Source organism: Momordica charantia (genome assembly GCF_013281855.1).
Source record: "Momordica charantia cultivar OHB3-1 chromosome 2 unlocalized genomic scaffold, Mcharantia_2.0 BLBB01000002.1, whole genome shotgun sequence".
NCBI lineage: Eukaryota > Viridiplantae > Streptophyta > Magnoliopsida > Cucurbitales > Cucurbitaceae > Momordica > Momordica charantia.
Window position 1 is genome coordinate 20,342,616 of NW_028275160.1, and position 64,882 is coordinate 20,407,497.

Sequence of the window (64,882 nt, forward strand, 5' to 3'; positions counted from 1 at the left end):
CTTCTGTCCATTCGACACCTACGATTCAAATTAAAAAAAAAAGCATGTTAAGAAGACAATTTTGGTCATAAAAATTAGTTATAAGGAGGGTTTGAAGTGTCTGTTTCCACAAAAACGATTTCATTTGAGTGTGGGTAACTCATATCTAACTCGAGCAAGGGGGTAATGTAAATCGGGCTTTGAACGGGTGTGGGTAAGCGCCAAACACCACGAAACGCTACTGTCCACGTTTTGCAGCAGAGGAACGTGTTGAAACAACTTCCAACGACTTTGTTTTGCTATCCGTTACTACAAAACGACTTCGCTTAGGTGTGGGTAACTCATATCTAACTCGAGCAAGGGTGGGTAACGTAAATCAGGCTTCGAACGGGTGTGGGTAAGCGTCAAACATCACAAAACTGCTGGTGTCCACGTTTTGCAGCAGAGAAACGCGCCGAATCAACTTCCAACGACTTTGTTTTGCTGTCCGTTACCACAAAACGACTTCGCCTAGGTATGGGTAGCTTAGATCTAGCTTGAAAAAGTGTGGGTAGTGTGAACTGGGCCTCAGACGAAAATGGGTAATCGCCAAACACCAAGAAAACAAGCTATTTGTATTTTTTACAACAGCAGAATGCAGTGAAAATGTCCTTACAGCCGTAATCGTCGCCATAAGGGTGTGGGGGCCTCCTAGACTAAGTTGAGATGGTTCATTGGCTGCCACCGAACCCTCGAGACGTCGCCCACACAGCAGACCGCCGAGTTTCTTGTTGCGCCGTTGTCTGCCGGAGTGTGTTATCGGGAGAAGTTCCGTCGTTCGTCAGATCTTGTCGGGGAAGCTAGTGGCTGGGTAAAGAAAGAGAAGGAAGAAGAAGAAGGTTGAGGGGGGGGAAGGGATTTCACGTGAAGGAAGGAAAAAAAAAACAATTGTTTGCTTTGAGGATTTTTCCTCTTTCTTGCCTTCTCCCATCCTTATTTTGTTTCCCTTTCCATTTGATTTAAACCCAAAAAGCCCAATACCGAAATTAAAAAAAATGGGCCCATGGAAAAAAGATTAAAACTCTAATTTTCTTTAAAACTAACAGTATTTAAAAGAAAAGCCCAAGCGAAAACAACAAAACAATTAGAATTAAAATTCACAACCAATTCACGTCAACCCATAATAAAATTAAAATAAAAGAAATCCAACATTACAATCCAAAAGTGAAAATTAAATTCTCAAAACCTTGGATTAAGATTTAATTAAAAATCTCTTTCAAAAATTCAAAACTTAATTCATCTTAATCTAACGAAATTAAACTTAATTCTAATTTTTCCTAAAATTAGAACTCCAAGATTAGAAAATCCAAGAAATTAAATTATTCACTTTGGGGAAAAATCCAAAGGCACAAATTCAATCTTATAATAACGCACTCGAGAACGCAAGACGTTACAATATATATATATATAATTAATTAATTGTAATTATATAAATAATTAATTTATAAGATTAATTAATTAAATTTATTTATTAGTATTAATTATTAATTTAATTATTATTAATTAATATTAATATTAAACACTCCAGTGCCTAATTGCAGCGGACTAGGAGGTTAGTTATGACGTGTGGTAACTCCCCACATCATCCTTGTTTTAGTTTACAGAATGGTCTTGCAAAAAGAACTGTACGACTTACCCTGCATTTATTGGAAAAAGATCTCTCTCAAAAATGAATTTTTTGTTTCCAAAGAGAAGTTCTCACAAGCAAGTTCTTCGTTCCCAGAGGATAGCTGGGAAGATTTGGTGGTGGTGTTCGTTAGAGATTCATTGAAGACGGTCTTCAAAAGTGAGTTCTCTTCCCCTGCATTTTTCTCCTTCAATATACTATATTTTTATCCTTGAAATTCAAGAACACATTCGTTGTTTCCGCTACGGGATTAATGTCCTATCAAGTAAATTGTATTTACCTTCGTTTGCTTTATTCTTTTCGGCCATGTATTTCGGGCAGCTGCGTTTCCAATGCCCGTCCACATTGCACTAGAAACACTTTCCCTTGTCTGCAACCTTGGCCTTGCATTTTTTGGCAGCGGCAGTAGTAGAGTTAGGTTTGGGCCTCTTACCACCATCCTTCTTCTTCTTGAAAGTCTTACTTCTAGAAGAAGAGGGTTTAGATTTCGTTCCAGAGGTCGAACCTCGGTGGAACCTCTTGAAAGTTGCAACCTTTGCCTCGCCCTCTTGTCCCTTATTTTTTATAAGAGACTAATAGGTCTGTAGCTTGTTTAAGAGCGTTATAAAGGTGTATTCCAACTTCTTCATAACCGAATTGTTGTAGAATTGCAGGAAACTCTTTGGAGGAGATTCAAGAATGAAGCTTACCTTAATTTGCTCGTCTTTGACGACCTCGTTCGTCTCCGCCACATTGAAGTGGACCATGTTCTCATGATAAGGCACTGATGAGCCCTCATTCGTGCGAAAGTTATAGATTAACTTAAGGGCTTCTTGGCGAGACAGTGAGAACGATTGTCCAAACATGCTCTGCAGCGTGACCATGTTCTCATGCTTTTTAGCAAGCACATCAGATATGCTCGCCAAGATGTAGACATTGGCCTTGTCGTTGGCTTTGATCCACTGGTCATAGACCTTACGCACCGCCACAGTGGCGTTAGGCGCATGAACTTGAGAACATTCCTCTTTAAAGACGAACCTAATATCATCTATTACGAGTATAGTGTTTAGGTTCGATTTCCACTGTTTGTAATTCTCGCCGTTAAGTTTTTCAGCGGCTAAAAGGACGATAATAAAAGTCGACATGCTGAAAATAAAAACAAACCTATATCAGTTTCATGCATTATCCTTTAACCCAGACATTTTTTTAGCAAAAGTAATAAAGCAGCCTAACAAAATTATTTTCCAGCGGCGCTTCAGTGATTTAGAGCAACAGCTACCGAAGAGAAGACAGCTACTGCTTCACTGAATTGAGACGTTCTCAACTAAATCTTGCACAAGCATAACTCTTATTCCTATAATCATTAGTCACCGTTTCTTTGGTCAGGGAATTCCTAACTAGCTTAACAATTCCCCATAAGTGTGACCCACCATTTTCAGACCCTAGAGATCTGTACAATAATCTCGCCGTAGGGAAGAACAATATTGAGGCAAAACCTAAGCGACCTTTATCCATTTTTGGAGTTTGCTTTGGTTTTGATTCCATACAATGGACTTTACGTAGGGATGATCGCTCTAGGACGACACGCAGGTCATGTATGAAATCTCACAATGCAAACTAATGGAAGAGATCGCAGGATGTGTTGTCACACGTCATTCTCCCACATACTATGAATACTATCTCCATTCACCTCAATATTGAACCATTCAAACACCTTTAGAAGGGAGGTCGTGCCCAGGGCGTCATGAGGTCGAGCATGGAACTCACAGTGTGAACTTTAAGGAGAAACGTGAGAAAAAATGATATGTCATATATACCTTATATATCAAAATATATGTAGTATATTACATATTCTCTTTTTCTCCCACTTAGTATTCTAAGACAATGGTGATAGGCGAAAAAAGTGTATGTTGCTCGTTTATGGAACGAAAGGCTCTGAGAACCCAACTGCAACGAGAGCGTGGTCCTTTAGGCACTCTCCCAAGGCATCATATAGAGAAACCTTGTGCGCTCACTTGGCGAGTACCCCACTGGGTCCATGGCCGAGTTCGTGGCTAGGATTAACAGCAACATAGCAGGGGAGGAAATGCTCGAGGCCCAATCCCTAGACAAAAAGCTGGGCAATGCGACTAGGCGCGACAAAGGGAAATCAAAGGAGAAGTCGGCCATGAAAAGAGAATTCAGCGGAGCTCGGTTGAACTCCAGAACCTACCGACCACAGCGATGCGAGTAGTACACTCCTAGTCGCATCCTGGTGCATAAGATAATTGCCCGAATCGACGGGACCCCGTCAACAACCTACTACAATGGTCGGAACGATCTAGGGGCGATGTCATCTAGAAGGATAGGAGCAAATATTGCAAATTCCATCGAGACCACGGGCACAACACCGCCGACTGCAGAGACTTCAAGGATCAAGTCGAATCCCTGGTCCAAAAGGGTTACCTGAAGGAGTTTGTTGGCGAAGGGTCGGAACCGGGGCGCCGTAGACGAATGTATCATGGAAGCAAGGCACAACCAAAACCGAAGTCCCCGAAAAAAGAGGATCGCCCACCGATATCTTCACTATCAGTGGAGGATCGGCCGGGGGCGAATCCGACAACTGTTGACTTTTTGAGCATCAATCATATCATATGTTTTGATGATAAAAAACTTAATCTATTCATATTTATGTTATTTTAAAGTGTTCATATCGTAGAGCATAATAAGGCAAATCCAACGCAATTGGAATGACTCAAATTAGAGTTCAAATGAAGATGTTATGATCGAAATAAATCGAAAGAAAAATACCCGAAAAAATGACGTCGGCAAATCATATGCCGACACATTGCGAGCTGAATTATTAAAAAAAAAGGAAAAGAAATTTAAAAAAATGAAAATGAAAAAGAAAGAAAAGAAAATAAATTGAAAAATAAATAAATAAAAGAGTGAAAGTTACGGTTAAGTAACTAAAAAAACGACGGAGGCATTGGAGTGTTTTTAGTTTTTTATTTTAGATAATATATATATACATAAATATATATTATTTTATAATATATTATTATTTATATATTATATTATACTATAATATAATAAGTAGTTTTTAGAATTCAATCTCCACCCTTAAGCTTTGATCATTATCATCTAACGGTCCAAATTGATTTTATTTTCAAATCAGTTTCCTATCACTTTCTTCTCCTATTTAAGGTGCTGTCCTCTCCCATCTTACTACACCAATTTTCTTATTTTCAAATCCTCTATAATTTATTGTTGCTGTCTCCAAGCTCTCAATTCTACTTCTATTTTTATTATGGTGAGAGATTTTCTTGTTGTGAGGACTAATGTATTCGTAAGCTTAAACTTGTAAATCTACTCTATTAGAGAGTTTTAGTATGTGAAAATTCGAAATTACTTTCATAATTTAAAAATGTGCAATTTGAAATCATTTCATTCGAATTTTTCATGCCAAACCAAGCATTAGAGATGGTAATGTTTGAAACGTATCCATTGAGCAAAGTTCAACGACGCAAGGATGTGGAATATAAAACACGGATAAGAATAAAAAAGAAAGAAAGACAACCGATACAAGAAAAAAAAAACATGTGATTCTCTCATGTTCATAGCATCGACCACAGATATATTATCATTTTGGAGATGTGACGCCTTTGGCTGATGGATCCCTCCCTCCTTCACTCGTTTACATTAAAATTACATATACAGTTTTGTAAAAAATTCATGTACTTTTTTATATAATCTTTTTAACTACAAAAGATAAGATATAGATAAGAGATTTGAATTTATAATCTGAAAAGAGGGAATTTTACCGTGAACATTAAATAAACAATATTTTTTATTACAAGTATTATGTTTCCATTAATTGTTTCAACATATGTGCAAGGACCGATTCTCTGTTTTTTCTTTTTTTAAGTAGAATAAAAACATGTCGGGTACACTTATTTTCGTAAAATAATGACCAAACGTAGTATCGTTTCCAAAATGACAAAAAAATTATGTTTTTTTTTTTAAATCGTCTTAAATGTTTTTGAAAACACAAGATAAATACACTTCTCCCCCTCACAGTACATTTGTTCAACTATTAGTATGTGATGTGTATATATATATATATTATACTCAATATATTTTTTGGAAAATTAATAAACAATGTAAATACTATTTTTCATGAAAGTATATTGTTTATGCAAAAACACAACGATGTTTACGAACCTAGCTCGAATCCGGTCTCTGGCGCGACCTGAACCATGGAGTGAAGCTGCACAAGAGGGCAAACTCTCCGACGATCAAGTCAGTATAGGTCGGACTCAATATTAAGTTAGAGGTGAGATTCGATACCTGAGCATGAAATGAGGCCCTCTATTTATAGATGGTGGGTCCGACAGTACTCACGACCAGCGGTTACCTTTGTCTTTTTCATGTCGAACCTGTCGGGTTTGAGCAGATCGAACCCGTCCAGGTCGAACCAGGGCTTTTTACACTTAGCCTTGTTTACGGACAAATTCGGTCTCCTCGGCAGGTTCGAGGTGGACCTGGAATACTTCTTTTATTTTTAAGCACCAATGAGCGTCCTCCACGTGTCCACGATATTTTTATCCCCAAACATATATATAATTTTAACATGATATTTAATTATGTTTGAAAAAACTATAAGTGAGAAACCTAATACATTCGGAGTAGAATTCAGAATTTTTAATACACTATGACTTGAGAAAAACTTTTAACATGTTAAACTTGTCACACAAAGACAACTAATTGTACAAAAACTAAAAGAACAATAACCATAATACATAGTATGGCTATTTCTATTTTAAAAATAAGATCCTTTACATTTATAATTTTTTTAATGAATGTGAAAAATATTGAATAGGGGAGAGGTTTAATATGTTGATGTTCCTACTTAATATTAAAGTAGTGAATTTTTCAATAAACTTTAAAATGAATTTCTAATATATTAATTTATTTCATTGGCCCCCAAAACTTATATTAGGATTCCTAAAATTAACTTAATGGAACAATTTGTGCCTTGTAATTTAAATCCAATGTGACGATTTTTTAAATAAAAAATAAATAAATAATTGGCGTTTAAAATTCTAGATTATTCCATTTTAGTGGCTGAACTTTCAAGTTAATTATTTTTATTTTGGCCGTTTGCCGAAACATTATTGATGATTCTTGGTCTTGATCGAGTGGAGGGAGATCTCTTCCATTAACCACTAACCTCGCTGGCACTTCTAAGGCCTTAACTCTTCGGGGCACCAGTACCATTCAAGGTCTTTTCACTGAGATTCGAAAGAAAAATGATGCTCTTGTGGATGCATACAATAAGCATCCCATTAATTTTAATTATGTGTATCACTTGGAAATTGATTTGGAAGATCTTCTTGAGCAAGAGAAGAATAACTGGAAGCAACGCTCTGGAGAGGCTTGGCTGGATTGGGGAGACAGGAATAAAAAATGGTTTCATGAAAAAAGCTTCCCTCCGAAAGAGTTGCAACACTATTCATGAGATTTCTAAAGCTAATAGGGAATGAACAAATGATACCTCCAAGATTGAGGAGACTTTTTTCCACCGTCCAATCAATTTTTACCTCTTTCCAATCCATCTCAAGAGGATATGGAAGCTGTCCTTTATCACATACCTACAGTGGTGACTCATGAAATGAATTTGAAGCTCCTTTATCCTTTCACAAGAACAGATGTGGAGCTGACCCTTAAACAAATGTTCTCTACAAAGGCCCCAAGTCGTGATGGTTTTCCTGCCCTTTTCTATCAAAATTATTGGGACCTTGTTGTGCCAAATACACTAGAGGAATGCTTACAGATTCTAAACAACGGGGGCATTCTTCAAGCGTGGAATTCTACCAATATTGCTCTTATTCCAAAGTCTAAACAACCCAGGTCAATATCTGATTTTAGACTTATAAGTTTATGCAATGTGTCCTACAAAATTTTGACTAAGGTCATGGCGAATCGCCTCAAAGATATCCTTCATAAGGTTATTTCTCCAGCTCAATCTACTTATGTTCCTAATTGGGCTATCAGTGACAATATCATCATAGCCCATGAGCGCCTTCACACCATCCATGTTCAAAAAACGGGGTTAAATGGATTAGTTGCGCTAAAGCTAGACCTCAGTAAGGCTTTCAATAGAGTGGAATGGTGTTATTTGGAGAGTTTAACGATGAAGATGGGTTTTGCGCCTGCCTGGGTTTCTAGTATTATGAAATGTATTTCCTTTGCACGATTCTCCGTTTCGATTAATGGTCAGCCTAAAAGCGATATTATTCCTACCCACGCCATTCGACAAGGAGACCCCTTATCTCCCTATTTGTTTTTTTCTATGTGTTGATGGTCTCTCCATGATGCTCTACAATGCCAACTCTTCACGAAATCTCAATGGAATTTCCATAGGTACAAATGGTCCTACAATTTCCCACCTTTTTTGCAGATGATAGTTTAATTTTTCTCAAAGCAAAAGAGCTTGAATGTATTCATTTAAAGAACTTGTTGTTCAGTTATGGAAAACCTCTGGGCAACTCATCAATGTTTCCAAATCAACTTAGATGTTTTCACCTAATGATCATTTGGATCGTCAACAATATCTCTAGTCTCTCTTAGGTGTTCAACTTGTATCGGATTTGGGAAATTATCTTGGTTTACCTTTATCTTTCTCTCGAAGGAAGGGTCAAGATTGGACTTTTATCAAGGATCGTATATGGAAAATTGTGTAAGGCTGGAAGCAAAACTTATTTTATATTGGTGGTAAGGATGTATTGATTAACAATGTTGGCCAAGCAATTCCATGCTATGGTATGAGTGATTTTCGTCTTGCGAAAGGCTTTTGTTAACATATTTCTTAGATTTTTGCTTGTTTTTGGTAGGGATTTTCTAACGATCATAAGAAGCTTCATTGGATGAGCTGGAAGCGAATGTGCCTTCCTAAGGAGCTTGGAGGCCTCAACTTTCGGGACCTTGAAAGCTTCAATAAAGCCCTCCTAGTGAAGAAAGCTTTGAGATTACTTCAACATATTAATTAATAAATGATAATTAATTATTAATCAAATGTACAATTAATATATATATATATATATATATATATATATATATATCAAATAAATAATTAACACTTAATTCTTTATTGCAAAAATAGAATCACATATTCTATGGCGTTTCTCTCATATAACATATAGTTGTAATGTACATCTTATGCACATTATTTTTAACCTATAGTATTAATATGAATCATATTCATACTAGTTTTATTTTATTTGAATCTCATTCAAATAATTTCTCTCATAATATATAGTTTCAATTAGAATTAACTATCTACTATAATGTATCACTATACATATAATTCCTTGATCAATTTGAACATTTCAATTTTTTCCAAAAACTTGATCCTCGTTTTACCCGTTCTGAGCTAGCAAGGAGACCTAATGGACCTACAGACCAGAAGCTCCAACGATACGAGATTAATCGGTCAAATTCATTGACCGAGTTAATCAACATTTGTTAACTACGGGTCACTCCACTAAAAACCCGCAGTTGCACTTTTCTCACTGCATAATGTTTTCGTGTCCATGGATATACGACCATTAATGACAAGTCAATCCTTCACGAGTCCTCGTAACTCAAGCTAGGTCAAATTACCGTTTTACCCCTAAGTTACATCTTACTCCTTAAATACCACTGCTCCTCTAATCATGAACAACTCAGTTAAGGTTCGACCAATAACTGGAAGTTCCTCTCTGGCCAGTGAGATGGTGGGGACCCTTGTTCAAGTCTCAACGTCAGCATTTAAGAGAACACTCATCTACTCCCTAAAGTCAAGGATGAGTGAATTCCATCTTGTTAAGTTATGTTCTCAGCTCCCCATTCGGTCTCGTCGCCGAAATGGTAGGAATATTGAGTCGACGTTTTGGACCACTCTCACCCATACAGATCAAAGGACGAGCCCTCACGATCAGGAGTCCATAACTCACTCAGGATTGAGAATGTGTTGCCTTGTCATCCTAAGAAATAGCAATCTGATAGCTAACGGTGTTACATCTAAAGATTGGTTATTTTGCGGTCCAATCTTATACAAACTCATTGTATAGGATACCTCCACTCGCATGTCTGCACACGAACGACCTGGATCGAGTCGTCTGTAACATTTACGGAGTGGGCCGTATCTATAGTGTTGCCAGGATAAGGTACCCAGCCTTATCCATATACTATAGACCCTTTAGGTTATTCACAGAACATTATCCACTTGTATATCAGGAGTATATCAAATATATACCTAGTATATTAGGGGTATATCAAATATATACTGAGTATATCAAATATATACCCAATAGATATACTGTCCTGGTTACATGATAATAACCTTGGATGTTTAGTTTATTGGATTTTGGACAATGCAACGCTATGAATTCAACAACAAATTGATTGAATAAAACTGTATTTAATATACATTTGTTTTTACATAAATACAAACTACGAGTTTAGGGCAACACACCCCAACATTCACTATATCAGCATCGTTGGCCTCCACTCTCGCCTGCAGGCATAACTCTGTTTTTTAATACATGAAAAACACATGGACGTACCATTTTCTCCAAACAACGTGGAATCTAGTTTCTTATGACTTCGGCAAAATTGAACTTAATGCCTTTCATTAGTTAGTAGACCGTCATCACCCTATTGTGCTTAATGGAGGAATCATGGGAAGTGGGGATCAACCGGTTCTTCACCACATACGTTCAGATCGTTGCTTGTTCATTGATGTCAAGGGCTTTAGGGAAAGCTTTTCCGTTGTTGAGACGGTCCATAATTTGTGTGGACTGCAAATAAGTTAACGTGCCTCCACTTTTTCGTCCGTCAGATGCACCGAAATCTCATTACCTACGACATTAAATACATCCAACAAACAATAGTAAGTGTTAATAATGGAAGGCGAAAATCTCACCACTTTACCCTTTACTCCTACGACGTCTCCTCGGTTTGGGTTGATGGCAGCATAAAAATCTTTTACCAAGACCTCTGATACACGCGTAGGTGGGGCCAACAGCTTCTCCCAATCATTCTTCACAAGCCGTTGCTTGACATATTCTTGCACGAGCTCTTACTCATCATCAAACCCTTTTTCAACCAAGATAGCATGGTCTGTGAAGTGAAGCGTTTTCACTTTCAACCTCACCCTTTTCGTCTCGGATGGTTGTTGATTGGTAGACGTGGGCTTCTCTTCATTCACCTCTTTAGGGTGCTCTTCTGACTCTCCCAGCACCCTAGGCCTATTGGCTTCTTTAGATGGATCAGCCTTAGCTGCTTTATGAGCGGCCAAACGCGCTACAGCAGCTCGGGTGCACGACTTGGAAATTAACCCAGGCGCAATTTGGGCCGGAGATTTCTTTTTCGTTGCTTTCTTCACCACTTCAGTGAAACACACCTCTTACTCTGAGTTATTTGCAGTGGCAACAAAGTTGGGGTCATAAACATTCAAATTTTAAAAAGAACGGGTCATACCTTTTGAAGAAAAGGATGATGATTCCTAGGAAATTGGGCTGAATAGCCTTTTTCAAAGGCCAAGTATGAAATATATCCCCACCTCCAAATTTTATATTTTCTAAGAATTTGCTTACGTCACTTTTGCGTGAAATTACAAACTACCCCTTTTTGTTTTATCTCACCTTTTCTCTGCTCTCTTCTCTTCCTCTAAACTCTCTATTTCTCTCTCTTCTTCATTCTTCCATTTCTATATAGATCTTCTTCCTCTCTCCATGATTTTTTTTTCACTACCAGATTTTTCTATCTCTCTCAATCTATTATAATTTGAGATATCTTATTTTAGATTTTTTTTTCACTCGATTTAGAACGTGCACTCCTCTCTCTCCCTCTCTCTTTCTTCCATTTTTTTTCTACACCACATTCCATTTGATTTTTTGTTTGTGATTTTGGATTTTTTTGTTTTGATTTTGAAGGCATGCACGTCTCTCTCTCCTCTCTCTTCCTTATTCTTCATTCGTCTCGTCTCAATCTTGACTGCATTGTTCGACCTTAAAATTCAAAAAACAAAACAATAACAAATACACAGCACAAAAGAACGGGGTCACACCTCAAAGAGAGATAAAAACTCAACAAAGAACACCAAGAACAAGGAGTTCATAGAAACCAAAAAAAAATAAAAAAAGTAGAGCCCACAAAAAAAAGCTCTCACTCTCACCCCTCTCGCTCTCATTCTCGGCACTCTCGCTGTTGCTCTCGGTGTCTGTCTCTCATCGAAAAAAAATCGTAAATGAAACAGCTTGTTGTTGGTTTTTTCAGAGAATGAGAAGAAAAAAGAATGGGGATGAGGAGAGGCGGCTTAGGAGGGATAAGGAGAGAGATAGTATTAAATATTTACGGTTTTTTTATGGTGAGTAAAGAAGAGAAAGAAAGTGGGTGTTGGATTTTTCAAGAAAGAGAGAATTTGTAACGAGATGAGAGAGGAAAGAGGTGAGAGAAAGGAAAGAGAAAGTGATAAATTGAAGAAAAATGAAGAGGGCAAATACGTATTTTAACACAAATTGATGTCAGCAAGTGGTTAGATAACATAGTTTTGGGAATAGGGACATATATCAAATTGGGCCCTCCAAAATGGCTACTTTTGCCAAAACCCTATGATTCCTCCGTTGCTTCATTTCAGACATCCACAATACCGGATGCTCCTGCTTGTACTGGAACAGGGGCCTCCTCGTCATCTTGCTGCAACTCATTCACTGGAGTATGTATTTGCACTTCATATTGGGAGATATCGTTGTTTTCTTCCTCCTCTTCACACTCATATCCATGGACTTCTTGGGGTAAATCTCCAAGATCCTCATCGTCTCCATCAACATCCAGTCTTCCTTGTGCTTCCCTATTGTGTCCATCATCATCCAATGGATCTTCTCCCGTTGCTTCATTCAAAGCCACCAAAATTTCGGTAATTTTTAACATTGTCCTTTGTTGTTCTATATCATCAAAACATAAAGGCTTTTTAGTCAAAGTAAGATACGGAAAAGTGGGAGACAAAATACCTTGTAGAGTGGTCGGTGGAGTGCTTTCCAAAATTGCGCTAAGGGTAATTTGGTAGTGTATTTCGATCATGGCCGAATCTAAATGCTCAAAAGGCTCTGTGTCGTGCTCAGAATCACCACTAACCTGCTTCTGACCCTTCTACATCCATAACAACAATAGCGGAAAGAGGGGCAAGGATAGATAACTCTAACGATTCGGAAACGGGGTTATTTTGAGGGAAATCCAACCTACGACGGTTTTTCATATCATCTAATGCAAATTGAACCTTTATCACCCACTGATTGATTTTTTCTAAGGTAGACCTTGCTAAATTCTTCTAATATCTTTTCACTATGGCCTCCTACATTAACTATAGCAACATGACGTTCTAAATTAATTTTTTCATAATTTTCATTGCTTATGGATAGGTTATTTATAGGGTTCTTTCTTAAAGCTACTTCTAATTTATTTCTTTCTTCCCTGGTATCAAAAATTAACCTTTCATGAGATATTTTAGGGGTTCAAGAGGAATCATATCCAGTGGAGTAAGTGGTGGCAGCAACACTTTTTTCTTCCCCTTCTCTTTGTCGATCGGTCTGAAGGAGGAGAAGCCTTCCATGGTTCTTGAGTTATTGTTTCACGATCAACACAAAAACTCCACAATCTAACCCTACGTTTGCCGAAAAAGAGAGGGATGTGAGAGATTTTGTGGATTCTTAAAGATTTAATGAAAGAACATTTGAAAACCAAGTGAGAGATTTTGGGGTAAAAAATGGAAATGAGGGTGAAAAAAGCTTAGGGCTTTTGTTTTATGTTTTAAAACATATTAGAGTTTAGTAATGGGGCCTCTTAAGTTTTCAAATAGCCCAAAGCCCAAAGCCCATTTATATAAAACGACCTCAACACCGACACAGGGATTGTTTTCGTTCATTTTTCATGGATCTTTTAGTAGTACTGAGGTTTTTCCCGTGTCAATATGCTCAACAAAGTATTTCTTTACTCGATGCTCATTTACCTTAAAAATATTACCATTCAAATCACTTAAATCCACATCTCCACGTGGATAAACACGTTCAACTACAAACGGGCCTAACCATCTAGACTTAAGCTTACCTGGGAACAACCTTAATCTATAATTGACCAACAAAACCGAGTCTCCAGGTTCCAAATTCTTATCCATTACTTTCTTATCATGCCACTTATTGGTTTGTTCTTTCTACCTCTTAGTATTTTCATAAGAAAATCGACGAAATTAATGAAACTCATTTAACTATAGCAACTGAGCTTCAGGTTCCAAACTCTTATCCATTACTTTCTTATCGTGCCACTTCTTAGTTTGTTCTTTATACCTCTTAGTATTCTCATAAGAAAATTGAAATTCGTCCAACTCATTTAACTGTAGCAATCGAGCTTCACCTGCAACAAAATAGTCAAAATTTAGTTTTTGCGTTGGCTAAAATGCTCTATGTTCTAATTCTAACGGAAGATGACATGCTCTGCCAAAAACAATGTGATATGGGGACATACCTAATGAAGTTTTATATGTAGTTATGTATGTCCATAATGCATCATCAAGTTGAATACCACAATCTATTCTATTCACATTCACAGACTTCTCTAGAATTGATTTTATTGCTGTATTTGATATCTTTGCTAATCCATTAGCTTGAGGGTGATAAGCATTAGCAATCTTATGATGAATGTTATACTTTTTTAACAAATTACTCACTGCTCTATTTGTAAAGTGCATGCCCTCATCACTAATCAAGCATCTAGGTGTACCATATCTAGTGAAAGTAAACTTTTGCAATAAGAGAAACTACCTTGGCATCATTAGCAAGGGTGGCCAAAGCTTCACCCCATTTCGAAACACAGTCAACAGCCATAATAATGTAATTCTTACCGAATGAAGGTGAGAACAAACCCATGAAGTTGATGCCCCAAACATCGAACAACTCAACTTCCAATATTGGGTTTAAGGACATCTCATGTTTCCGTGTCAAGTTATTTGATTTGACACCGGTCATAACTTTGAGCGAATATGTGAGCATCTCAAAATAGGGACGGCCAAAAGAAACAACTTTGGAGGATCTTTGCTACAGTTTTACGTTCAGCGAAATGTCTACCATATGATAATTTCTGGCATGCCTCCATAATCTTCTTTTGTTGATGCTCAACAACGCACTTGCGAAGAATATTGTCAGATCTCAAGTTAAACAAGAAAGGTTCATCTCAACTATAAAACGTAATATCATGAAAGAGTTTTTTAATCTGGTGCTTACTTAAATCATTCTGAATTACATTGCTAACCTGATAGTTCGCATAATTAGCATACCAAGGGACTTCAGAAATGGCTAACAGATGCTCATCAACAAAACGTTCTCTAATTTCTGAGTTATCATGTTGTAAAGAAGACTATAGCCTAGACAAATGATCTACTACTTGGTTTTCTGTCACTTTTCTATCTTTTATCTATAAATCAAACTCTTTTAGCAATAATATCCACCTAATCAACCTGGTTTTTTGTCCCTTTTTATATCTTTTATCTCTAAATCAAACTCTTGAAGCAAAAATATCCACCTAATCAACCTATGCCCGTCTTATTTTTTAGCAAACAAGTATTTTAATGCAGAATGATCAGTAAAAACTATCATCTTAGTCCCAATCAAATATGAACGGAATATATCAAATGCAAAAACAATAGTTAAAAGCTCCTTCTTAGTCACAGTGTCGTTTATCTGACTACTATTCAAAGTATTACGTGCATAATAAATACAATGAAGAACTTTACCTTTTCGCTGTCCTAACATCGCACCCACTGCAAAATCACTTGTATCACACATTAGTTCAAATGGCAAGTTCCAATCAGGTTCAATTATGATAGGAGCTGAACTAAGTGCATCTTTAAGTGTCTCAAAAGCTTTCAAACAGTTTTGATAAAAATCAAAAGGTCGATCCACTTCTAGCAATTGACACAAAGGTTTAGAAATTTGTGCAAAATTTTGTATAAAACAGCGGTAGAAACCTGCATCCTAAGAAACTTCTAACACCTTTTACAGTAGTAGAAGGAGGTAATTTTGCAATCAAATCTATCCTATCAACCTCAATTCCTTTTCTTGAAATTTTGTGATCTACAAATATTCATTCACGTACCATAAAATGACACTTCTCCCAATTAAGCACAAGGTTAGTCTCTTCACACCATTTTAAAACATTTTCCAAATTTTGTAAACAAGCTTCAAAAGACTCCAAACACAAAAAAATCATCCATAAATATTTATACCATGTTAGAGAAAATAGCAGTCATGCATCATTGAAATGTGGCGGGAGCGTTACAAAGACCAAACGACATCCTCCAAAATGCAAATGTTCCATAACGACACGTCAAAGTGGTCTTTTCTTGGTCCTCCGGAGCTATTGTAATCTGGTTGTAACCAGAATACCTGTCTAGAAAGCAATAGCACTCCTTCCCTGCCAGAGGATAAAAAATTTGGTCAATAAAAAGAAGTGGAAATGTTCTTTTTTCTTGAACTTGTTTATCTGACGGTAGTCCATGCACACTCTCCAACGAGTCACTGTTCTTGTCAGGATCAACTCATTGTCATTGTTGGTTACTACCATCATACCACCCTTCTTGGGAACGCATTGAACCGAGCTAACCCAGCTGCTATCTGAAATGGGGTAGATCGCCTCGGCGTCTAACCATTTTATTATCTCCTTTTTGACCACCTCATTCATTTTGGTGTTGAGCCTCCTATGACACTCGATAGAATTTGTGGCTCCTTCCACTAAGATAATTTTGTGCATGCAAAAAGTAGGATTAATTCCTCTTATTTCTGCTATGGTCCATCCAATAGCCCTCTTGTAATTAGACAACACCTGTAAAAGCAAAGATTCATGTTCATTAGTCAAAATACGAAGAAATAATAATCGGCAAAGTATCGTTTAAACCCAAATATGCATATTTTAAGTGAGAAGGTATGAGTTTCTTCTATAGTTGTGGAGGTTCAATGATGGAAGGCTGCAAGGCTTTCAAATCAGCTATTGTTGGCTACAAAAACTCAAAATGCTCAAATTGCATCTTCCATTATTTTTTTTTGCAGCCTCCAAATCTGCTTCTAAGTCTTCTACAATCATCTCCCGTAGTTCCGCCATGGTTGCCCCTATTGTAGAGCACTTATCGGCTTCATCAGGGAGATGCAACGCATCAAGGACGTTAAAGGTGACTTGCTCATCATTGACCTTCATAGAGATGTATCCTTTCCAACATTGAATATTGTGTCTCCAGTTGCTAAAAATGGCCTCCCAATAATGATGAGCACCTCATGATCTGCTACACAATCCAAAATTATGAAATCGGCGGGAAAAATATACTTATCAACTTTAACAAGCACATCTTCTATTTTCCCTTCCGGTTTCTTTATGAACTTATCAGCTAATTGCAAAGTTACTATAGTGGGGCCAGCTTCTCCTATATTTAACTCTTTAAAGACTGAAAGAGACATAAGATTAATGCTTGCCCCAAAGTCCCATAATGCTCTTCCTAAGTTCTTACCACCTATTGAGCAAGGGATAGTAAAACTACATAGGTCCTTACACTTACTAGGCAGTAGATTCCTTAAAGAATCACTACTACACTTTGTTAAGGCTACCATCTCATGCTCACCTAATTTCTTACGCCCAGAAATGATATCTTTTAAAAACATAGTATAATTAAACATTTGCTCTGAAGCGTCTATGAGAGGGATATTAATATGCAAATGTTTTAATATTTCAAAGAACTTAAAATTACTATCTTGATTATTTTTAACTAACCTTTGGGGGAAAGGTGGAGGAATCTTAACATTACCTACCTGTGGATAAGTGCAAGGCACTACTTTCTTACCTTTGTCGGCTTAATTAGCAAGAATAGGTATAGCCACATCGGTTACTCCATCTGGAAGGGTAGGTCAGTTATAACTCAGTCCGCTTCTTGTGATGACTGCCTTACATTGCTTTTTACCTTCACGACCTCGATTAGGATTCTCTGTGTGTCCTAGCAATGTGCCTTGTGGTCTAGATTTCAGTTCAATCGCTATTTGCCCCACTTGTATCTCCAAGCTTCTCATGGCAGCATCAGTCTTTGTCATATATTATTTCATAGTTCGGATGGTGCCTCCAATCAGGGTTGTAGGTGTTTGAATACAAATTTAAATTCTGTTGGCCACATTGACCTACTCCTTCCAGCATGCTTTGTCCTCACTCACATGCTTCCTAGTAAAGCAACTAGGAGGTCAACCAACTTAAGATTGTTCCAAGCTAAGCACGCTTAACTTTGGAGTTCTTACGATTGAGCTACCAAAAAGGAAGCTGCACCTTGTTGGTATAGGTAGTGACTATCAATTCTTTTAAGGCTTTCTTGACCATTCTTCAATGATCTCAAGATCCCTCTCATTCGAATGTGGTATCGGTTCATTCATGTACCCCTCCTCTCGGACGTCACATTCCTATAGACTGACCTAGTAATTAGGGTGTGTACGAGTAGTGGTCCCAGTCGGCCTCCTTGTCATCACCAGGTATGCCTAATGCTTGTTTCTTATGAACTTATACGTCCTCATCGTGAATTGATTTTGTGTTTAATTCTTTCCTCATCAATTAAGGTTATAGCCCTGCTTATTTAAGCCTAGTGTGTTCACTGAGTGTACTAGCTAGACTGTAATTGACCTTGCAATTATGTGGAAGTTTCGACTGCCACACTCCTTTTAGTCTATGCGTAGAGTAACGTGCTAACGTTTTGCTTGATTATGTTGTGCTCTTTCATCCAGACAATGCCACCCCGTCGTAGTATGAGATTGTGTGCAAACGTTGACCCAGCCCTCGGAGGTGAGAATGTGGTGGACCCACTGCCCCCTCCTGCTGGTATTCAGGTAGGGGTGGTTCCTCCAATTCCTCCAGCAAAAGCTTAGGGGCGGGTGAATTCCTCAGTTCCCCCGGCAGTTCCCTAGGTGAACCCTCAGGTGGCATTACTTGCGGAGGCGTTGCAGGCACTGATTAATAACACAACGGGGGTTGGCAGTGTACAAGCTCAGCCACTCAGACACTTTCATACTCCCTAGGGCAAGGCCCAATTCATCAAGGATTTTAAGCATTACGGACCCCCACCTTAGACGGAGGAAGTGAGAGAGCGACAGCAACAGAGGAATGGGTCAAAGAGTTGGAAGCCGTTCACGCGTACCTAGGTTGCGAGGACCAATTCAAGGTTAAAGGTGCAGTTTTTATGTTGAGGGGTGAGGCCCTGAATTGGTGGGACTCAATAGCAGCGATAGAAGATCATGCTAATGTACCAGTTCCGTGGGAAAGGTTCAAGGACTTGTTGTACGACTACTACTACCCGGAGACTTTGAAAGATACGAAGGAGGCAAAATTCCTCCATCTCACCCGAGGAACCTTAACGGTAGCACAATATGAAAGAAAGTTTACGGAACTCTCTCGTTTTGCTCTGGAATTAATTCCAACCAAGGCAATGAAGATCAAGAGGTTTGTTAAAGGCTTGCGCAAGGGGATCAGAGGACCAGTGGACCTTCAGCGACCCGCCACCTACGCGGAAGTAGTTAGGGGCACCTTAATTATGGATAAGAATGTCTCTAACAAGGCCTAACTTCTGCTAAAAGTCGGTTCGTCTTCAGGTGTGAAAAGGAAAGTCCCTCCGACTTATGCTGACAAGCAATTTAGAACACCCCAGCGCCAGGCTCAGCAACAGGGCATGCTGCCAGTGTGCCCCTCCTGTCAGAGAAGACATGCGGGGTAGTGTTGGACGAGAATTAAGGTATGTTTCAGGTGCGGGAGAGAAAGGCATTTTGCAAAGAAGTGTCCCATGTCGGCCGCGAATACTTAGAGGCTAGGCCAGAAGGCTCCTTCAACAGTTTCGACGCAGGGAGGTAACCAGACGGCTCGTGTCTTCACATTTACCCGTAAGGAAGCGGCGGATGCCGAAGCCGTTGTCACAGGTATTTCCTTTCTCACTATGGATTTTTTTTGGGTATCGCGTGCGGGGTTTATGTCTTTACCTTTGTATTATCTTTCAGGCACGGTCTTAGTCCATAATGTGCCTGCTTATGTATTGTTTCATTCGGGGTCGAGTCACACTTTTATTTCCACTGCGTTTGTTTGTCAAGCAAACCTCGAACTAGAGCTGTCAGGGTCTTTGTTGTCAGTTTCTAAGCCATCAGGGCCAGTTATGATTGCTAGTCAAATGGTAAGAGCAGGCGAGCTATCCTTCGACAATCAGACCCAAAAGGCAAGATTGATCCAACTGGACATGCAGGATTTTGACGTCATATTGGCCATGGATTGGCTAGCTACCAACCAAGCCAACATTAATTGCACGATAAGGGAAGTCTCCTTCCAACTACCTTCTGGTCGGAACATTACGTTTAAAGGAGCTACGTGTGGAGTTCGAAGGACAATCTCAGCATTGAAGGCAAGGCGCCTATTACATATTGGTGCTTGGGATTATTTGGCCAGTGTCATCGATATTAGTGAGATTCCACCCAGTATCGACTCCGTCCACATGGTCAAAAAGTTCCCGGATGTGTTCGCTAAAGACTTCCTAGGGCTACTCCCTGTCCGTGAACTGGACTTTTGCATCGACTTATTACCCGAGACAGCCCCCATTTCAAAGGCACCGTACTGTATGGCTCCAGTGAAACTTAAGGAGCTTACGGCACAGCTAGAAGAGCTCTTAGACAAGGGCTTCATTCGCCCGAGTGTGTCTCCTTGGGGTGCTCTAGTGCTTTTTGTGAAAAAGAAAGATGGATCTATGCGACTTTGTGTTGACCACCGAGAATTGAACAAGGTGACAACAAATAATAGGTACCCCCTTCCTCGCATCGATGACCTCTTTGACCAACTAAAAGGAGCAAGGGTGTTCTCAAAGATAGACCTACGATCGGGATACCACCAGTTGAGAATTAAGGACGTCGACATACCAAGGATAGCCTTCAGGACCAGGTATGGGCATTTTGAGTTTACTATAATGTCTTTTGGACTCACTAATGCCCTTGCGGCATTCATGGATCTCATGAATCGGGTTTTTAAGGAATTTTTGGACTTGTTTGGGATTGTGTTTATCGACGACATTTTGATTTACTCCAAGACAGCAGAACAGCACGAAGGGCATCTGCGACAGGTTCTTATCGCCTTGAGAGGGAACAGCCAGTACGCGAAGTTCACAAAATACGAGTTTTGGTTGGATAAGGTGGCCTTCATTGGCCACATGTCACTAGGCAACAACAGTTGCCAGACAACCATCGCCATTGCCCCATATGAAGCTTTGTATGGGAAAAAGTGTAAGTCGTCAGTGCATTGGGACGAGGTCGGTGAGAGAGTCCTGTTGGGACCAGAGTTGGTGCAGGAAACTAATGGCGCCATCCAAAGGATTAGGGCAAGAATGTAGACGACTCAGAGCAGATAGAAGAGTTACGCTTATGTTAGGCGAAACGCATTGGAGTTTGGCGTCGATGACCACGTTTTTCTTCGTGTGGCATCGGTGAAGGGAGTCCTACGTTTTGGTAAGAAGGGAAAACTTAGTCAGAGGTATATTGGTCCTTTTGAGATCTTGGAGCGCATTGGCCCAATCGCTTACCTGTTGGCTCTGCCACTGTCGTTGGATGTAGTGCATAACGTGTTCCACGTGTCCATGCTGAGGAAGTATGTCCATGACCGTTCTCATGTCTTGGATTCCGAACCACTGCAGTTAGATGAAACCTTGTGCTATAGGGAGGTACCCATTGAGATCTTAGCAAAAGAGACCAAGGTGCTGCAGAATCAGGCGATTGACTTGGTGAAGGTCTTGTGGAAAAATCACCAAGTGGAGGAAGCTGCCTGGGAAAGGGAAGACGAGATCAGAGCCCGATATCCTGAGTTGTTCGATCAACGAACTTTCCAGGACGAAAGTTTTTTAAGGGGGGGAGTCTGTAACGCCCCGAACTACTCAGGTTAGGTTACCCTTGAGTCTCGAGGCCTTCTTTTCTTATAAATCATTTTAATTTAATTTAATTGTTTCATTTCATTTTATTTCGAGTTGCTACGGTACTTGTTGTGAGTTATTGGCTTGTATGTACGTATTTAATTATTGTTAACAAAGAGTTTGCTTTCTTTGGCAATTGTCCTGGGTCGTTGGGCCAATTACTTATTTCTATTATTGGAGATAATTAAGCTCACGGATGTTGGGACTAGGATTCTAATTTCTGGTTCATGGGCCTTGTTTTGTTTTAACAAAAGTAATTGGGTAAGTGGGTCTTCTTTATTTTAAAACAAACGAGAAGTGAAGGGAAAACCCTAGCCCCCAAACTCATCTTCTTCGTGAAACACCAGCCCCCCTTTGTTTTCCTTCTTTCTGTTTCTTCCTTCTACCCGTCAACCCGTTCCTCCCCAAAGCGTGCTCGACGGTCGGTGATCCTCGACGCAGCGACGCACCACCTCAGGTGGACGGCAGCAGGCGCGTGACTTCGAGTAGCAACAGACGCGCGCGCGGCGTCGGGCAGCGGTACGGTGTGGGTGCTGTTTCTGGGGCATTTTCCGGCAGCACAGCCCCCTCGCGAGCGAGTTCGATCTCCCCTGGTGGTCGGAAATCGCGGTGCAGGTCCTTGCTGCACACAGTGTCGTAGGGATCGATTGGTGAGTTTTTTTTGTTGATACATTAGCTCGGACAGCAGCAGTTTTTGCTTTCGGCGCCTACCCATAACCATTAGAAGCTCGATATACGCAACCCAGATCCATTCGAGTTAGGCCTGAGTTACCCGCACCTAAACGAAGTCGCTTTTGCGATAATGGACGTTGCAAGACCCCTTATAATGAATTTCGACGGCTGGAAATTTTGTGTTAATTATTTTGTTTGTCTATTGTTTCTTAGGTGTTGAATTGACGCAAGATTTAGGAGCATAGCAATTGGTAAGTAGCACCAAGGGGCGGTGCGTGCGTTATTGAGTGCTAATGGAATGGTTTCGTGCTGATTTTTATTAAGTTAATTTATCTCATGCATATAGAAATTGTTAGTCTTGGTTTTGTGAACTACTAGAGAATATTGTTGGGTTACATGTTAGTGTTATTATTGTTAAACATTATAAAAATGCATGGTTTATTATTGTTGGATATGACTGGACAGTTTTGGTTGGGAGTGATCGATCTATGACGTTTGAAAACATGTTTGAGATGAAATGCATGGGTTGATATTATGTTATTTAGTTTTAGGTTGTTTAGTTGGAAGCCGTTGAGCTATTGCTTCTGTTTGGTATGATGAAAAACATGCTGGAAATTTTGTGATTGGAAATGTGGATGACTTATGGCTTGTCTTGGAGGGATGAGTGGGGGTTGTCAAGAGTTATGGGACGGGTTGTTTGTTAGTTATTCTGTGGGTTGTCTGAAGTGGAAGTGCATACTAGTCGTTGGTCATTCAAGCCGTTGCAGTGGATGACTTGGGGATTATGCGATAAAGTCCTAGTGAATGATGATGTTGTAATGTGTAGGCTATCGTGTAATGAAAAGTGGATGTACAAGTTTTGTAGTCTCGTGGGCAATGGTTGAGGCGGTTACATCACTACTGGATGTTGAGGTCCCGAGGGTAGTGGGCTGGGGGTCGATAGACCAGTCCTGGTAGAGACGAGTGTCGAGGTTCCGGGTACAAAAGGTCGGTGTTCGGCATGATGAGTCTAGTTGGTGATGAGTATTGGGCCTAGACGTGGTCACGGTCAAGGACCAATACGCCGGGTAGTCATCGGAACCTTGGGGATAAATGTCAAGGACCGGTGCACAGTTCAAGGCCTTGGGGATAAATGACAAGGCCGAACACCAAGTTTTTGTAGAGGAGTGTTAGGGTCTTGGGGATAAATGTGTAGGGTGAATACGACTCGAAGAGTTAGACTTGGAGGACTAACATAGAGTGGTTCTTATGAGCAACAGTTCAAGGCCTTGGGGATAAATGGCAAGGTCGAACGCCAAGCTTTTGTAGAGGGAAGTCGGTATCTTGGGGATAAATGTCAAGTGTCGATACGCCTCGAAGAGTTAGACTTTGAGTACTAACTTAGGGTGTAGATTGAGTATTAGCTCAAGGGGGTCAAAGGCTAGTCAGTCGTGTAGTCGAAGTCAGTGGATAAATGTCAAGTGTCGTTTGGATGTTTGTGTGGAAATGTTAATCTACTGTTATTATCTCATTCTGTTTGATTTCCTAGTTATTGTGTTTGATGTCGCTGTGACTACGAGCATGCTGTTGTGATTAGTTAGGGAGGGCTACTTACAGAGTATTTTATATATTCACCCCCCCTACCTTAATTGTTTCAGGTGCAAACAGGGCCCTCGACCGTGGTGATGACGTGGAGGAGGCTTGACCAAGGAGGGATCGCTAGTTGCGTTTGGTTAGGATGGCGGAAACTACAGTTTCATTGTTAGAAGCGTTAGAAACTTATTGTTAGGAGTGTACTAGACATTGGGTTGACTCACGAGACGTTTTTCTCTTTTCTCTATTCTTCTTCTTAGGTGAACTATTGTTTTGCGGTTATTTTTATTATTCGAGTCACTGGTGTTCTTGGGTTACTGGACCAAATGATTGTTTTCTTTTATTTGGATTGCTAGCCACTAAGGCAGGCATGAACTTTTTAGGAATTGGTTGTGTTATGAGCGCCTGATTATCTTTAAAGTAACTGTTTCACGTCCTTGGGTTGAAGGGGGGATGAACAGGGGGATGATCGCATTATCTCAATATTTCAGGTCGTAGTATTGAGGGCATTACACTTTATGTCACCTTTAATGGGAGGGGGTGAATATGTATTATAGTGACGTTATCCCGTTATACGTAGTGAAATTCGAAGGCGTTACATCTCCATTGTCAGTTGTTTCAACATTTGGTTCATGACTGCCATTTGAGCTTGTGCTTTTAATTGAGGCAAGCCTTCTTTGGATTTTTTTAAAAAAATGTTTTCTTTTAAACTTATTTTTAAAATAATGCTGTTATAAATAAAATTTAAAGAAAAATGTGTTTTTCCAAATTTATTTGGAAAATAATGACTGAAAATGAAAAAAAATGTTTTGCTATAAATAAAATTTAAAGAGAAATGTGTTTTTCCAAATTTATTTGGAAAATAATGCGTGAAAATGACCATCCCAGTTGGCCCCACATTTTCTAGGTTTCATAATTTTCAAATTAAACACCCTTCATAATCTCGTCCCCAAATTCCTTCTTTTTTTTTTTTATTGTTTCGTCTATTGGTTTTCTTCCGTTTTTAGGTTCTGTATGGGCATTTTGATCGTTTTTTCTTTTTGGTTCTATATCGGTTTTTTTACACCAAATATCCAAATTTTTATAGAAAACAATATTGTGATCCTTATAAGATAACAATATACTACCCCTTAGAAATTGATAATAGTGTTGAAAAATCATTTTTTTCCTATAACATGTGTTTCTATATGGGTTTCCTCCTTCCCAATAAGTTTCTTGGTCACCCTTTTCACATTCAACGATATCCTCGACAATAATGAATCATTTAAGGTTTAAAGTCTGCACAAAAACCAGTCTTTAAACATTGGAAAACAAAGGTTCATTCATTTCATTGAAAAACACACCTATACAAGTCTATTAGGCCCTCCACCAACTCGCTAAATTGGGACAAACAAATTTATTGGAATGATATTAATTAATGATTATTATTCTAGAAGAATTATTAAAAGAAAATAAAGGTTCACAGAAAAATGAGAAAAAAAAATTTTGATTAGGATATAGTGGAGTCAACAAGATGTATCCAGAAGACAATCATGGTGGATGATTCCAAGAATGATTCTAAAAATCGATATGAATAATTGGTTTAGATTAATATTGTACAATGATTATCATATTAGGAGATTCAATTTTCTACTTAAACTGTTCACATAGAAAAGTTATTTAAATAATGAATTAGACTCAAATTAAATTAAATTATTAAATTCTTTTTCCTAATTAAATTATTTAATTGAAAGTTATATTTTAATCAATTAATATTTTTACTCGTTATCTAAATAAGAAGACCTTTTACTTTTTTTTTAAAAGGTCCAATATAAGTATAACCCTTTTATATATATATATTTATATATATATATTTCCCATCAATATAACCCTGAAGTCGACTTTTAGGTTCGAAGAATCATAAAGGGAAATTTCACAGTTTTACATTTTAATTTTCTTATAAGAAATGCCAACACGCTTGTTTAACAAAGAGTTGACAGAAGAAAAACTTTAACAATTTAAAAACTTAAAAATCAACGTCAATAGCTGATGGGAGGCTGATACAACTTTACTCAAATGTTTAATTTAATTTTATTACTTATAATTGAAGTGAAGTGAGCTAAGTTGATGTCGCCAGTTTTTAATTATTTATTAACTTTTTTTTATTAAAGTATTAATTATTATGAAGGTGGTTGGGTTAAGGACAATGATATGATATAGTCTACTTTTGATACAACCCTCACCATCTTGTCCGAAATGGCCTATATTCCCATGATCTGTTAGCTATTTGTAGAACTCTTGTCCAGGCCAACTCCACTTCCCAGAGCATTATGCATGTCTGAAAGAGCTCAACCACGTATCGTATGTATCATGACTACCATATTCTAAGGTTGACCATTTGTTCGAAACCCGACGATTTCACTGATACAGTTGGATATAGGATACTCTCTTCCCTGTCAAATGCATATGACTTTTTTTTTTTTGCACGATTTACAAAACCAACCATCATTCCCATCAAACAAAGTGTCACTAGTATCTTGCCATGAATAATCATTCATTCATATGCTCCCGACACGAGAGTCTAACTATAATTTCCAACCAAAAAACGAGAGTCTATTTCTATCCATCACGCACGTCTAGATAGAACACTACTACATATATCAATCATACTGTGGGACCATTAGGTATCAACCACGAATACACCTACCTCCCCTCCAAATAAGATACCTCTTCTCCTATCAGATGAGAATTGATACGTCTACTTTCTATCAATCTGTACCACTGGATAAAATGTCTCATTTACTTTCGAGCTCTTCTCGTTTGATCTTAAGATTCATCCACAATTTCTATAATGACTATAAAGTCGTTAGTTACTCTTATTCGGTGTTTGAAAATTTCTCCCAAGTATTTCCACGATAATATGATATTGTCAGCTTTGACCATAACCCTCACATTTTTTATTTTTTATTTCATCCGAACTACCTCATGCCAATGGACATGTTGTCCATTAAACAATACATGCCTATTATCTTCTCCATCCCTATCCCACGTAGTGTTTGTAATTACAAACCCAACAGGTTAGTAAGTCATATATCATTTATTTATTACCATTTGCATTTTCTTTTATTTATTTATTTCGTTGACTATTTAATATTTCTAAAGTCAATGGCTCTTACGTACAGCCCACTCAATAAATTGATGGTTGATTAGTCACATATCACTTACAAACCCCAACAGGTTGATAAGTCATATAGCATTTATTTATTACCAATTGCAGTTTCTTTTATTGGTTTATTTTGTTGACTATTTAATACTTCTAAACTCAATGGCTCGGATTCGTTTGGTAACGTTTATGTTTCTTGTTTCTGTTCCTTTATTTTTAATGAAGAAAAATTAATTTCATGGCTCCAACACTCAATAATTCAAATATGATACAACAATCTTTTTATTTATGTTTTGGAACAAATTGAAAATGGGAAAAGAAACTTGTTTTGGTTATTTCTAAACTTTCTATATAATTTTGACAATGTTCCCAAAAAAAGATAAACAAGAAACATAGTTACTTGTGAAATGTTTAAATTTCTTAAGAAAATTTGAAATGAGAAACAAGAAACAGTAACGTTACCAAACTGAGCCCTTGTTAAATGGATGGTTGATTAGTCATATATCATGTCTTTATCATCGTTTCAATTTTAGTTTATTTGTTGACATTGCCACAACTTGCTTAATGCCTCACTTATTTATTTATTTTCTTGATCTTAACCTTTTTTTTATCTCTAATTAGAATCCATATAAATGAATTAAATTCTACCGAATCCATTAGCTTAAGCTTTTTTTTATCTCTAATTAGAATCCATATAAATGAATTAAATTCTACCGAACCCATTAGCTTAAACTTTTGGATTGAGTGGTGGTTTATTTATCCTTAAGATGGTATCAGAACGGGAGATCTTGTGTTCGAACACCTATATTATGATTTCCACTTGGGGTCTCTTTATATTATTTATAGTTTTTTATACAATTTCTACTGTATTGCTTTTGGCTATATGATGTTTGCTTTTGGCTATTGTGGTCGTAGACATGCCTTAGCCCATCAACATATACTCAAGTTGACATTTGAATGTTTTAGTTTTTAGAGAACACCACAACGAATTATACGGTATTCCATGCCAATTAAAAAAAATGTCACTGATAGAACACTATCAATAATACATAACAATGGCGCTTAAAAATGTCACGAATTAGTATTGAATAACACAATTAAAAAACATCACAACAACGCACATTTCATGATAGTTTATATTGGTCAATAAAATAACCAAACAATATGTACTTCCGTGAAGAACAATTCAATGGCGACAGTGTATAACCATCCCAAAATCTTTTTTGACCATAGTTTATAAATGTCAATAACACCGTAAAAACGATTGTTTATGAATGTCAGGAATACCGTAAGAACGATTGTTTATGACCGTCACAAAAACTCTCATAATAACGAAATATAAATGTCAAGAAAATTTTAAGAAAGACAAGTTATAACCATACCACAAAAAAAAAAAGGTATGCATATGCAAATGAAGCAGTCACATACGTATAAACCAAGTATTCACGTATACATGTTTAAATCATTCATATATACACATATTCTAACCAAGTATATACTTACATATATGTACCAATCCTTATATTGATGCAAACGTTACACAATTATAACTAATCTTATGAAATATAGAACTATATAGCATAGGTTATGAACGCCAACCCATCTGACTACAACAAAGTATTGGCCTAAATATGTATGACAATTGTGAATAGTAAATAAGATAGAAAAAAAAAACTTTCTTAAATTCCTTAGACGGGTTTTTGGCCAGAAAAAATGCTCGTTTTCGAAATTTTTTAGATCATGGGCAGTTAAAAATGTCACCAAAATTAAATTTTTTTTTTTCTATTTCGTATAAGTTGAAAATTTCCAAGAAATGGTGGAGGAACACTAAACGCTAGTTTTCAGATTTATTATTAGATATTATTTTTAATCTGAGAGAGTTAAAAATTGTCACGAAAATTGAAAAAATGATATGACAGTTCTTATTTTTAGTTCCTATGATTCAATACTTTTTCTCACATTTTGTTTGGCGGGAACAATGTTCAAAAAATTATTTAAACTTATTTACTGCGTTTGGAATGAGAATAATGTAAAATGAATATACTAGAAAGAAAGAGAAAATTAAAAGTTGTCTCATATTTAGGCTTTTAATATAAATTGATTAATTATAAGTAATAATATAAAGTACTATAATTTGAACTTAAAATGAAATTCGGCACAATTTCGATAAGGATAATTTTCTTTGTAAAAACGTTATGAACCAAATAGCAACCAACCTGAATTGTTATTATTATTGTAGCAAAATTAGCGGGTTGTCTTCCTAATAGAGAGAGTGTTGGACTTACTGTTTGGGGGTGAAGATCGTCATGCCACGTGGAGGAAAGACATATGCCCGCGTCAACATATTTTAATCAGGTCCATATCGAACCTGTCCGAGGTGGCCTACTTAGCCAAATTCCTGTCTTAATAATCATTCAACAGCACAATATACTCCAAGGGCCGACATGCCGAGACAGACAGGTCCGACCTGACCTCCGACATCCATATATCGCCTGTCGGACCCCAAATCTACAAATAGGGGGTCGAATTTTCATAGACTGGTATCGTATTTCTTCTAGAACTTCATATTGAGTTCGAGCTATTGATTGACTGGAGCGTCAGAGAGTTTGATCCTCTTGTGTAGGTCATCCCTTGGCGCGTACAGTCAACACTTCCACATGTCCGACCATGACCACGTCTGACCTCGTCCCGTTTTTTTGCATTAACATTTGGCACTGTATGTGGAAACAACCTTTGAAGTCATTCCTATGCTCCCAAGAACTAAAATGGTAAACCCTGCTGTATCTACTAGTTCTAGACACCCAAGTCGCCGTAATGATAATGACGACTCTGGCCACCAACGAGAGGTGAATTCAAATAACATGGAAGACCAAGGGCAGGGAGATCGAGTGGTCAACCCCCCTCGTAGGTCGACCCTGTTGGGATAAACACTTAATTTTATGGACACAATTATCCCCTCTTGTGTGAACCTAATAGGAAATAGCAAGTAAAAATAATAATTCAAACAAGCACGGGACACAAGCAATTTTAACGTAGAAAAACCCCCTCAATGTGAGAAGTAAAAAACCACGGACCGAAGTCAAATCTCCACTATAATCAATAATGGGTACACCAAGTTGTCCCTAGGAACAACTAGAGGCATACAAAAATAATATCTCGAGACAATAAATCTCGGCAAACAAAGGGAATACACTGGAGAAGAAAATTAAAAAGATCTCATTTAGAAAGTGGCACCAACTACCCATTGTATCTGACTCTAGGCAACTCCAAAAGAAATCTCCACCATCCAGATTAAAGACCTTTGTGTTGTGAACACACTGTCAAAATTTTATCTCGATTAGACCACGAATCAACCTCCGATCGTGCAAAAAACTCTACTGTACGGAATGAGTTTCTTTTCTCTTTTCTTTTTTTGTTTTCTCCCATCGATCTGTGTGTGGAAACTTTTTCCCTCTCTCTCCTCACAATATGTTTTTCGGCTGCACCATAATATATATATACATATATATATATGTTTTTAATGGCGCATGTGGACCTTAAAGTTGGGTTTTTCACATAATGTGAAAAATACCCAACAAATCTTCCCCTTTTCACTGTGTGAAAGAAATTGCCATCCCAACAACAGAACGACAAAACTCAAGTTTTTCTCTTGGTAGATTCTTTGTCAATATATCGGATCCATTACGATTCGTATCTATCTTCTCAAGTTCAAACTTTCCATCATTGAAAGCATCTCTCATCCAGTGATACCTCACATCAATATGATCCGTTCTCGAATGAAATGTTGAATTCTTATCAAGATGAATAACACTTTGTTATCGCAGAATATCACATATTGTTGTTTCTTGAAGCCTAGCTCCTGTATAAATCGCTTCATCCATAATATCTCCTTGCACGCCTCTACTGCTACAATATATTCTGCCTCAGTTGTAGAAAGTGCAACTTACTTCTGTCGTCTTGACTGTCATGACACTGCACCACCTACAAATGTCATCAAATATTTGGAAGTTCGACTTTTGGTTATCTAAATCTCCTACCATATCTGAATAAGTGTAACAAAAAACCACTGACTTTCCACTTCCAAAAGTGAGCTTCAAACTGGAAGTATCCCGCAAATATCTCATGATCCATTTTACTGGCTCCCAATGCTGTTTTTCTAGATTGGACATAAACCGATTAACAATACCAACAACATAGGCAATATTCGGTCTAGTACACACTATGGCGTACATCAAACTCCCAACTGCTGAAGCATACGAAACTCTGTTCATCTCTTCCTTTTCTTTATCTATAGAAGGACTATGCTTGCTACACAATTTAAAATGATTGGATAAAGGAGAACTTACTACTTTAGCCTTGCTCATGTTGAATCTTTCAAGCAGCTTCTCTATGTAATGCTCCTGAGACATATACAATTTCTTCGATGCTCTGTCTCGTGCTATACGAATTCTAAGAATCTTCTTCACTCGCCCCAAATCCTTCATGGCAATTGATTTGCTCAACTATTTCTTCAACATGTCAATTCTTGAAATATTCCTACCAACAATCAAAATGTCGTCAACATAAAGCAATAGTATAACAAAATCATTATCAGAAAACTTCTGCACAAATACGCAATGATCGGAAGTAGTCTTTTTGAAGCCTTGCTCCCCCATAACTAACTCAAACTTCTTGTACCACTGCCTCAGTGCCTACTTCAACCCATAAAGACTTTTATTCAATCTGCAAACAAGATTCTATTTGCCTTTCTACTCAAATCCCTCTGGCTGTTCCATATCAATTTCTTTATCTAAATCACCAAGCAAAAATGCAATCTTGATATCCATCTGCTCAACCTGCAATTCAAGGCTTGCTGCCAAACCCAAAACTACACGAATAGAAGACATCTTCACAACATAAGCAAATATTTCATCAAAGTCAACACCTTTTTGCTGACTTAGCCCTTTGACGACTAGTCTCGCTTTGTAACGCGGTCGTGAGGTGTGTTCTTCTTGTTTCACTCGATAAACCCACTTATTTTTCAGTGCGGTTTTTCCTTTAGGCAACTTGACAAGGTCAAAAGTGTGCTTTTCATGCAATGATTTCATTTCATCTTTCATTGCATCAATCCACCCTCTTTTGTGCTAATCTTCCATGGCCTCCTCATAACTCTCAGGCTATACCCCATCAGTCAATAACACATACTCATCAACTGGATACCGTGTGGAAGAACACTGATTTCTGGTGGAACTTCTAAGTGAAACCTCTGTAGGAACCTCTGTAGGAACTTATGTTTCCGACAATTGTTCATGAACATCATCTTCTACCTCAACCTGTTCCGGACTCTCTATTGTACTATTAAACTGATCATTCTAAACCTCATTCTCAGTTTGCATAAAAGGTTGTGTCAATGGAACTGAATCCAAGTAAATCAAATCATCATTGTGCTGAAACTCTGTTTTATCTGTCTTCTTAATATTTTCTATGGTATGGTCTTCAACAAATACAACATCCCGACTTCTTATGAGCTTCTTCTGTACCAGATCATATAGTTTATAACTGAATTCATCTTGGTCATAGCTAAGGAACACACATGGTCTTGACTTTGCATCAAGCTTCGATCTCTCATCTTTATGAACATGTACAAAAGCTTTTCACCCAAAGACATGCAGGTGATTATAGGATATCTTCTTATCTGACCAAATTCTATCAGGGACTTCACAATTCAAAGGAACACATGGCGTGAGATTCAAAACGTACACAATTGTGCTTAATGCTTCACCCCAAAACGATCTTGGCATCTATGACTGTGAAAACAAACATCTCACCCGCTCAACTAGTGTTTTGTTCATTCTCTCAGCTAATCCATTCAACTGAGGAGTCTTCGGAGGTGTCTTTTGATGTCTAATATCATGGCTTCTACAATACTCATCAAAAGGTCCACAATACTCACCTCCATTGTCGGTCCTGACGCACTTCAATTTCTTACTAGTTTCTCTTTCAACAAGGGCATGAAACTGCTTAAACACTTGCAACACTTGATCTTTAGTCTTCAACGTATAAACCCAAGTTTTCCTCGAATGATCATTTATAAATATTACAAAATATGAGGAATCTCCAAGTGTTTTTGTCTTCATAGGACCACATACATCAAAATATATTAAGTCAAGTATATTTGGCTTCCTTGAGTGTTGAGACGCCTTAAATGAAACTCTAGTTTGTTTTCCTGCTAAGCAATGAGCACATATTTTCAAAGGCGCATTCTTTATACCAAAAAGATTATTCCTCTTGGCCAAAATCATCAATCCCTTTTCACTAATATGACCAAGTCTCTTATGCCATAATTCAAATTCATCATCCACTGTATTTATTGCAGAATCAATAATCATTGCTGGCATCAAATACAATGAGGAACATATATCCCCTTTATCTACAATCATTGAGCCTCTAGTAAGCTTCCATTTGCCATTGTAGAAGATATTGCATAAACCTTCGTCATCAAGCTTACTTGTAGAAATTAAATTCATACGAATATCAAGGATATGTTTCACATTCTTCAAAACCAACGTAGTACCATTTTTGGTCTTCAAGTGCAAATCACTAATACCAACGGCTTTTGCTGATCCATCATTACCCATCCTGAGACTCGTGAAGTCACCAGATGTGTAAGATGCAAAGAAATCCCTCCTAGATGTAGCATGAATTGATGTGTCATTACCAATCGCCCAATTACTCTGCTGTGTAGCTAGATTTATAACATCACCATCAAATAAGACAAGGAAATCCTCGGTAATTGCAGCAACTCTATATGCGTCATTACCATCATCATACTTCTTTTCCTTACCTTTATCATTTTTATTTTCCTTCTTCAGTTGTTGACAATATTTCTTTATATGCCCTTTCATGCCACAATGATAACACTCAACATTGGAAAACCGGCCGTTCTTACTTTCGCTTCTATCTCTACCCTTTGGACATTTACTCTTACTCCTCCCACTTCTTTCAGTAACAAGAACCTCTGACTGTGATGAAGAGCCCTATGATTTTCTTCTCATCTCTTCATTTAAAACACTGTTTTTCACCATGTCCATACTTATTACTCCATTTGGGGCTGAGTTCTATAACGAAGTTCTGAAAGTCTCCCACGAGTTCGGCAATGTACCAATAAGCCATAACCCTTGTATCTCATCCTCAAACTTGATTTTCAGTCCAACAAACTGATTAATGATACCTTGGAATGTATTCAAGTGATCTGACATAGGTGTTCCATCTGGATACTTCAAAGCCATCATTTGCTTGATCAGAAACATTTTATTATTACCAGCTTTCGGGGCATATAACGACTCAAGCTTGTTCCACATAGTCCGTGCATGTGTTTCTTCTCCAATATGATTTAGAATATTTTCTTCCATCCAATGTCTAATACAGCCACAAACTTTTCTATGACATGTTTCCCATTCTAAATCAGTTTTATCTTCAGGTTTCTCAAGTGAAAAAACAGGAAGATCAAAATCCTTCACATATAAAACATCTTCCATCTTACTTTTCCAAACTTGATAATTTGAGCCATTCAAAGTTACTATTCTACCTGTACTAGTTTCCATTGTTCAACAGAAGGCCTAATTAATTTTTAACCTCGCTCTGATACCACTTTGTTGGGATAAACACTTAATTTTATGGACACAATTACCACCTCTGAACGTAATAGGAAATAGGAAGTAAAAATAACAATCCAAACAAGCACGGGACACAAGCAATTTTAACGTGGAAAAACCCCCTCAATGTGAGGAATAAAGAACCACGGATCGAAGTCAAATCTCCACTATAATCAGTTCTCCCTAGCAACAACTAGAGGCATGCAATAATAATATCTCGAGACAACAAGTCTCGTCAAACAAAGGGAATAAATCGGGGAAGAAAATTAGAAAGACCTCACTTAGAAAGTGGCACCAACTATCTGTTGTATTTGACTGTAGGCAGCTCCAAAAGCAATCTCCACCATCCAGATTAAAGACCCTCATGTTGTGAACATGCTGTCAAAATTTCACCTCAATCAGACCACGAATCAACCTCCGATCATGCAAAAAACGCTACTGTACGGAATGAGTTTCTTTCTCTTTTACTTTTATGTTTTCTATCATTGATCTACGTGCATAGACTTTTTCCCTCTTTCTCCTCACAATATGTTTTCGCCTGCACCATAATAATAATAAAAATATTATATATATATATATATATATATAAACCCTAAAACATTAATGACTCATGTGGGCCTTACAGTTGGGCTTTTCACACAATGTGAAAAATACCCAACAGACCCACAATAATGCTCACCCACCACTTCCTCCTGCCCAACCTCGTCAAAGTAGAACTACACACTGAGCACAAAGTGAGGCATCCAAGAAGATTACCTGAAAGTCTTCCCGTCAAGTAGATCCTGACGTCCTTGTTGCACTTCAACTTGAATTGGATGATATTCGGACAATAGTACATACAATAGAGGAATCCTACTATAACCTTGATGTGAACTAAGGAAGCACCATTGTCATGCCTCAATGACCCATAACGAGATCAAGAGCCAAGAAACTACAACAAGCTTTACTTTCTCATGTTCAATACTTGGTGAGCTCGGCTAGGGATGATCAAGAGAGAGATTGAACTTTTCAAGTCAATATCTTCCAAGTAGAGCTTAAGGGAGGCGTTGCATTAAATAAACTCTAAGTACATTTAAGGAGCTAGTTGAAGTGGAGTTTAATTCAAGTTGCATTCAATAAAGCCAAGTTCAATTCAAGGAACTCAAGTTGCATTCAATGAACTTAAGTGCATCTCAAGCTTCATTTATTGCAAGTCATCTATCAATTAATGAAACTACACTTCAAACTACTTCAAGTGAAGCTTCATTTACAATTGGGAGGTTACAAAGACTTTGAAGGGTGACCAAGACTTCAATTCTCAGATTTAAACCTCTTTTTGTTATATTTTTAGTTTTAAACAGTTCATTTATGTGTTTTAAGTTACATTTTAGCTAGTGGATGTTATGGTCATCATGTAATTGGAAGTTACAACCTTTCAAATGTTTTTAGGTTACTTTTAGGGTTGTTTTGGAGGCTATAAATTGCCTAGCTTGTTTCCTTTGAAAAATAGATGTTTATGATTGAATGAAAGTTGCTATTTTGCATCAAAAGCCTAGAGCTTGTTTTTCTTTGCAATTCTTGAGTGTTAGATTTGCATGCTAGAATCATTCAAGTAGCATTGATCAAGCTATCTTATGGAGTGGTTCGAATCTTGAGTTTAGAAACAAGTTTTCTCTACTCTTGATACTGATCATCAAGGTAAATCCATTCTAACTTCTTCCTTTGGTTGACATCATCTTGATTTGAGGCTTTTAGCATTTGTAATCTAGGGGTTTGCATAACCATAAGGGTTCTTAGATCCAATTGACTATTGTTTTCTTATCAAACCTCCTTAAATCTAACCGAACTAGTTCCCATTCTCATAACAAAGAGGAAGACCAATACCGACCTCTTTGGCCTGATGCGCATTACGACAATCAACACTTTGCTGATAACAACGACCCTATGGATGATGGTGCCGACTACAGTCGCTAAATGGGTGACCTGTAGAAGTATCTCCTCGACAAGAAGGGGAAGCCTTTGGGGGCATGGACGTCTCCCTGAGCTGCTCGAAAAAATTTATAAACAACAAGGCTCAATCCAAGTTCACTTTGGTCGCACTTTAGGGAATGATCACCAAGGAAGAATTCGACCTGATGAAAAACAAGGTTGACGCTTAGGTCGAGGCCTTTAAAAAGAAATGCGAAAAGAAAGACGATTTGTTTGATGACGGTGAGATGGGTGAATCAGCATTCACCTAGGACATACTCGAGGTGCCAATCCTGGCCAATTTCAAAACGCCCACCATGAAGTCATACAACGGGTCCAATGACCGAAAAGACTATGTTGAGGTCTTTGAAGGCTTCATGGACTTTCAGGCTACGACAGATGCGACAAAATGCCGAGCATTCCAGATTGCATTGACGGGGAGTGATTGACTCTAGAACAAAATGTTGCTTCCTAGGTCGATCTTGACCTATAGCCAAATCCTCACTAACATCAATGAGACTGAGATGGAAAAGCTCCTCAAGCGCCTTGAAAAGCTCATAGGAGATCCAGACAAGCGAGACATAGGGAGGTACTGCCGATTCCATAGGGACCACGGCCATCATACCTTTAGTTGTTTCGAGTTAAAGCGCAAGATTGAAGACCTTATTCAATATGGCCATTTCAAGAAGTTCGTAGGCAATCCCATATCGAACTCTTCAGAGAAGAAAGATGACAGGCAACGATCAAGGACGTCACCTCGGAGAGACGATCGACATGTGGTCATCAATACTATCTTTGAGGGCCCAAGTGGGGACCAATGAGGGAATAAGAGGAAGAAACTTGCAAGGGAGGCGAGGCAGGATGTTTGTGCCGAACAACCGAATAGTTCAACCTGCCTAATCTTCTTATCTGATTCCAACCTAAAAGGTGCTCAATTCCCACATAGTGACGTCTTGGTGATCTTTCCCACGATCAACCATGTCCAGGTCAGAAGGGTGCTCATTAATGGATAAGCATTCTCCAATATATTGTACCTGACAACCTACGCTACCTTGGGGTGGAACAGGCGCAATTGAAGAAGAGTCCAACCCCCTTGATCAAATTCGCCTGGGAGATAGTCACACGAGAGGGTTGCATTGATCTCCCAGTTACAATTAGTCAGGTTGACACCCAAGTTACCAAGATGATCGAGTTCGTGATAATCGATGGCATATCGGCCTGCAATATTCGATAGACCAGTAATCCATGCACTTCAGGTCATTCCCTTAACACAAGTATCCAACTCCTAATGGGGTTGGCATTGTTCGAGGTGAACATAATACTTCACATCACTAAAAGGATTGATAGTTTGCACCATTCACTAGGCAACCGACTTGCCCAAGAAACTCCACTCGAAGCATGCCATACCAGTGGAAGAGCTTGAGCTTGTTCTCTTGCTTAGCCCTGAAAATCAAGTTAGTATTAGACACCAAGCTGGGGGGCTACTGACTGGGAAGAGCTGATCAAGTTCTCGGACGCTAATCCAGATATCTTTGCATGGTCTCATGAAGAGGCCAAGTATCAACCTAAAAATGATGGTGCAGCACCTCAACATTGACCCATCATTTGGATTTGTGAAATAAAAAAGAAAAAAAGACATATAAATAAAGAGAGGAGTGATGTAATTATTGTGGAAGTCAGCAAGTTGTTGCTTGAATATATAAAAGAAGTTTTGTATCCCAAGTGTCTCTCTAGTAGTCGTAGTTAAAAAAACTAACGGAAAGTGGAGAATGTGTGTAGATTTTACCAATCTAAATAAGACATGCCGAAAAGATTGCTTTCCACTTATGAGGATTGACCAGCTCATAGACGCCACGGTCGGGCACAAGCTGCTCACGATCATGGACGCTGACTCCAGACACAATCAAATCAAGATGTATGTGCAGGGATTGAATCTCCCAGCGGAAGCGCGTGAAACAATTATTAATGTAATTAAATTAAATGTAATTTAATTTAACCAAATTAACATATACCATTAATTTAATTCAATCATATTTAATTAAATTAAACTTGAATTAATCAATGAATCAAATTCTAATATCTATCTCTCTCATAATTTTGAATCCAATTCAAAATTAACTTTATATCATAATATATCAACATACATTATATTAATTGCATCTCATACAATTAACTTTAATTCCCTTTAACAAATTTGAACAATTCAAATTATTTCAAGACTAAATGTTCTTAACTATCCTTTACGAGCTAGCAAGGGGACCTAATGGACCTACATATCGAAAGCTCCAACAATACGAGATTAATTAATTAAACTCATGATTAACCAAATTAATTAATCAACATTCGTTAACTGTCAGTCACACCACTAAGACCCATAACTGCACTATTGTCACTGTAGAATATTTTGCGTCCACGGATTTTGACCATTAACAGTAAGTCATTTGTAACTATTACAAAGTGGGTCGTATCCCAGTGTTACCACGATAAGGTACCCAACCTTATATATATACTATAGACCCTTTAGGTTACTACTGGAACATTGTCCATCTATATATCGAATATATACTGTATATCAAATATATAAGTTGCTACAAAGTACACATATTAGTTAAGCAATATATCTTAGATGAAATATCATTGATATATTAGAATAACATTATTGATTAATGCACCCAGTCGACTAATAAATAACTCTGCCATAACTTAAATAAAAAGTTAACTCTAGTGTTATCTTTGTCGCAATCCCATAAATTTTATGCCAGATACATGTTGTATAATTGATTTGACACATATTCCAACTATTTTTCAAATGAATAATAAATATTAGGTTAAAGATTGCAGCACTTATCAAAGTTCAATATTATGGTAAATTAGGTATTCATGTCGATGCCCTCGACATAAAGGTCTGAACTCGCCACTGATTATATCTTCCAACGACTTTGAGATGAACGCCATGTGATAGGATGATGGATCAACCACCACTAAAGTCTTGTTGGGAGAATATTATCAAGTCCATTTGTTGGGGGAATATTAGCAAGTCCATTCTGCAATTGTGAGACAAATGGACGCATCTTAGTTGGACAGCTAACTAGGCATTAATTACACCCTAACTTCGCAATTAGGATGTAATTAATGACTATTGACCTTGATAATATAAAAAAGGGGCAGTTGCAAATAAGACAAAAATATTTAGTAAAATAAGCAAAATAGCAATGACATTTAGTTTTTTCAAATATAGCATTTTTTTCAAAAGAAAACGGAGATCCAATTTGAAAATTACAATTTTGCCCTGCAATATATCTGATATACATCTGTCATATATCTGTAATATATGCGACTATTGATATATGTAATATACCACTGATATAATAATGATATCTACTGAACTTCTAATATGACTTACCACTGATATACGTATGATAACCATTGATTTACCATGGCAATAAAACATTTATATATTTGTGATATATATTTGATGTGTCTCTAATTTACCATTATTATACAAATGATATAGCACTGATATAACTTCTTATATATGATTATATGATTTACCACTAATATAACACTGATATATATTTAATATATACTTAATATGTTTCTTATTTAGTATTGATATACCTCTGATATAACTATGATATCTACTAATATAATTATAATACATGTGTGTTGATATAATGCTATTATATCCACTATTTTTTTTTTCATATGAAAACAATGGTGCAAAAAAAAAATTTAAATATAAAGTTATTGCATATAAAAGGTTTATGTGGACATGCACGTCCAAAGAAAAAAAAGTTAGAAATTTGATATACCTTATAAATTTAAACACTAATATCCCTTATATTTAGTATTTAATTAATATTAATATATAATAAATAGTAGTGATATAGTAATCAACATTATTGATAATATTAGTATATCAATCAACAAACTGCAATGGTAAAATATAATTTAAACAGCCGATATACCACTAAAAATTAAACATTTGATATACTTTATATCTAGTATATAAGTTGCAATTATATTTAATTAGTATATCCTAAATTAGAGGTACATTAGATATATATATTAGAAGTATAATACATACATCTGATAATGTATACCAGGGGCGGTACATCGAATGCATATCGGAAGTATATCAAATGTACATTGAATGTATATCAGATATAGATTGATGATATACATGAGATTTATATCATATACAGATATACATTGAATGAATATCATATATCATAAGGGTAAAAGCAGAATAATAAAAATTTCGAAAATAAAAATTCAAATATTTTGCTATGTTTGAAATTTTGAAAAGTTCGTGACATTTTTTTGAAATAAAAAACTAAACTAAGTAAATAATTAATTAATTAAATAGCGAGGTTGTTGATTAGGGTTGTACACATAATATTCAATGAATTATTTACAGAAATAGCACAAATAAATGACAAATAAAATAGTCCAGTTGCTACCCACTTACATGCTATTGATGCGAAAAAAAAATAAAAAAAATTCAACAATAATACATATACGACTAATCAACCAGTAATCATAGTTTCAAAAATAAAAAAACAAATAATAAAAAAAATCCACTAATCTTGTTAAGGATCCAAGAACCATTGACCTCGATAATTTTCATTACATAAATGACTATTATATTAAAATGTAAATAATATATTTTTAAAAAATGAGGTATTTATGTAATATATAAATGTTGACAAACTGCAAACCAGATAAAACCCACATGAGAAGACGATTAGATTGTGGAAAATAGTATTCGCCATCTTCGATTCAACAATATGAGTGACCTTGTGATTCTCGAAGGCGATCAACTGCGAAAGCTAGCAAGAATAATTAGGAATCAAGAGGCCAATGCCATAAAAAACATCAAATTCCAATATGAACACGAACTTGCCCAATATCTGAGAGCCAGCGCAGGTAATCATCGAGCGAAGGATGGAGGCAAGTTTTCTCATCTTAACATAGATTGAATTTGAAAACATGTACAAAATGTTTCCAGAACGTTTAGAGATCAGGTTTGACGCATGAATGTTAATTAAGGATATTACGTTGAGAAGAAATGAGACCTTGTATAGGTTTATAATAGATATATCATTGACTACTTCTAGCCAATTGATTTTGAGATGGAACCCATAAATATTAATGCGGGAAGTTTGGCTCAACTTTTGCAGATAATTACGAGTCAGTGATAAGGCTTCTGGACGACAACGATGTCATGAAGCACACATTCAAAGACGACAAAACTCGATCTTTGATTGCTAACGATATCTTCTCGTACATAGTTTCGTCCGTCAACTTAGGGCTTCAGGAAGTGAAGAATTATGCATTGCGGGTGAACTATCTGAGAAAGATAAGTCAGCACCGAAACGAAATTGTTCAGTATAGAAACTATATGCTGGAGTATACTAGGAATCGTCAAAGTGTAGCTGCGCGCAGCTTCTCCAGATACCTCAAAAATAGTGGAATCAAGTTCAATGATCTCCTTAAAAGGTAAACATATATACTTATTTTCTCAACACCACAATACATTTTCCTCTTTGAAATCAATTTTACTCTATAAAACCAAATATCAAAGTGATTTATTATAAGCCTATGTCTCCATCTAAAAGATTGTAGATTGGAATATTCTCACACCTATATTTATGATAGGACATTCCAAAATAAAGAAAAAAAAAAAGCCTAAACATTAAGGTTTTTTTAGTACAACATATATGGAGTTGGAAGATCGAGCGTAAAATCTACTGGTTGGAGATAGATATCAATTAATGCTAAGCTATGCTCGCATTGGCTACTAAACATTAAATTGAATGTTTTTTTGTTCCTTGACTTTTAATGTTGCGACTAATATATACCTAAAACTCTACAAAATGGCAAATAGATCTCTAAAACTTTTAATTTTATGTCTAATAGGTTTTTGAGAGTCTAATAGGTGTTAGAGGTGTTCACGGTTCGGTTCGGTTCGGTTTTAGAGCTGAACCGAAATCGAAACTGAATATTAAAATGTAAAAAATTATAAACCGTGCCGAACCGCATTTATCATACCAACCGAACTAAACTGTCGCTTCAGTTCAATCGGTTTTTGCGATTTTTGCGATTTCTGGACTAAAATGAAAGATGTAATTTTTCCTCGTTTCTGCTAAAATTTATATCACTAATTATACCTTTTGAAAGTGGGTGGGGTACCCCATGAAAAAAAAATTCATGCATCTTAACCTTTAACAATATAAATAACTTTCTAAGTAGGATGCCAGAGGTCACGGAAGATAGATTCATGGAGGGAGCAGCGGCAGCAATAGAAATTGGATTGGAGGTAGCAGCAGCAACAGTAGAAGTTGGGTTGGAGGTAGCCACAACAAATGTAGAGGTTGAAGAAAAAAAAAATGTAGGAAGATGAGAAGAGGAAAAGAGGAAAAGAGGAAAAGTAAGAAGAGAGACAAGATGAGAAAGGAGGGCAAGTAGAAATGGTAGATTTGAAAACAAACCCACCATTCAACTATAATTCAATTTTGTAATTTTTTAAAAGTAAAATAAAATACCGAAAAGACAAGATATTAATTTTAAAATAAAAAATCAAGGAAATATTGTGTGCCTCGTCTGCCGTGCGTCTGCCGTGCATCAGAATCATCATGACTCTTACTTTTACGTTCACCAATGTATTAAATGTAATATAAATATATAATTATTGATAATATTAAATATAAATATAAATATATAATGTGGCTCGATTCATATTTGCTATTTGGTTATAATTCTAAACTGAAACTGAACCACATATTACTGACCGAACCGTAAAATCGACAAAACCGTTTATTCGGTTCGGTTTTTGGTTTTTCTGGTTTTCTCGGTTTGATTGTGCACCCCTAATAGGTGTATGAATTTTTTAGATTCTTTGTTTCTGTTAAGTCCCTAAATTTTCAATTTTGTGTTTAATATATGCATTTGATTTTTTTTGGTTTACATTGTTTTCTTTTAAATTTATTGACTTATTAGACACAAAATTTAATTGTGTTTATTAGGACGTCAAAAGTTTAATTTTGTCTCTGATGGATCTTTGTATTAAAATAAATAAATAAATAAAATAAAGCTTAATAGGTTTGAGGCATATTAATACAAAATTTAAAAGTTTAGACATTTATTAAATATCTATAGAGTTCAAGAAATTATTAGACACAAAATTCAAAGTTTAGATATCTATTAAATAGAAAATATTTGGCTCAACAATAATGAGAACCAACTTTGACAACGTAGAGAATCGCAGAAAATATATATATATATAGTAAATAATGAGTTGTCAAACATTTAATAACGAGGATGACAATGTTTGTTCTCATTCTTGAAGAGTTTAATTATTTTTTCTTTTTTAATAATCTATTTGACACAACAATTCAGACTAAACTTATAATTTAACAAAAATTAAAGTATGCATTGTGGGTTAAATGTGTAGGAAACATTTTTATAATTTTATTTTATTGTTTGGTTAGTTACATTTTTGCTTCACGTATAAATATGTGAGGGTGTGTTGGGTTGATGATTAGGAAACAGAAATCTGAGAAAAAGTGATTCAATCAAAATAGAGTTGTATTTTTTGTTTTTAGTGTTTTGAGATATGTGTTTAATATTAGATTTGAAAATTGAATATCAATTTAAAAAATTGTCCATTGTGTTTAACAATATATTTATACAATAGTAGTAGCTACCAACTAAATATTTAATTTAATCTAAAATAATATTAATTAATTTTTTAACATTTTTGTTACAAAATTTATATAATTATCATTATACAATGTTGTAGAATTTATAATATATTACATTTTACATCATTTGACATTAAAAAGAGTGAAGTGAATATATAATATGAAATAATGTATTTATATAAATTTGTATATTTTGAATGTAGCTAGGCACTTTTAAATTTAAAATTTGAAATTTGAAAACATAAATGTTATCTTTAATTAGAAATTTGTTAAAACTATGACAACAGTCTAGAAATCATGCGAATTAAAATTTCATTAATACATACAAATATATTTCATGTAATTAAATTATTTAACATATTAATTAATATATACACATATTAACTAAATAAATTGAGGATAAAGTGATAAAAGAAAAGGACAAAATTAATCCACCCATAAAAATTTTGTAAAAATAAAATAAAACCCAAAGAATTACAGCCCAGTTTTGAAAACATGGAAAACGTGTTTTGACAAAATTTATCACCAAACGTAAAAAAAATGTTTTTGAAAACAAAAGACTGTTTTTGAATATTCTACCCAACGCGGTTCGAGTATCTCCATCTTTGGAAGTCAACCCTTAGAATCTTGGATCAATTTTAGGTATTTAGAATCCGTTTGGAAACATTCGTATTTGTGGTTTTGTTTCTTTACTTTTAATAATTAATATTAATTTTATTGACTAACATCCATGAATTCAAGTATGAAAATACAATTTTTTTTATTTACGTTTTGAGATAAATTGGAAATGAAAAAAAAAGAGAAGAAATTGATTTGGGTAGTCAGGAATAATAAAATTAGTTAGTAGTAAAATAATACTTAGATTTCTTTAAAAAATTAGTTAGCAGTAAAATAATGCTGAGATTTCTTTAAAAAATTTGAAATAAGGAACAGAAATAAAAATGTTATCAAATCACTATGGAAATTAGTATCTAATTTCTCATCATTTACTTCAAATACACGCATGTGCATGGTAGAATATACAATTTATTTTCATACGCAGCGCAAGGCTATTACAAATTTAAATCCATTTGACAATTATTTTATTTTATTCTTACTTTAAAAAATTAAGTACCCTTCTAAAACACTATTTTTATTTATGTTTTATCTTGTTCTTCTATTTACTTTTTTACCCAATAAAACTTGAAACCTAAAATAAATATTTTTAAATATACCTTTTTTTTTAACTTTGAAATTTAGTCAAGAATTCAATTTTTTTTATAAATATAACAAACAAATTAGATAAACCCTGAAACAACAAGCATAAATTTTGAAACATAAAACTAATAACCAAAATAATTATAAAGAGACGTTTGTTATAGGAGGAAAAACCGACAGACAAACAGAATTGAAGAAGTGGCGGGCCGAAAATTGGACCATTGGGCCAAGTCGAGCAGGGCTCGGTATCGAGCCTTGCTCGGCGTTGAGCCGGGCTTGGCCCAGGGCCAAGCTCGGCATTCCCGATTCCCTCCATCAATCCTTACAAGCCAGCCTCATTCCCCCCGACATCCGTTACAAGCCTCATTCCTGCCGTCATCCGTTACAAGTCACGTGGTGAAGAAACCCTATAAGAGCCGAGCGACTATAAGGAGAGGGGTGAGCAAACCCTAGAGGTAAGCGAAATAGAGAATAGTGGCTTGATACTAAGGGATTTCGTTCATTGAGCTGACTTTGGCATCAGAGTCCGTGTGACTAAGGTTGCACCGGTTTAGTCTAATTTGAATTTTGCAGGTCCCCGATCATCGAAGTTGTTGCAGATCCTGAGGCAATACCCATTGGAATCTTCCATGCATCAACAATTGGCGCTGTCTGTGGGGACGTGTAATCGTACAACCAATCATGACTCCGGGAGAAAAGTCCATAATGCTCTGATGATGATTGCCATCCAAGGAGGAGGCTAAACATGGATGACCTTCAACTAGGAGGAGCTGGAGACGGAACGAGCCAACTGGGAGGCCGAGAACTGCTCGAGATCCCTGTTACTGCCGTCCCAGAGCAACTTCAGGGTAAGTTTGTAGTCCTGGAATAAAAGGTGGAAAACATGTTTCAACGCATGACCCAACTACTCAAACAATTAGAACATCGGGAGACAGATCAATCATCTCTTCGCAGGGATCCCCAAAAGAGAAAGGGTCTTGTACCTAGTGAGGTTGAAGAATCGACAAACAACATGCAGAGTAGATTGAGGCTTGGAGGAAACGACAAGAGACGCACCCGAATTCTCGATTGTCGAAGTCCACAGAAGGACAAAAGGCAAACAAAGTCTCCCCAGTGCAAAATGAAGGCAAAGGCGATCGAAATAGCCCAGATCTCGAGTCATTAGATTTCGACAATGAGAAACCAACTGAACGACCCAAGCCGTCAGAAAGACAATTAGGTCAGAAAGAAAAGGGGTTTGATCTCGAAGAGCTACTAGACCAAGCTGATTCGCCATTCACAGAAGAGATCATGGAGGAGAAGGTACCTCCAAAATTCAAGCTACCAATGTAAAGCAGTTTGACGGGTCGGCCGATCCGGTAGATCACCTCGATGCCTATCGATAATGGATGGATATATATGGAGTGTCGGAAGCAATACGGTGTCGAGTGTTCTCCTTCACCCTTAGCGGGTCAGCCAGAGTATGGTTTCGACAGCTAAAACGAGGTTCGATTTCCAACTTCAAAAGTTTGGCAAGGGCATTCGTGACCCAGTTTGTGGGAGGACGAAGTCGAAGCCGACCCATGGCCTACCTTCTAACAATCAAGCAAAGAACAACAGAGAGCCTTCACGACTACGTTGCTCGGTTAAACGAAGAAAAGATACAAGTCGAGGGTTTAACTGATGCAGTGTCCCTACTAGCATTCACATTTGGAATAAAGGATGAGCACTTGTCATTCTCGTTCGGAAAGAAAACCCCGAGCACTTTTTTAGAGGCTCTGAGCCGAGCCCAGAAATATATGAGCATGGAGGAATTTTTTCATTCGAAAAAGGAATCCAAAGGAAAGCGGACTGACTAGAAAAGGGAACGGACAGGAGATAAACTACAAGGATCGAGGTGGGAGAAGCGCGATCGAACCAACTAGAAAGAACTACCCCGGGAATTTGATAAGTACACTCCCACGATAGTCCCACTAGAACATATATTAGTGGAAATCAAGGACCAGAAGCTACTCTGGTGGCCAGAGAAAATGAAAGCACCTTCTAGTAAGAGAAGCAAGGGGAAATACTGTCTCTTCCACTGAGACTACGACCATGCCACCCAAGACTGTCTTGACCTCAAAGAAGAGGTGGAGGGACTCATTCGGAGAGGATATCTCAAAGAATATGTGGAGAATCCTAAAGCACCCCTAACTGAAGAGAATGACAGCAAGTCGCATGACAAGGAAATCCGAACGATTATGGGTGATCCAACGGAGTCTGGTCGGAAGAGAAAGACCAGTGTACGAGAAGCAAGGACAAGTCAATATCAACATGAAATATACCATGCCTTTCAAGCAAGACCACCCCCAAAAATTGAATGATCAGAGAATGAAGCAAATCACCTCTTCCATCCACACAATGACGCGCTGGTCATTGCTCTAAACATAGCCAACACAAATGTGCATCGAATTTTAGTGGATGGGGGCAGCTCAGCCGACATCATCTCCTTAACAGCCTATAAAGCCATGGACTTAGGGGAGAAGTCGCTTAAGAATAGCCCCACACCCTTAATAGGGTTTGGGGGAGAGTGAGTCATCCCAGAAGGGAAGATCGAGTTGCCAGTGATATTTGGAAGTGGGCCAAGAAGCATCATCAAGATGATAGAATTTTTGGTTGTCGACTATGCATCCTCTTACAATGCGATATTGGGAAGACCGACCATACATATGGTAAAGGCAATACCATCTACATATCACCAATCAATGAAATTTCCAACACAAGAGGGCATATGAGAGATTGAGGAGGAACAACGGATATCTCGTGAATGTTACTACACTTCTTTGAGAGGCAATATCTGAGAAACGAGAGTCTCCTACACTTCTTTAAAGAGCCAGGAGTTGTAGGATAAAAGCAATTTGGTTAAAATTCCTTTCTTTTATGTTCTTTGAAAAAATTCCAGTTACGTTTTCATTCAAGTTTCCATTTTTAATAAAGCTCATGTTATCCGTTTACTTGAGAAATTTCTTATCTACATATGCACTCCTCAAGTAGGGGGCATAGATATGTCCTAAGGCCGAGAAGGGCTCAACGTAGGCCGAATAAGCGACAAGTAACCGATGAGGGCTCGGTACCGAGCCCAGGTCGGCACCCTCACCTTATCGGCACTCATCATAGCAGCATACTAGCCGATAGAAATTTGGAATTTCAACTGATTAAAGTAGACCATCCACTATGAAAAAATTGGGAAAGAAACTAGATAATTGATTAATAATTCCAAATGTGGCTACAAATAAAGGTAAGAAAGTAGCTGCAAATAAAAGTAAGACAACAACATAACATAAAAGCAATAAATGCAGACAAGATGATTTTCCACCAAAGTGCTCTCCACCTTCCTACCCATCGGTATCTTCATCATCCATGTCCTCAGGGGCACTACATTCGACCTTAAAGTGCTCCTGAAGAAAAGAGTAGTCGATGGTCGGATGCTCTCTGAAAACTTGGCGAAGAGACTAGGAGATGCCACACTCCATTGCGGCGTTCTGCAGATCAACATACTCCTGCGTTTTCTTGAACTCCTTGGCCAAGAATTCAGAGTCGAACATTGGCCTCGTCAAACCTCCCTTGCAGGTTAGCAAGCTCATCTCATGATTTTCTTTTCTCGGTCTCCAACTCACGACGAGCACCCTCCAAGAGGCTATTGACCTGATCCAAAGAGGAGAGGGCCCAATCCAATTCCTCCCAAGGGGCATAATGACAGCGAAGGTGGTTGATTTCATCGGCAACTCGGCCCGAGAACACCACCAGACGATTAAAAACCTACAAAGTCAGAAAAAGACATTAGGTAAAAACGCTACGACTGGTACTTAAAAATTGCAGATATTCACCTAGTGGAGGTCGCTAAAGCATGCATTGATGCTGTGCTGAGGATTCGACAAGCCAAAATCTGACCTACTCGACGATTCTCCGAGCCATTGCAAGAGGCCAAACGCCCTTTCCAGGTAAACTGTCCTGTCGACATCAGCGCTATATGAACCGGAAATCGGGAAGGTTGAAGCGTGGGAGGAAGACCCTGTGTGGTCTCGAAAAGTAGAGGGAGTAGGCGTCCCTTGTAACCGAGCAGAACGCCGAGGTGCTGCAGAGGGCATTGAAGGCCGAACCTGCCGAGATGGGGGGTCCTCCTGTGTCAAATCAGTCACCTTAATGTCTGAAGCCCGACTAGAGCTGGTCCTCGAGCTCCGAGCATTTCGACGGCGTTCTATTTCATACAGAGAAGCGCTTCGTCTCGACATTTGTACAAGTAGAGATAAAAGTCAAAATTGACTTTCACGCAAAGTGAAGAAAGAATTTGGACGATTACCTGGAAGATTATGAGGGAGAGCCAAGCCAAAGTCCACTAAATTCTGCTACTTAACCAGATATGGGCCCCAACGCTCGGTATCCGGTAATTGGATGACAATATGATAGAAATTGAATGTCTTGATTATAAGCTCACAATTACGAGGAACTGTCAACAAAGAAAGAGAAATATCAGAATAGATGTCTATAGAAGTTTCGGTAGAGCTCGAGAATTTACTTACCTAACTCCCTACACTCAGTCGGGACAGGGAAGTATAGTCCTCTCTCATCACGAGCTAGTCAATCGCCACCAACAAGGAACCACTCGTCCTTCCAATGCTTCACTGAGGAAGGACCCATATCAAGAGCTTGGTTCTGAGAACTAACATAAAAGTGAAAATTATCCTCGGGACTATGCTTAAGGTAATAAAGCAACATGAAATCCGCAGCGGTTAAAGGTTGCTCGGCCCCAAAGAATGACCACAAAATAAAGCAACTGATCAAAGTAGATCACCAATTCGGAACGATTTGGGTAGGAGCTACTTGATTAAAAGCTAAAAATTTTTGAAGAAAAAGAGGCAACGGTAGACGGACTCCAAATTGGAACATGGCTGCATAAAATACAACCTCTCTAGGAAAAGATCCATCAATACTTTCACTCGGATTTTGAAGACGAAGGCTAACCGAATCCGGGATGTGATACTTTGAACTCAAGCGACAAAATTCCCTCGCCGTAAGAGTGGAATTATCCACCCAAGAAGGACGATAGGGTCCAGACTCAGACGAAGGATTTGATGACGACCCATTATCTGAGGAAGTCCACTCAAAATTTAGACCATCACTGGACGTCATGAGAATAAGGCAAATCAGAAAAAGGAGGATGAAACAGAAAGTTTACCTTGAAGGAAAGGAGTGATTGAAATTGGAAGGTGTTGGAGGGTTTATATAACCCCGAAGGAAGGAATAGTGCTCAACCAGTGGTCCTTAACCACTAGGCCGAGAACTGCTCGGCTCGCCTCCCGAAGTGACCATCTGTCCGAGATCGGCTCGGCACAGTCTCCGAGAGACTCATGACCTTCTTGGTCATGGGTACGATGTGACAAAGCAAAGGGATAAAGCCAAAAGTGGCTCGACACACTGTTGAAAGAACCTATGACCTTCTCGGTCAAAGGGCAAAAATGAAAACCCCTTTTTATCTTTGCTCTCGGCCTACGCAACGCATAGAAAACCATGAGTTGATGTGATAACACCTACACGGGAACCCATATTGTCTGGCTCGATGGTCGAGGACGAGTAACTATGTTTCAGACACTCTTACTCTCAAGGAGATAAAAATAGAAGTTAAAAAGCATCACCTTTAGAGTAGGAGGCAACTGTTATAGGAGGAAAAACTGATCGGCAAACAGAACTGAAGAAGTGGCGGGCCGAAAATTGGACCATTGGGCCAAGCCGAGCAAGGCTCGGCTCATGGGCCAAGCCCGACGTTCCCGATTCCCTCCATCAATCCGTTCCAAGCCAGCCTCATTCCTCCCCGGCATCTGTTACAAGCCTCTTTCCCGCCGTCATCCGTTACAAGTCACGTGGTGAAGAAACCCTATTAGAGCCGAGCGACTATAAGGAGAGGGGTGAGCAAACCCTAGAGGTAAGCGAAATAGAGAATAGTGACTTGATACTAAGGGATTTCGTTCATTGAGCTGACTTTGGCATCGGAGCCTGTGTGACTAAGGTTGCACCGGTTTAGTCTAATTTTAATTTTGCAGGTCCTCGATCATCGAAGTTGTGGCAGATCCCGAGGCAATACCCATCGGAATCTTCCACGCATCAACAACGTTAATGATAAAGATTTGTAATTTTATAAAAGAGTGCTGGATCAAAAATTTTAAGTTAGACTTTTTTTAGATTTAAATATGTGAAAAGTGTAGATTTTGTTTTTTTAGATATTACATTCAAATAAAGTAAAGTAAATTATTCAAACTATAGAAAACAATTATATTTCATATTAGTTTACTTGGTATAAAATATTACATATATTAATTTGAGATTTTTTTTTCTTTATTGTAATTACATACTTTATGCAGCTTTAAAGAAACATTTAAATAACTTCCCAAAAAGTTTAAAACTGCTCTTATCCATTTTCATTTGATATCAAGAAAAAAAAAAGATGGAATATATATAGATTTGCAGACTCAATTGTTGTTATTATTATTATTTTTATGTGTCATTTACCACTAAATTTTTTTGGTTTGACATGGTTACCTTTTAAATTGTGAACAAACTCACCTAACATCCAATGTCCAGACATCAGGTACACGATTAGGCGTGGTTTTTCTGTGGCATACGAAGAGCTGGCAAGTGAAGATCAATTCCTGGTAAGTATTCCTATTATTTTTATTCCTTCGTAATAAACTTTCTAAAAATAATTTTTTTTGGAACGTAAATAAAAAGTATTTAAAGAATAACGTCATCAAACTGGCCTTATTACAGGTGCTGAATGATATTATTAATGCATCGGGGCGAGGAAACATGATAGTGAACAATTTATCAAAGGCGTCGGGTGCAGCAGGCATAATGGTGCTGGTTATGATTGCAGGAGTGATTGTATGGGATATATTTTCATCCGAATACGTGCTCGAAACAACAGTACGTGATGCTATGGTGACTGCTGCATTCCTCGGTGGGCTGTTGATAGATGATCTTGTGGAAGCGCGTTGCCACTTTTAGGTGTTTGCGAGGAACCTCTTTTGTTCGTGATCGTGATTGCAGTTATAGGTGGCATCATGGGGACTTATATAATTAATAGGTTTGTTGGTAATTGGTTGGTTGGCTATATTTTTCAGACTGGGACTTCACGCCGCCCCTTAGCACCAATGGCCATCGTTTTTATGTGACGCCCTTGCCCGATGGCGAGGCATTGGCACGTCAAATTGTTCATCACCAATCACTTGTCAACTAGGTTAATTACTCTATACAGCAATCTCTTTTGGTTTCAGAAACATATTTGTACTGATGTAATGAATAATCAACCTCTTTTGATGTACTTGTCAATCAATAATTTGTGCATTTTTCCTTTCGACCAACCTTTACATAGGACGAGCCGACCTTGGAAAGCACCTACAACTAGTGTTGTCAAAAGCGTCCTATCGGGAGCTCACCTGATAAGCGCCAAGCTTGTTGAGTTTACAAAGTTAGAGGTCCTTCTAGGATCCTTGCAAACATTCACAAAATTAACTAACTTACCGAATAATTCCAACCAAGAGTAGGGTTAGAAGGATGAATCACTCTTACATCAAACCTAGAATCATGATGGTCACTCATATATAAACCCTAAATGAATTGATTTTAAGAAACATGATGATTCCTTGATTAATTTACAAAAGAATAACTAGCTATTCCCCTAAAATACAGAGAAGATTCATCCTTTATTTAACTACACAAGGGTGAAGATAACCAAAAAAGGAAAGATAATAAAACAATAGACAAAATCCTTAATTGTCCAGAATATAAAAGGTAAGAGGACAAATTAAGAATGTGTGTCAATGATTTTAATTACAAAATATATACTAATTAAATTAAAAACAGAAAGGCAGTGACCAATTTGAAGGGAGCCAAATCTGCACAATTGCTACGCTGCGAATTTTTCTAACTGATATGAGGAAATTTAGGAAATTCCACCAAATTCAAAATTTCATTAAATTTCAACGAAGCCACAATTTTAAAGACTGCTGAATAGATAGATTGAAGAATTGACACCCGCTTTAACGTGGCTTGAATGTGGCAGCTTGTCGAGCTTTTCATTCTTCTTCAAACTGGAGGTAGGATGGACCGAACGCCAAGTTTGCTCCTTAGTGTTATGAAGATGACCTTGGGTAGTGGCTTTGTGAGGATGTCAACCAGTTGATCATGGGAAGGAACATATCTAGTAATTAGTGAGCCCATGGCTACTTTTTCTCAAACAAAGTGGTAATCAAGTTCAATATGTTTAGTTCTAGCATGAAACACTAGATTTATAGACATATGCAATGGACTCATGTTATCACAAAAGAGTTGAGGAGGTTTTAAAAGAGGAATATGCATGTTTCTTAACAAAAAGGATATCCATGTTAACTCAGCCGTTGTGTTTGCCATTGTTCGATATTCTGCTTCAGAGCTAGATCGTGACAAAGTAGGTTGTTTCTTTGATGACCAGGATATCCAATTTGATCCAAGGAACACACAGAAGCCTGTGATGCTCCTTCTTGTTGTTGGACATCCCCTCAAATTTGCATCACGGAATGCATATAAGTTAATTGAGCTATGTTTGGAGAAGGATATACCATGTGTCATTGTTCCATTGAGACAATCAAGTATCCTCTTGATTGCTCGCATGTGTTAAAGTTAGGGTTGTTGAAGATGTTGGCACACTTTATTAATAGTTTGAACAATGTCGGGTCTAGTTAGGGTGAGATATTGAAGAGAGACAACTAAACTTCTGTATGTGGTTGGATCAACTAACTCATCATCTTTTGGAGTTTTGGAGTTTGAAGTGGACATCGGTGTTGCAATGGAAGTGGACTCGAGCATATCGGCCTTTTCCAACACTTCTTGCTTGAGGCATTGACAGGTCAAATTGTTCATCACCAATCACTTGTCAACTAGGTTAATCAATCTATATAGTAATTTCTTTGGGTTTCAAAATTAAAACAAATTTGTACTGATGTAATGAATAATCAACATCTTTTTTGATGTTCTTGTCAATCAATAATTTGTGCATTTTACCTTCGACCAACCTTTGCCTAAGACGAGCCGACCTTGAAAAGCACATGCAGCTAGCATTGTCAAAAGCGTCATCTCGCGAGCTCACCTCATAAGCGCCAAGGTTATTCAGTTTACAAAGCTAGATTCTAGGATCATTGAAAACATTTACAAAATTAACTAACTTACCAAATGATTCCGACCAAGAGTAGGGTTAGAGTGATGAATCACTCTTAGATCAAACCTAGAATCATGATAGTCACTCATAGACCCTAAATGAAATGATTTAACATCAAATAATTAACCTAGACTAATCCAATGAATCAATATTGAAAGAAACAATATCAAATAATTGACCATGTCATGAGCATTACAAGCCTAATGAATCGATTTAACATCAAATAATTAACCTAAAGCAATATTTGAAAGAAACAACACTAAATGTGTTATGGAACAAAAGTTCATGATTTCAATATTCTAAATATCTTAGTCTGCCTTTGTCAAGAGTATTACAAGCTTTTAAAAAGGCCAAAAGACGTTCAAGATCAAAAGTTTTACAAAAAGTATTAAATTCAAATTGAAATAAGACATGCAAATTCAAAACTTGATTTCACATCAATCTAGATGTCAAAATGAGTAACAAAAAACATAGCAACGCTTTTAATTGTCTTCATTGTCTTCTGTAGTATGTGTTTCGCGCTTGGGTAAGGTTTGACAAACTTTTGACTTCACAAACTCCCCAGAAGTGCAATCTAGAAAGGCATATGTTCACTATTTTGCAAACTTTTTTTTTTTTGCCAACCTTGTCATCTCTAAAAATACACAATTTTTCTCATGCCATCTTTACTCCATTGTCTTATTGACTCATTACATTGACATTATAAATAATTTTAGGCTCAAAACTCTTTATTGGCTCTTTTGCATTAACCAGCTTTTGAAGATCTAGTGTCAAAGCCTCTTGAATCTTCCTTACCTTTACCGTAGGAATTACTCCTTTGATACGTGTAGTTGATCATAAATTTGATTCATATCATCACCTCTAAAAATAGAGATCCCAGCATCTCACGCGAGGTATGAGAAACTATATAATATTCTCAAACGATATAGATCAGATTGAGTATTGACTAGAGCGTCGGAGTGCTAACTCTGTTTTGTGTGTGCTTCATATGTCGGTACACCAACGATTGAGGCTCAATTATTTTCTTAATTAAACATTGGGCACCGTTTATGGGGAGAGACAATTTTCCTTACATTATTCCCTACACACTTTGAACTTAACAGTAGCTCAGCTCACATCGACACCCGTCCTAAGGACGCTCGCCAGACTTATACTCGTCATAGTTCCTTTCAAGTGGCAGATACCTTCGCTGCTAGAGCCAATGGTCATTGAATTAGTATTGATGGCCAAGCTGATGCTACTGCTCGTTTGTCGGTGAGGTGAGAAACTGATGATGGTCGCTCCTCTGTTCGTGGCCGAATTGATGCTAGTTGAGCTGTGGCCAGTGACCACCCGATTACACGCCTCAGCAACAAGTCAACGGTGGTGTTGTCAAGGAGAGGAACAACTTCATCTTATGCAGAATCTGAGGACTACTATTCTCGATAATATGTCGCAACCCTGGAATTGGGGAAACACTAAAGCTCATTCCGACCACACCATTGATCTATTGATTGATACAGTCATCATTGCTAACATGGTCCAGAAGATGGTCGAGTTGAAGGCCTAACTCAAGGCTATGGAGCAAAGAGGTGAGATGTCTGCTTCCACAGCCTCACGAGATCCAAGGAAGGGGAAGCAACCGATGTGTGCATGCAATCTACGACGAGAGGACCCACTTCATAGGTCTATTAGTGGGATTCAGATTGAGAGTCTGTCGTGAAGTCTACGTCCAAGCGTGGAGATCCTCTGTGAACCAAATGTAGTCGACCAAGAGGAATAGGATTGGCAATGTGATGACCCATGCCCTAGGGTTTAACTACCCACTGTTTGGCTTGAAGGTCGAGAGAATAGTGGAAGTTTGCACGACATGCTTCATGGTCGTACCTAGCGACCTCATAAGTAAATCACTGCACCAAACGACATTAGGCATCCCCTAAACGATTGTGTAATGCCCTAATATTTTCAATGTTTCAAAAGGGAGTCGTTACTAAACCCAACCACTCCTACAACTAAAAATGAAAAATAGAATCTACCCCAAGTACCCCACGTATCTCCACAATGGTAAGATATTGTCCGCGTTGGGCATAGCTCTCACTGCTTTGCTTTTAATTTCACCCAAAAGGCCTCATACCAATGGAGATAATTGTCCTCTCTTATATACCCATGATCATTCTCTTCCTAAACCAATGTGAGACTTTGATTACAATCACCTTACAAACCTATCACAAACATCTTGCGTTTTACAACATCAAAACATCATGCTCATCAATATATCATGCTTTAAGTTAAAAATAACATATATGTGACTAAACATGCATCCTACAAGCCAAGCTCAAGTCTCACATAAGAAAAAGTACTAAAGTTCTTGTTGCGCCTTTACCTTAATCAATAAGAGGCTACGTGCAAGCGCACACATCCACAAGTAATACAGCGAATTGTTTGATTTCGAATTCGTATCCAAATGAACTTTGATTCGAACGAGGTATTATGCAGAGTTTCAAATTGCACTCAAGTTTATTGGTAAAATAGTTGTTGAAGTCGTGTTTTGGCTTTAAAAATATCAAGCTTATAGAAATTGTGTTATACTTCTATCACAAACCACTTTTGGTTGTTTTAAGTCCTATGGCAACCACTTGACAGTTGATTAAAACCTAGAAATTACTACCAAATCATCTTCAATTTGGGTCAGAAGACCTATGTATAGGATCATATTTGATGTGCTTATGTCCTAATCTACATTATATATTCTCCTTATTACACACTTAACCTAACTCTTTTATTATTAGAATATAGTTTAGCTAAACTTCTTAGCAGTCGGCATAAAAAATCGCTTGAGAAAATATCTTGAGGAGCTAACCAATATATTGATCCTGGATATTGAAAAAACATATGTTTTTGCTACGTTTGCTCCACAAATTTACACTCCAAGGTATGCATAAAAACCTATATTTGAACAATAAAAACAAGGTTCATCAGTTCTCTAACTCTTTCAACATCTTTCCTATTTCTCCAGGATTTACTCCTTCGAGTTGTATCGACCCCTGATCTGTTTTACCTAGGCCCTAGACACTTCTTTATGGCATTCAACGTTTTATTCTTGACCACTTTTACCTAGGCCTCGAACTATTGCATCGACTCGTGAGAAGTTTTTCAAAGGCCTCTCGATGACTCACAACGTATTGGCCCTTGATCGTTTATACCCAATGTTTTTACATGCCTACAAACTAGACTCATCGCATTGATTCTCAACAATTTATACCCGAGGCCTCTCACCCATTCTTTACATGACATTGAAAAAGTCTCACTAGAGCTCTAATACATGCTTTTAAGCCATGATCTATGCATCAACCACCTCAAAGCTATTGATGAAAAAAAGTTAGTTCAATTCGATTTCAGAGCTAGAGGAAAAAATCGAAATAGGTTTGGCTTACCATGGGCGACAACCAAACTGAATCAAAGTGAACCGGACCGGACCGGTTTATATATATCTGTATATACACTTTTGTTTTTTTTAACACCCACTCTATATTTGTTTGAGAAAAGAACAAAGAAGTTTGAGGCAAGCTTAATATAATGTATACTATTGCAACTAGTACCTACTTTTGAAGTTTGAAGGATAATGTCTAAAAGTTAAAACAAATTCAATAAGATTCTAAATATATTTTTATGAAAACAAAGATTATAATAACGTGATTTACAAAATTCTAATAAAAAATACAAAATCTTTAAGAAGCATAAGTTGAAGGCAAACAGTCTCTATTACAATTTCCTAAAAGTTAACAAAGAGGTCATCCATGTAGAAAAATAAAGTGGGAAATCTATTTTCATTGTATTTTCGTTCAAACTATTACAACATATATAACAAAAATGATACAACCATATCCTGATTTACATCCTAAAAATAAGGCAATCAAATCAATTATAAACAGAATATCTACATAATCTTGAAATATTTGATAGCAGATTTTTCTCCTTAGAATGCTCACGTCAACACTCCCCCTCAAGTTGGTGAATATATGTCCATCATCCGAACTTGTCAAGTGAGCTTTGAAACAATTTTCCAGATACAGCCTTTATTAGAATATCTGCTAGTTGATCTTTTGATGTGACAAAGGGAAGACTAATTGGTCCTTTGTCAAGATGATCTTTGATGAAGTGTCGATCAACTTCCACATGTTTGGTTCTATCATGTTGAACCAGATTATTTACAATTGATATGGCTGCTTTGTTATCACATAATAACATCATAGGTTTTGATAGACATACACCAAGATCATGTAAAATACGTTTTATCTATAGCAACTCACAAATACCTTGTGCCATTCCACAAAATTCTGCTTCTGCACTTGACCTTGCTACCACCTTCTGTTTCTTACTTCGCCATGTAACCATGTTGCTTCCAACAAATGTAAAATACCCCGATGTAGACTTTCGATTGGTTTGACTTCCAGCCCAATCCACATATGTATATCCCTGACTTCCAGATCTCCATTTTTTGCAAAAAATAATCCTTTTTCCGGAGAGGGCTTCAGGTATCGCAAGATCCGATAAACAGCTTCCATATGATCTTCACTTGGTGCATGCATAAATAGACTTACAATACTCACCACATATGCAACGTCAGGACGTGTATGAGATTAATATATTAGTCTCCCAACTAATCTTTGATACCTCTCCTTATTGGTTGGAGTTTGATCGTGTTGAATGGCTAAATTGTGACTCATTTCAATGGGAGTTTCAACAGGCTTACAGTCAAGCATACCAGTTTTTGCTAGTAAATCCAGCACATACTTTTGTTGGCAAAGAGAGATTCTATTGCTTGATCTTGCAACTTCGATGCCTAAGAAGTATTTTAACTGCCCAAGATCTTTAAGTTCAAACTCAGTTGCAAGGCTTTCTTAGAGGGCAGTATCTCGTTTGAATCATCATATGGTATTTATTTTTGCTACAGGTGCAAATGTATCCCCATAATCAATTCCATGCTTCTGCGTATACCCTTTAGCAACAAGTCTTGTCTTGTAGCGATCTATGGTTCCATCAGGTTTAAGTTTGACTGTAAAAATCCACCTGCACCCAACCGTTTTTTTCCCTACGGGTAGAGATACAAGTTCCCACGTATGATTTTTTTTCAAGGCTTCCATTTAGCTATTGATAGCTTCCTTCCATTTTGAATCCATCAATGCTTCCTGCACATTACTTTGGATAGATACATGAGATAATTGATTTACAACAAGTGCATGAGACTTTGACAAACGATGAGTTGAGATATAATTGTTAATAGGGTATTTAGCCTTGGCTTTAAGATATGGATCATACCGAATTTTTGAAATCGCTCTATTTATCCTAATTGGATATCTTGGTTCAATATTAGGAGGTGTTGACTCGTGTATTACAGGAGGTGAAGGAAATGATGTTACCTGATCAGGAGACACATTCGGAATTTCTATGGTCGTTGTTGTGCCTTGGGAAATTGTACTATCTTGACTTTCATGCGTGGCATCAATATCTTTAAAAGTCTCTTGAGTGCCATCAACATCCTCATGATATATATCAGTATTTGAGAATTCAACATCTGGCTGTATATTACGTTGTGTTTGCTCCTAGAGAAACTCATGAGTGTTGTCTTCACTTAAATTAAGTTGTGTCTCCCCTTCAAGAGAGCACTCAGGACCACCGAAAAAAGGAAGATCCTCATGGAATGTAACATCTCGAGTTATATAGATTTCTTTTGCAGTAGGATCGTAGCATCGATATCCCTTTTTTAAATATGCGTATCTAACAAATATGGAACGAACAGCTCGTGGATCGAGTTTGCTAGTAACTTGGTGGACATATGTAGTACAACCAAACACACGTGGTTCAAGATTCGAACCAATCGGTGCCAAAACAAGTTCATGGGTTTCTGATATGGAGTTTCGAAATCAATGACCCGCGATGGAGTTCGATTGATAATATATGCAGCGGAGCGAACTGCTTCTCCCCAATACTCCAGCGGCACTTTCATTCCAAACAAGGAAGCTCAAACAACCTCAAGTATTTGGCGATTCTTTCGTTCTGCCAAACCATTTTGTTGCGGTCTACCACTACATGAAGTTTGGTGTCGAATGCCATTAGCCTGACAAAAATTCTCGAGATTAGAATTTATGTATTCCCCTACATGAAGTTTGGTGTCGAATGCCATTAGCCTGACAAAAATTCTCGAGATTAGAATTTATGTATTCCCCAGCATTACCAGATTGAAGAACTTGAATTCGACATTGATACTAAGACGCCACCATTTTATATAGATCTTGAAAAATAGAACCAACATCTCCCTTTTTCTGCAAGAGAGAAATCCAAATCATACGTGTACACTCATCTATAAATGTCACAAAATAACGAGCACTAGATAAAGTAGGGATTTGAGCAAGTCCCCAAACATCAGAGTGGATAGTCATAAATGGCGTAACACTCTTATTATAACTAGGTAGATAAGAAATTTTATGGCTCTTATTATACATGTACACTCATCCAGATTTGTTTCGAGCTCCAATACACATCTCCATAAGTTGAGACCATAACAGAAAATTTGTATCATCTAAGATGATTCCGGATGGAAAAGGAGTATTGTATTGAATATAATTCGAGATTCATGGGGAATAGTGGAGGAGGATGAGTCTTTTCCAGTCATTTGTGATGGAAAAGATGAGTCTTTTTCAGTCATGATTTGCAAGGGAAAAAAAATCAAGTTCTACGTTTAGTATTGCTCTGATACCATGTAGAAAAATAAAGAGGGAAATCTATTTTAATTGTATTTTCCTTCAAACTATTACAACATATATATAATAAAAATGATACAACCATATCCTGATTTAGATCCTAAAAATAAGGCAATCAAATCAATTATAAACAGAATATCTACCTAATGTTGAAATATTTGATAGCAGATTTTTCTCCTTAGAATGCTTACGTCAACAATCCAATATATTTAACAAGCACCTTGAAAGTTAAACAATAAAAATAAACTTCAACTCAGTGCACATCACCATTATGAACCAAAAAAACGTTTACAACTCAAAATAAGTTCACAACATCCTCCCCTACTATTAGTTTAGCTACTCATTGTCATAACAAAGAAAAGTGAAGAAGAAAATACAAAACCCATGAACTAGATAATACAAAAGAAGAAGAAAAGGAAAAAGACAGCAGCCCTTCACTGTATCAGTTCTATTTGTTGTCTTATTCGGGTTCCTCTCCAAGTGTAGGAATCTTCCCTCATTTCTTGTCTTTTTATCTGTAGAGATTGATGAAGAATAATTTGGAGGCAGCCTTTTATACCCGTCCTATAACGCCCCACGTTCTCTGGCTAGTTTATTTTAAGATTTGGATTGTGCCTTTGAACTTCTCCATTCTAGATAACTGAAATTCTTGGTTTTTTTTTTTTAGTTTCAAAGTTCTAATTTTGAGTAAATTAGAATTTAAGTTAGAATTTAAGTTTAATTTCGTTGGAACAAGATAAATTAAGTTTAAAATTTTTACATAGAGGTTTTTAATTAAGTCCTAATTCAAAGTTTTGGAAATTTAATTTTCCCTTTTTGATTTGATTATCGGGTTTTAAAAATTCAGTAAATCTTTAAAATAAATTTCCCAAACCTTTTTTTTAATGAGTTTTCTTATTTTTTTTAAGAAGGATTAAAAAACTTTATATTTTGTTTGTATAAGGGCTTAGCATATGGTTTTATTTGGGTCCATTAATTTTTAGTAAAACGAAAATACAAGAAAAACAAAATTAAACAAAAATTAAGAAAACCCAAAGTCTCTTCTTCCTCTCCTTCTTTTCGTGATGCCCTAGCCGCCCAGCCCTCCCTTGTCTTATTCTTCAGCCACTATCGCTCACGGTAGCTTAGGTTCTTCTCTGGCAGTGCACGGCAATCATAGGCGACGACGGAGCGTTTTCCAGCTTGTTCCAATGGCTTCGACAACATTCCACGACGGCGACAAGCGGCGGGTTTTCTCAAGCAGGTCCGACGACCCGTTCCTTCCCCGACAAATATGGAGCATCGAGGTCCAAGACCCATCGCAGCAAAACACACCGCGCCAGCGTTCCTCAAGCTACAGCAGCATCTGTCTTCGACGATGGTGTAGCCTCGATCAGGCGTGGTTTTCGGCGTCGCGCCCCTCCTCCACACATCGATCTATGGCGTTTTCAAGTAGACTTGGAGTTTTCGTCACCGAACCAGTCACCCAGAGCAGTAGCATCGATTTGGGGTGATTTTCAGCAGGTATTGCGGTGGTTCGTAGTGTTTTCGGGCTGCAGCAACGTCCCCGCCACCTAAAACATGCACAATAGCATCGGTAGCGCATCTCCTCTGCTGGATTTCGTGGACAGTGGCATTCAAGTGGTTTTTGGCACTTACCCACTCTTGTACGAGGCTGATTTACGATATCCACTCCCTCTCGACATCGAACAAGCAAGTTTGAGGCTTTTCAAATTTAGTCGTGCAGTACCGAACCTCTTCAGCGTTGACCCTTTCCTAACCCAAGTGGTTTCTAAGTGAAATAGTAGGTAACTACTCACATAAAATTAGTTTTGATTCGATTAAGATGTTTTTTAGTTGGTTTCTAACCCAAACTTGTTATTTTTAGATCTAGGAATCCTTCGACAAGCTTAGTAGCACATTATGACCTTGTTTGTAAGTAATTCTTACTTGGATGGATGTTTGTCGTATGATGTATGTGTTGTTGCTTTCTTGTCTGTATGCATTGGTTGATATACATAATTGTTACTATTAATATTGGTAATAGATGTTAAATTATTTGAAATTCATATTTTTCATGGTGAGAAAGTGTGTTACTTGATTATGAGTGCTTGCGAGCTCGTGTTCCCGAAGGTAGCTAATATGTTGATTTCCAATATGGATATGTTGTAGTTGCATATGATGTATATAGTATTGTTTGGTATCATGGGATTGTTGATGTTTTTTGGCTGGATGTGCTTATCAGCTTTGATTGTTTTATTTGAATCATGTTGGCATTGTTGCAGTTTAATGTTTGGAATGATTCCCTTGAAAGCTTGATGTTTAGACAATAAAGCTTGTTTGGAACATGGATGTTGGATTTCTTTGTTTGAGTATGAAGCATGCTAAATGTTGAGAAACAAATATGGATGTGTTGCTTAATTGTTGTGGCTTGAAAGGAGCTACGTATGTGTTGGATTTATTGCATAATGGAATATTGTGGGATGTTTGATGCTTGAGACATGGCATAGAAGGCATGTTGCAGTGCTGGTTTGTAAGAGTTGTTCTGTTGAAGTGAATGGGTGAGTATCGGGACCAGGGGGCCGATATATCACTAGTTGTGTATCGAGGCTTCGGGTAAAAATGGTCATTGGTCGATATATCAAGTTTTGAATAAGATTAGTGTCGAGGCCTCAGGTAAAATGGTCGAGGGTCAATGCAACGAGTCTAGTTGGTAGGCAAGTGTTGGGGCCTTGGGTTGAAATGGTCAAGGACCAATACGTTGCGAAGTCATCGAGGCCTTAGGTAAAATGGTCAAGGGTCGAACGCCAAGCGCCGTAGAGTAGTGTCGAGGCTTTGGATAAAATGATCAGGGGTCGGCATGACTCGAAAGAGTAAGTCTTGGAGGAATAGGAAAGTTTAGAAGGAGTTAGAGAACTCTAGAAATGTTTATGGTGTGAGACTTGAGTTTGGTCTGTAGGTTGCTGAAGAGATGTGAATCCCAGAGCAGAAGCGGACCGTTGTTCGTGAAATTTGGGAAACAAAATAAAAAAATTCAAGATGAAAATACAGAGGAAAACATTACCTTTGAAGAACGTTTCTTCAACGGTTTCCACCCGAACACCACCACCGTGTCTTCCTCGCTATCCTTTTGGGTCTCGAGACCGTGCTTGTGGGAGCACCTCTCTTCGAATGAGAGGGAGTATTGAGAGAGATGAGAGTTGTCTGTCTTTTTCCTTGCAAGTTGTTTTTTCTTTAGAACACTTCTGCTGTGTACCAAAAAAGGAGGTGATGCCCACATCACCATATCACCACTCCCCTACGTTTTTGGGGGAGAGGTGGTGTTTCTTTTTTTCTTTTTTTTATTAATTAAAATCAATTAATTTAATTAACTAATGAAAATTAATTAATTAACATTTAATTAATCAATAATTTAATTCATTATTAATCTAATTAATAATT

The 64,882-nt window shown here is 37.4% G+C and overlaps 2 protein-coding genes across 4 annotated transcripts; both read left to right on the forward strand.

The window, feature by feature from the left end:
* The first annotated feature begins 18,447 nt into the window (after positions 1-18,447).
* Positions 18,448-21,620, forward strand: LOC148213006 (uncharacterized). Its single transcript, XM_088120454.1, has 5 exons — positions 18,448-18,538; positions 18,787-19,226; positions 19,515-19,626; positions 19,705-21,062; positions 21,174-21,620. The coding sequence occupies exons 1-5, from the start codon at positions 18,448-18,450 to the stop codon at positions 21,618-21,620; spliced, it is 2,448 nt and encodes an 815-aa protein (XP_087976580.1).
* A 19,699-nt stretch (positions 21,621-41,319) lies between these two features.
* LOC111025189 (uncharacterized) lies at positions 41,320-52,854 on the forward strand. 3 transcript variants are annotated; one of them, XM_088121098.1, is made up of 4 exons: positions 41,320-41,567; positions 41,798-42,116; positions 52,112-52,182; positions 52,298-52,854. In XM_088121098.1, exons 2-4 carry the CDS (start codon positions 42,101-42,103, stop codon positions 52,532-52,534), a joined length of 324 nt encoding a protein of 107 aa, XP_087977224.1. In that variant the 5' UTR covers positions 41,320-41,567; positions 41,798-42,100; the 3' UTR covers positions 52,535-52,854. The 3 variants fall into 3 exon arrangements, with proteins under 3 accessions (XP_087977224.1, XP_022158728.1, XP_022158729.1); XM_022303036.2 differs by lacking the exons at positions 52,112-52,182; positions 52,298-52,854 and adding an exon at positions 42,870-43,583 and having other exon boundaries at positions 41,321-41,567; XM_022303037.2 differs by lacking the exons at positions 52,112-52,182; positions 52,298-52,854 and adding an exon at positions 42,870-43,583 and having other exon boundaries at positions 41,321-41,543.
* Positions 52,855-64,882: the final 12,028 nt, after the last annotated feature.

What these genes read in the sequence shown, in the direction of transcription:
- LOC148213006 (XM_088120454.1), top strand. Translation starts at nt 18,448, where the DNA reads ATGCCACCCCGTCGTAGTATGAGATTGTGTGCAAACGTTGACCCAGCC. An exon ending in CCCACTGCCCCCTCCTGCTG is followed by an intron (nt 18,539 to 18,786) that starts GTATTCAGGTAG and finishes CCCCCACCTTAG; the next exon opens with ACGGAGGAAGTGAGAGAGCG. An exon ending in TGCCGAAGCCGTTGTCACAG is followed by an intron (nt 19,627 to 19,704) that starts GTATTTCCTTTC and finishes ATTATCTTTCAG; the next exon opens with GCACGGTCTTAGTCCATAAT.
- LOC111025189 (XM_022303036.2), top strand. Translation starts at nt 41,405, where the DNA reads ATGAGTGACCTTGTGATTCTCGAAGGCGATCAACTGCGAAAGCTAGCA. An exon ending in TCATCGAGCGAAGGATGGAG is followed by an intron (nt 41,568 to 41,797) that starts GCAAGTTTTCTC and finishes CAACTTTTGCAG; the next exon opens with ATAATTACGAGTCAGTGATA. An exon ending in TTCAATGATCTCCTTAAAAG is followed by an intron (nt 42,117 to 42,869) that starts GTAAACATATAT and finishes CTTTCTAAGTAG; the next exon opens with GATGCCAGAGGTCACGGAAG.